General features: G+C 39.6%; 5 protein-coding genes across 5 annotated transcripts in view; 1 reads left to right on the forward strand and 4 right to left on the reverse strand.

Annotated features, from left to right (window-relative positions):
* Window positions 1-3917, reverse strand: part of LOC140241731 (exosome complex component CSL4-like) — a 7469-nt gene extending 3552 nt beyond the window's left edge. Inside the window, exons 1-3 of the mRNA XM_072321478.1 lie at window positions 3857-3917; window positions 1344-1462; window positions 188-262 (exon numbers count right to left, since the gene is read on the reverse strand). Coding sequence (XP_072177579.1) covers window positions 188-262; window positions 1344-1462; window positions 3857-3911 — 249 coding nt within the window. The 5' untranslated portion in view covers window positions 3912-3917. The remainder of the gene's footprint in view (window positions 1-187; window positions 263-1343; window positions 1463-3856) is intronic.
* Window positions 3918-9148: 5231 nt separating this feature from the next.
* On the forward strand, window positions 9149-11827 carry LOC140241367 (uncharacterized). Its single transcript, XM_072321100.1, has 2 exons — window positions 9149-9987; window positions 11749-11827. Exons 1-2 carry the CDS (start codon window positions 9149-9151, stop codon window positions 11825-11827), a joined length of 918 nt encoding a protein of 305 aa, XP_072177201.1.
* Window positions 11828-16253: 4426 nt separating this feature from the next.
* LOC140242035 (V-type proton ATPase subunit B) lies at window positions 16254-40770 on the reverse strand. The gene is made up of 14 exons (XM_072321785.1): window positions 40513-40770; window positions 32834-32889; window positions 31645-31743; window positions 29716-29809; window positions 28927-29004; window positions 28474-28613; window positions 28089-28193; window positions 26578-26675; window positions 25121-25244; window positions 24530-24680; window positions 23536-23618; window positions 22887-22991; window positions 21273-21402; window positions 16254-19460 (listed from the first exon to the last, which is right to left on the reverse strand). Exons 1-14 carry the CDS (start codon window positions 40601-40603, stop codon window positions 19324-19326), a joined length of 1491 nt encoding a protein of 496 aa, XP_072177886.1. The 5' UTR covers window positions 40604-40770; the 3' UTR covers window positions 16254-19323.
* Window positions 40771-45572: 4802 nt separating this feature from the next.
* LOC140241368 (aqualysin-1-like) lies at window positions 45573-51651 on the reverse strand. The gene is made up of 9 exons (XM_072321101.1): window positions 51518-51651; window positions 50919-51035; window positions 50102-50242; window positions 48969-49098; window positions 48308-48417; window positions 47502-47643; window positions 46801-46985; window positions 46127-46298; window positions 45573-45712 (listed from the first exon to the last, which is right to left on the reverse strand). The coding sequence occupies exons 2-9, from the start codon at window positions 51030-51032 to the stop codon at window positions 45573-45575; spliced, it is 1134 nt and encodes a 377-aa protein (XP_072177202.1). The 5' UTR covers window positions 51033-51035; window positions 51518-51651.
* Window positions 51652-59468: 7817 nt separating this feature from the next.
* Window positions 59469-64019, reverse strand: LOC140242081 (aqualysin-1-like). The gene is made up of 8 exons (XM_072321840.1): window positions 63906-64019; window positions 63141-63281; window positions 62350-62479; window positions 61921-62030; window positions 61366-61507; window positions 60590-60774; window positions 60048-60219; window positions 59469-59608 (listed from the first exon to the last, which is right to left on the reverse strand). Exons 1-8 carry the CDS (start codon window positions 64017-64019, stop codon window positions 59469-59471), a joined length of 1134 nt encoding a protein of 377 aa, XP_072177941.1.
* Window positions 64020-72089: the final 8070 nt, after the last annotated feature.

Consider the following 72089-nt stretch of genomic DNA (forward strand, 5'->3'; position numbering starts at 1 on the left):
CTGTGTACTTCTGCTTTTTCCTTTCTCACCACCTTTTAAATGAAATTTTTAAATGTTTTGACCAATGAGATTATGTATTTCAAAGAGAAGGACAAACAAACATTACAAATAGATCAGTACATGAATAGAGAGATAAATAGATAAATCGAGAGAGAGAGAGAAAGAAAGATAAAGATGATGTACATACCTTACACGTTACTAAAGAATTCTGCTGTGGAACTGTTGTCTGTACCTCTTCTCGCAGAACAGTTAACTCTGGAAGCTAGAAAAGCAAACTCGAGTAAGGAATTAATTCAAAACTCTCAAAAATAATAAAAGATTTACAGGAGACACAGCAGAAAGCATTGATACAACAAGCACTAGACTGTTAGTATGCTCCTCAATCATAACTATTAGCTGTTCTAGAGTACCTCAAGCATTATGAAGGCAATTTATTTGATATTTTGAGTGCAGGGTATTAAAGGCATTTCCAACTTTATTATATTTATATATCAATTAACTTCTGTGCTGATTTATTTCTTTATCAATTCTAACTAAATGTTTTCTTTTCATATCATTTTTTTTTCTGAAAGAGTACTGATCTCCACTGAACTACACTGTAATTTAAATGCTGAATTTCAGTACTCTTCATTCTTTGGAACAGCATTCCTGTATAAAAGATACTTATATTGCCAACTCAAAAAAAAAAAACCCACAACAACAACAACAAACAAACAAATTGTGTTATTAATGTTGTGATAATTCATATGAGTGCTAAATCATGAAATATTTCAGGTTTGTTGCGGCCAGTTACAGTGAAAGCATTCTGGATTACAGAATGACTGTTCTAACCACCCCCCCCAAAAAAAAAACAAAAAAACAAAACAAACAAAACAACTACAACAACAACAACAAAACAGAAATGCCCAAGACATGTGGAATAAACAACAAATACTGTACTGGACAACAAAACCCAAAACATTCAAATATTACTCAAAATTGAACCGTACATGCAGTTTTTGATCAGTAATTTGACACTGCATGAACTAAAAAAGGAGAAGAGTAGGATATGCATTTCAGATTGTAGCTGACATAAAGAGGTCTAAACTGCACAAAATGCAGACCAATAACAAATACACGTGTTCTACATGGGGGGGGGGGGGGGGGGGACTTTGAACACGACACTCAAGACTATTGTATTACCATCAATTTTTCTTAAAATAATAGCCTTCAATTTTTCTTAAAATAATAGCTTTCAATTTTTCTTAAAATAATAGCCTTCAATTATTTTTTTTCTTCATATTTCATTATCTGATGATGATGCCACTCAAGAGAATTAGGGTTGATTAAATCATACTTCTCACCTCCTGTTCAGTGTTGTGTCTCGTACACACATGTCCTGCCAGACTAGAGTAGATGAGCCCATGCTTGCTGTATGTACCCGGGCCCGAGTGATATTCACTGTCGCCTGCAAGCCGCTCTCCTAAAATTTCATAAAATGCATTGAGAGCACAGTGATACTGACTGCAATAACCTTCCATAATGGCATAGTAATTAACAATAAAAAAAGAGCAATTCTGCGAGCTCGAGGGGGAACAGTGGGAACAGTGATATTGACTGCAGTCATAACTCAAAAAAGAAAAGAAAGAGCAATTCTGCAAAGGGGAACAAAGATGTACAATGCATTGTATGGTTGAGGGGTCTAGATATCGCGCACGAAAATTTGAAATGCTCTTATAATAGAAGTTATTCCATAATCGTACCTGAATTTCTCAATGAATATCACGAAAATGCAGAAAAATCACCTCCCAGAATCGCCTGATGATACGATGACGGAGTAGTGCGCTGTCGCCGTTTGTATGTCGGACTTTTTTTTATGCGTTCAATTTCTCGGGGTATGTAAAGATCGCGCAGCTGCCCTCTGTAGTTTCATGCGTGAAAGTGTCTGCCCCTCTGCGGCTGTAACGTGCTCCGGCTTTCGTAGAATACTTTTTCACTTGATATTAAATTTGTCCCTGTTATAAGCAACAGCAGTTTTACCTAACTTGTGTATATTATTGTTATTATTATTATATGTATTATTATTATTATCATTATCATATGTGTTCTTCTTATTATTATTATTATTGTTATTATTATTATCATTATTACTATATATTATCACCACCACCATCATCGATCATCATAATCATCATTATCATTTTCATTATTATCATTATTACTTCCACCACCATCATTTCATCATTCTTATTATCATTATTTTTTATCATTGATATTTTCATAATCGTTAATGATTTTCATTTATAAAGTTTTCTTACAATATTTCTAATCACTTTAACCAATAATATACACGTAATATAAAATGGAAAAAAGGAAAATATGAACATATATTTTGTGTGTGTGTGTGTGTGCTTACCCATTCGTCACCCTCTCATTTTCGTCACCCATTTGTCACACTCTCATCTAATTTGTTTTCTTCAGTATCATTATGGCCCTCCCCTGTCACAAATATATCACAAGTTAGCGCAAGAAATCACAAGCAAATTCAAACTGAAATCACATTTCAACTTCGATAGACTGAAATATTTATTCCTTTGTAATATTATAATCGTTGTGTTAAAATTTGACTTAAAACAACATTTATTAACAGTATTTAAGCGTAGCTGGCAGCATACATTGTTCTTGTGTATGATGACGTCACATGGTAAACGATCGATCGAACAAATTACGAATTCTATCGACTACGAACGAGACAAGCGAGACGACACGTCTAGGCTACAACATCCTTAGAACAGATTGTAAGGGAAGGTAGGTTTGTACAAGGTAAAAAATTGGAAATTTAGTGGAAAATTTGTTGGAAATCAAAATTTCTTACCTGCTTCCTTCTCATGTTGAGCGGTAAGTCAGGTATGTTTATTCCATGGGCGTATCGGCAAATTTTGCGCTTAGTCCTACGCGTAATATCGCTTGCTATACGCAGTTACACTATGCGCGATCATTAGGTCCCTGCGCGAGACCTAGTACCCTTACTATACATACCTAGTTAGATGGTGGACTAGACATTTAGTGCAAACCGATAGTGGTAATAAATGCACACCGCTCGAGCTCATTGGGATCGATGTGGATGTGCGTGCACGGCAAGCACACACACGTTTAGCCCGACCAGATGCCGTACTCTGGCATCTCGCGTTGCGTTGGCAACTGGGCTGTGTATAGTTGACACATGTTGTGATAATTATGCAGACTGTGTGTGACTGTGGTTGTTTTGAATCTTATATTAACCATCATTTTGTTATCCAGCTAAATAAGCCAACCTCCCTCTTAACGTTAGTCTTATCGCTTATTTTGCTTGGCGTTGGTTCTCTATTAAGTCTTGACTCTTGATCTTACTGATAATTTTATAGTCAATGTGAAATGCATCCTAGAAACTAATACTAGCCATTTAGTTATGAGAGCAAGCGATTTCTAATTCCTAAATACAGTCTCAGTACACATAGCCCGACCAGACACTGTTAGTTGTTACGCTATGCGACGTACCATGTACAGCGACTGGGCTGTGTATAGTTACAGTACACAGTGCTACGCCCTACGGTGAAGATGAACGCATCTTATAAAGTTACCGCGATCATAGCCTGACCAGACCGCTGTGCAAAGCGAAGCGACAGCGGCTGCGTGTACCAATAGTTACCGCGATCACAAATGCATGCACGATATCCAGTATGTCGGACTACACAAGAGCATGGCTTGGCGACACTGCAACATGGATGGAGGCGTTAAAAGACCTGACTTGCCTCAAATACCACTACAATATTGTTCAAAAAACAATTTAGGTCTTACTTCAACTCTGCGTTAGTAATGAGTAGTTTGCACCACTTACCAGGAATGCAAAGTTGACCAAGTTTTGTTACATTGCGGTCGTCAGTAGAACACATACTGCCCGTTAGCGATCGACGGAGTGCCATCCTCTCATTGGTCCGTTAAGGACGTGCGGAAGCACGAAAACAGTGCGATCCCGTACGTAGAATCCCCGGCGAATTACCAATAATTGCAACCGTACAATTTTAAAGGATTCAAAACAGAATTCTAAGCAAATCAAGCCTGGTTTTGGATCAGATACCAAGTATAAATATATCAATACAGCACTTAAAGTAGTGGTCCGAATGATATTATACCACAAGTTCACTGCCTCTAGCTCACGTTACTGTTGGATCGGCATACGGCAAGTACGTGTACTGCATAAAGCACAAGTACGCGTACGTACGTACGTGCGAGCGGATCTACTCATTAGACTTTACACAACAGTCGTTTCATTAGTGTACTGAAATGGAGAGTTTCGATATGCTCCCAGTCTCTCACTCTCGGAGCAGACAGAGACATCTACCATTAATTGCAACCACAATTAGATCTTCATGTCAGATGAACTGTATGAATAGAATAAAACAAACAAACTTCCAAGTAAGGCAAATAGATTTTGAGAGATAATGTCAGAATTATGTGATTATAGGTCAACAGTCATGCCGGTCATCAGGGCCTACTGGATAATATGGCAACATGCCAGTCAGTCCTACTGAATATCAATATGGCAACATGCACCAGTTATCACCCCTACTGATTCAGAATATCATATTGCAACGTGCAGGTCAGTCTGACTGATATCATATGGAAACATGCCGGTCAGCCCTACTGAATATATCATATATGCAACATGCCGGTCAGTCCTACTGAATATATCATATATGGCAACATGCCAGTCAGTCCTACTGAATATATCATTATATGGCAACATGCCGGTCACTCCTACTGAATATATCATGTATGGCAACATGCTGGTCAGTTCTACTGAATATATCATGTTTGGCAACATGCCGGTCAGTCCTACTGAATATATCATATGGCAACATGCCGGTCAGTCCTACTGAATATATCATATATGGCAACATGCCGGTCAGTTCTATATGGTAATGTGCCGGTCAGTCCTATACTGAATATATCATTATGGCAACATGCCGGTCACTCCTACTGAATATCATATGGCAACATGCCGGTCACTCCTACTGACTATATCATGTATGGCAACATGCCGGTCACTCCTACTAATATCATATGGCAACATGCCGGTCAGTCCTACTGAATATATCATGTATGGCAACATGCTGGTCAGTTCTACTGAATATATCATGTATGGCAACATGCCGGTCAGTCCTACTGAATATATCATATGGCAACATGCCGGTCAGTCCTACTGAATATATCATATATGGCAACATGCCGGTCAGTTCTATATGGTAACATGCCGGTCAGTCCTATACTGAATATATCATTATGGCAACATGCCGGTCACTCCTACTGAATATCATATGGCAACATGCCGGTCACTCCTACTGACTATATCATGTATGGCAACATGCCGGTCACTCCTACTAATATCATATGGCAACATGCCGGTCACTCCTACTGACTATATCATGTATGGCAACATGCCGGTCACTCCTACTAATATCATATGGCAACATGCCGGTCAGTCCTACTGAATATATCATGTATATGGCAACATGCTGGTCAGTTCTACTGAATATATTATCATGTATGGCAACATGCCGGTCAGTCCTACTGAATATATCATATGGCAACATGCCGGTCATCAAGTCCTACTGAATATATCATATATGGCAACATGCCGGTCAGTTCTATATGGTAACATGCCGGTCAGTCCTATACTGAATATATCATTGATGGCAACATGCCATTCACTCCTACTGAATATCATATGGCAACATGCCGGTCACTCCTACTGACTATATCATGTATGGCAACATGCCGGTCACTTCTACTGAATATCATATGGCAACATGCCAGTCACTCCTACTGACTATATCATGTATGGCAACATGCCGGTCACTCCTACTGAATATATCATATATGGCAACATGCCGGTCAGTTCTATATGGTAACATGCCGGTCAGTCCTATACTGAATATATCATTGATGGCAACATGCCGTTCACTCCTACTGAATATCATATGGCAACATGCCGGTCACTCCTACTGACTATATCATGTATGGCAACATGCCGGTCACTTCTACTGAATATCATATGGCAACATGCCGGTCACTCCTACTGACTATATCATGTATGGCAACATGCCGGTCACTCCTACTGAATATATCATGTATGGCAACATGCTGGTCAGCCCTACTGAATATATCATACATGCAACATGCCGGTCAGTCCTACTGAATATATCATATATGGCAACATGCCAGTCAGTCCTACTGAATATATCATTATATGGCAACATGCCGGTCACTCCTACTGAATATATCATGTATGGCAACATGCTGGTCAGTTCTACTGAATATATCATGTATGGCAACATGCCGGTCAGTTCTACTGAATATATCATGTTTGGCAACATGCCGGTCAGTCCTACTGAATATATCATATGGCAACATGCCGGTCAGTCCTACTGAATATATCATATATGGCAACATGCCGGTCAGTTCTATATGGTAATGTGCCGGTCAGTCCTATACTGAATATATCATTATGGCAACATGCCGGTCACTCCTACTGAATATCATATGGCAACATGCCGGTCACTCCTACTGACTATATCATGTATGGCAACATGCCGGTCACTCCTTCTAATATCATATGGCAACATGCCGGTCAGTCCTACTGAATATATCATGTATGGCAACATGCTGGTCAGTTCTACTGAATATATCATGTATGGCAACATGCCGGTCAGTCCTACTGAATATATCATATGGCAACATGCCGGTCAGTCCTACTGAATATATCATATATGGCAACATGCCGGTCAGTTCTATATGGTAACATGCCGGTCAGTCCTATACTGAATATATCATTATGGCAACATGCCGGTCACTCCTACTGAATATCATATGGCAACATGCCGGTCACTCCTACTGACTATATCATGTATGGCAACATGCCGGTCACTCCTACTAATATCATATGGCAACATGCCGGTCAGTCCTACTGAATATATCATGTATATGGCAACATGCTGGTCAGTTCTACTGAATATATTATCATGTATGGCAACATGCCGGTCACTGCTACTGAATATATCATATGGCACCATGCCGGCATTCCTACTAATATCATATGGCAACATGCCGGTCACTCCTACTGAATATCATATGGCAACATGTCGGTCAGTCCTACTGAATATATCATGTATGGCAACATGCCGGTCAGTTCTATATGGCAAAATGCCGGTCAGTCCTACTGAATATATCATGCGGCAACATGCCGCTCACTCCTACCGAATATGATATGGCAACATATGCCGGTCATTAGTCCTACTGAATACCATTTCGATGGCTTTGATATCCAAAGACAAAATCATGTGTATAAAGATCCTTGTAGAAGGTTTGGTCCCACTTTTTATTAGGATTGCTTTAGATTGGATATATACATGATCTAAGCCATAAAAAAAAGTTTTCTCATTATTGACCATTAATTGTATTCCTCTTAGAATTATATGCTCTTCTGTACTTTATGTTGTTTCTCTTCATCTCCATAGTCAGTGTTTATATGTATATTAAAAAAAAAAAACCTACAACCTATAAAGCCTCATCTGGTGAACCGAAAATGTACGATCCCTTTGAGATCAGAATGCCAGTGAGATAGCCACGCGGTTTTTTCTACATGTTTATGTGTGAATAGTATATACATGTATCTGTGTTATTTACATATCTCTATGGGTATCACCAATCTGCCTGGTGGCAGTGGAACTGATATGGCAAGAGAAGACAGCTGTCGCGATATGACACAAGTGCATGGTGTATTACTATTCAGAGAAGACGAACACACACCACAAAGGACGTTTACTGATACGTGACTTTTGTTTAATTAGATGATGAAGACAGGACAAAGGGTGTTTACGAATACTCAACTTTCTTTAATTACTAGTAAATGATGAAGAAAGCACAAAAGGATGTTTACGGATACGTGACGTGAACTCGGCACAAAAGATTTTACGTAATGACTGATTGACCATTCACAGTGACTGGGCCGTAGGCGCGGCGGAGATTCAACCAATCAGACTGTCGGATTAGCTGTTCTGCCCGGAATACCGGGGGGCGGGGCGGCAAACTCGACTGCTCGCGCCCCGTCCTTCTTAGTGATCCACAGGATAAATACACGAAGACAAAATTATTGGCTAGTCACATATCGGAACCGTTTTCAACCAGAAGGCCAGGAGCACCTGAAGAGGACCAGAGGACCCAGGATCACCACCAGAAGAGGACCAGTGGAGGACCAGGACCAAAACAAGAGAGGACCCGGAAGAGGACCAGGAGAGGATCATCACCGCAGTTTACGTGGACCGAGATCTTGCTAGTTTGTTTACCGTACAACCGCTGAGGCACCGCGTAACTACATCGTCCCCGCATACTACAGTAAACAAGTAGATTCACTAGACACTGTACACTACCCATTTGATAGACTAGTTGAGTAGCTCGGAATACATTTTGGATCATCGCGACATCACCATGCAGCAACCGGAGGAAATCGACGTCGTCACCAACAGCGATGATCGCAGCGGAAGAACAAGGTGAGTGTTAACTACAGAGGGATATGTTGAAGGCTTGTGGGAACAACATAGTCTGTATGGACGCAACTCATGGTACAAATGGGTACGATTTCTCTCTTGTTACCGTTCTAGTTGTTGATGAGTTTGGTGAGGGCTTTCCTGTCGCATGGCTGATATCTAATAGGGAGGATCGTGTTGTTCTGACTGCTTTCTTGCGTAGGATAAGGGACATAGTGGGTGAGGTGGCACCAAAGTGGGTCATGACTGATGATGCGGAACAGTACTTCAATGCGTGGATTAGTGTTTTTGCACATAGGCCTAGTAAACTACTGTGCATGTGGCATGTGGATAGGGCATGGAGAGGGGCGCTACGTACTCACATCAGTGGGAATGTCGAGTTGCAGTCTTCTGTCTACAAAGCACTGCGCTGCCTGCTAGATGAACCTGATGTTGTGAAATTTGAAGCAATGTTAGGACAGGTCACTACTGACCTGCTAAGGGATGAAGGTACGCGTAGGTTTGGAGAGTATTTTAGGAGCTATGTGGATAGGAAGTCACAGTGGGCAGTCTGCTACAGGAAGGGATCTGGTATCAATACGAACATGTACGTGGAGGCATTCCACCACTCGCTGAAGTACATCTACATGAAGGGGTTCGCCAATAGGAGAGTGGACAAGTGTGTGAGTCTCCTGATGGAATTTGTCAAGGATAAGACTTTCGATAGACTAGTGAAACTTCAGAAGGGGAAGAAGAGTCGACGAGTCAATGATATTGACAGTCGACATAGGCTAAGTCTAAAACTACGTGGTGAAGATGTGAAAGAGGTTGAGGTCAATAGGTGGGAAGTTAGATCAACGGATGGAAAGCGTGTGTACACTGTTGATAGGAAGCCGAAGTCATGTCAGGGATCATGCCACCTGGATTGCAAGCAATGTAGGGTTTGTGTTCATGAGTTTTCATGTACTTGCCTAGATGGGGTAGTTAGGGGTACACTGTGCAAACATGTTCATCTTGTAGTCAGGAGTCAGGGTAGACTAGACCATGTAGGCAATAATGACCATGAGTCTTATGTTACATTGCCTCCAGCGGAGGAGGACCTCCTCAGGGATTTGACTGCGCAGACTAGGCAGGCACGGACGAAGGTTGGTAAGGACAAAGTAGAGTGTAAGCTGCATGAGATTGGGGAACAGTTAGGGGATGTACCAGAGGACGCAGACTTAGCTTCTGTGTATAAGCACTTGGATGCTGCGTTGCAATTGCTTAGGGTTTCGAGACCAGTTGTCGACAGGCCATTTCAGGATACTGGTATTAGAGAGTCAAATGTACCTCAGCGGGTCACTCCTCAGCGGGCACCATTCAAGTCCACTAAGAAACCTAGAAATAGTAAACGGGTCCAGCTGGAGAAGCCGACTAGAGAGGAGCGAGAGAGTATTGCATGCAGGTTAGAGGGAACAGATGTTGTAGTAAGCCAGGGAAACGACCATGATTATACTAGTATTTCTAGGCCAGCAGACATTAATAGCGCTGATAGGGATACAATGTCAAGGAAAAGTGCAAAACAGTTAGAGCTATTTGTCACTTGTGAGGTGGTTGAAAGAGTAAGGACTAACCAAGACAAGGTGAAGGAAACTGAAGTTGAGGTACTGCCTGGAAATGTGTCTGACAAAGTAGTAGATATATCTGAAGATGATTTGAGGAAATTGAGGCAATATGTTGATGATGATGCATGGCTACTTATTCTTAATGTTGTAACAAACAAACGCAGGGAATGGAAGTGTCATCTATGCACGACAACTAGGACTACACTTAATATGATAGAGTGCGAGAAGTGCACAAAGTGGTTTCATTGGAAATGTTGTAACTTGAAGAGGAATCCTCGAAATGGATGGACCTGCAACTTCTGTGTGGCATAGTTAATGATATTTTGATTGGGGTTTTGCTTTTTTCACATCGACACGATTTAGGCCACTTAGTAGCCTTAAGCTGCTTTTTGTGTTTTGTTTTAGAGTTGAATTTGTAGAATAGTTGTAGAATAGTTGTAGAATAGACTAGAGTAGTTTAGCAGCTTGGTGGTAGGGTGGAAACTGTAAGCCTCCATCAGTCTTTCTACCCTCCCATATTTCGAGGCAAGGTGATGCGATAGACAGCAGCCTCTTCCCCATTTTGACTTGATGGAGCAAGGAGTACCCCAGGACGACCCCACCTTATGCTGTAGCAAAGCCAATTTGGACAGTTGATGAACATTTGCGTGCACATTGATGGCTTTACAAAATGCAAGCATGTGGCTTATTTGATTTTGTAATCAGCACATTTTGTGTGACTTTATTTCATTTTAATGCTGTATTTCCATGCTTTTTAGTAGTCACATTTCATATCTCGAATGAGTAGCTTGTGGGCTTGCGGCTACATTAAGCTATAGGAGGTGCAAAAAATACCCAATGACATGAAGCCATGCTTCCCTTAATATTTTGACCTATGTGACCTATTTTAATCAATTTCTGAGCCACTCAGAATGAGTAGCTTGTAGGCTTGTGGCTACATAAAGCTATATGAATTTACATGAAACCATGCTGCTTTGCATACTTTTTGTGTTTTCTTATAAGTAGCTTATGGGCTTGTGGCTACCTTAAGCAATATATAAACTCTTTGTGTCTGATATTTTGTTTGGCCCTTGTTCCAAAATTTTATATCACAAAGGTGTTACACTTTGATTCTTGGCTTCTACCTTTCTATTTGAGTATGATATACATGTAGTTTCAGCCAAGTTAAATTATATATTCATTGCCTTGATATTATGCATGTTGACAAAACACATGCTTTTTTGTTAATATTGTGCTTGTGGCATAACAAATTCTTCAATCAATTATATGATACTTAATTACAACGTAAAAAAATCACATGTTTGTAAAGCTCATTGTTGCACTGCTTTTTACTGAACTTGACCTTTATTCACCGATGTTGACACTTATGGGTTGGTGTGGGACACCGTAAGTCTTGAAAAGTCCTCCCTCCCCTATTCTTGAGGCAAGGAGTTGTGATTGCTGGCAGCCTCTTCCCTATTTTGGGACTGAGTAGAGCTGGTTGTTCCCCAACCGGGTAAGAGGCAGTTTTTTAAATACTGCTCTTACTTTTATTGTTTCTTGATATTATTCTTTTGTCATCACTAACTTTTGTTTGTTTTCTTACTTTCTTGATTATTCAGCCATTTCCGAGACCAGGTTGGTGCGGGAACTGTAAGTCTTAACCAGTCCTCCCCTCCCCTTCAAGGCCAGGTGTGGTAATAACATTTGGCCTATTCCCCTTTTTGGGACTGGAAGAGCAAGTTAACCCCAACCTTCAACTGTGATATGCAGCTAATTATTATTTTTATTCATTATTTATCCTTGCCCTGCTGACATACGGCAAGAAAACTCTTTTTCTTTCTACTGATATGTGGCAAGAAAAAATTCTTTCTTTCCACTGGTACGTGGCAAGAAAACCCTCTTTCTTTCCACTGATATGTGGCTAGAAAACCCTCTTTCTTTCCGCTGATATGTGGTAAGAAAACCTTCTTTCTTTCCACTGGTATGTGGTAAGAAAACCCTCTTTCTTTCCACTGGTATGTGGTAAGAAAACCTTCTTTCTTTCCACTGGTATGTGGTAAGAAAACCTTCTTTCTTTCCACTGGTATGTGGTAAGAAAACCTTCTTTCTTTCCACTGGTATGTGGTAAGAAAACCCTCTTTCTTTCCGCTGGTATGTGGTAAGAAAACCTTCTTTCTTTCCGCTGGTATGTGGTAAGAAAACCTTCTTTCTTTCCACTGGTATGTGGTAAGAAAACCCTCTTTCTTTCCGCTGGTATGTGGTAAGAAAACCTTTCTTTCCAATGGTATGTGGCAAGAAAAGCCAATTTCTTTCCACTGGTATGTGGCAAGAAAACTCTTTTTCTTTCCGCTGATATGAGGCCAGGTGTATCGGTATCATCAGCCTCACATAGGAAAGGAGATTTGACAGTTGCAGTGCTGTTGCAAATTGTTAAAATGCAGTGAGTTTTGGGGGGCCAGAGCAGGAGCGTTCTCGTCGCGGTCCCTGTCAGTTTCTAAATGAATCTGCCGATCCTGCTACATCACACCATTATGCTATTGTGTGTATTGTTGTGTAATGCTAGAATTGTTGAATCCAAATCCAAGAGTACTACCTCCTTTATAAAACTAGTGATGCCTTTGTTTCTATACAAATAAAACTCAACTTTGTTGCAAGTCATTCATTGAAATTTTACAAAACTCAAAAACACACAGATCCCGACACAACAGTATGTATGTGTGTGTGTGCATACAATATTGTATGTGTATTTATAAGTATGTGTATGATTATACATGTGTATATATATATATATATATATATATATATATATATTAAACATGTATACACATGTATAGCAGACCAATCTTCTTATTGCATTTCTGATGAGGCCCTTATCAGATTCACTGTTTTGGAGCCGGAGATTTGCCATGTCATCTTGCAGTCATGACTACGCGTCATTAGATGCGTCACTATGGACACTGTGCGCTACCTCCATCTGTTTAGCATGGTGACTTCTTTGAAAGGTGAGTTTCAAAATCCGTCTGCCCATGATCAGACGTGTTTTCATGTCTGTTTCAGAAACGGGTTTGATTAGGATCTTTTGTCACACCATGGGCACTGATGAAGAGTGTGGCCTTGCCTTTCAGTATTTGAGAGCTATGCTCCGTTTTTAAGATCTTCAAGATCTAGAAGTAAGTAGGACTGACCGGCATGTTGCCATACATGATATAGTTTTTAAGATCTTCAAGATCTATGATTTATTTTTTGACGGGGTTCTTCTTCTACTAATTGTTTTACTATATATATATATATATATATATATATATATATATATGTATTGTACATAAAATGTGATGTGATATGCAATAGGAGCTAGTGACCAGCATGTTGCCATATGATATATTCAGTAGGACTGACTGGCATGTTGCCATATGATATTCAGTAGAACTGACCGGCATGTTGCCATATGATATATTCAGTAGGAGTGACCGGCATGTTGCCATATGATATATTCAGTAGGAGTGACCGGCATGTTGCCACATGATATTCAGTAGGAGTGACCGGCATGTTGCCACATGATATTAGTAGGACTGACCGGCATGTTGCCATACATGATAATATATTCAGTAGAACTGACCAGCATGTTGCCATACATGATATATTCAGTAGGAGTGACCGGCATGTTGCCATACATGATATAGTCAGTAGGACTGACCGGCATGTTGCCATATGATATTCATTAGGAGTGACCGGCATGTTGCCATATATGATATATTCATTAGGACTGACCGGCATGTTGCCATTATTCTGACATTATCTCTCAAAATCTATTTGCCTTACTTGGAAGTTTGTTTGTTTTATTCTATTCATACAGTTCATCTGACATGAAGATCTAATTGTGGTTGCAATTAATGGTAGATGTCTCTGTCTGCTCCGAGAGTGAGAGACTGGGAGCATATCGAAACTCTCCATTTCAGTACACTAATGAAACGACTGTTGTGTAAAGTCTAATGAGTAGATCCGCTCGCACGTACGTACGTACGCGTACTTGTGCTTTATGCAGTACACGTACTTGCCGTATGCCGATCCAACAGTAACGTGAGCTAGAGGCAGTGAACTTGTGGTATAATATCATTCGGACCACTACTTTAAGTGCTGTATTGATATATTTATACTTGGTATCTGATCCAAAACCAGGCTTGATTTGCTTAGAATTCTGTTTTGAATCCTTTAAAATTGTACGGTTGCAATTATTGGTAATTCGCCGGGGATTCTACGTACGGGATCGCACTGTTTTCGTGCTTCCGCACGTCCTTAACGGACCAATGAGAGGATGGCACTCCGTCGATCGCTAACGGGCAGTGAACACATGGGCGCCGCCATTTTCAAAATGATAATGACAAGTCTGTAATTTCAGATCGCGCGTGCATGCGGTGATGCTACAGCTAGCTTGGCATGCATCAGAGAGCGCACGCAATCTGATCTGATCATCCGGTAACAATTAATGACAAAGATTACCAGGACTCGACTACACTACTGTATTCTATTCTATTGTTGAATTCAATAGGGACCTATCTATTGATAATTTTCCCCACAATGTGCGTATTCTTTATATAAAATCATGAGTTGTTAAAGAGGATGGGTGGTTTGTTAGGTGAAATGAGGGATGTAGCGATATGTATTAAGTTCATGAATTCGCAATAAATACACTACTGTACTGAATGATGACTCCTTTTGAAGATCGAGGGCTCGTCCATGACTGATTGCACCAAGGAGGTAGCTTGCTTAGTACCTCTACTCTTTGATTACATCTGGAGATGAGGAAATACATTTACCATACCGTACAACATGTATATCGGAGCAGCCATCCATATGACACAAAATCTTTAATTCTGACAGTACGGTAGATGTTGTTTATCTATGTATCTAGTAGTATTATTCATGTATTTGTTACTTTTATCTTTTTTATTATCATTACTTCTATATATTATTATGATCATTAGTATTACTATTATTTTTTGTTTTTAAACATCTGATGGCAACACCAGTGGCTATAACACACAATTTTTTGGTAAGCAAGCTTGGTGGGTATAGGGTGTCATTCCAAGCCCCAACGCTCTGCCCTTCTTTCCTCTTTTATTTCGGATCCTTCCTCCTTTCCTTTACTTTTCTCCCTTTTCTTTGAAATGATCTCACAATGCAGCCCTCAGACTTCAAATTTCACTACCAAATCAGTGCCAGGTAGCTCTACATACAAGCCATGCACTCACAAGACTCAAGATTTCTGATGACATACCGGTACTTGGGGTTCAAACATACGCGCCAAGTCTCACACCTCAAGCGTGAGACTCATACCTCGGGGGTTGATCTCTCTTTAATACTCTCACACGCCTGTTATGCTTTTTGTTGTGCCTCACAAAGATAAATGCCCAAAACATACACCATGTGTACATGTCTACATGTGTACATGTGTACATGTGTACATGTACACACATGCACACACACCCAAAATCCAGAAAATGGATTTCCCACCATCTTGACATCTCTAGGTTCAACAAGTACTGTATAACCCTGAGCAGCTGCACTAAGATTTAAAAAAAAAAAAAAAAAAAATATGACTTTCCATTTTAATATATTATCATGATTGCCATCATCATCATCATCATCATCATCATCATCATCATCACCACCACCACCATTACTATTACTGTATAATTGTTTTCAATTAGAAATGGCTTGGAATCTGGATTAACAACTTCCACAAGATCATCAATCATTCATGACAAAATTCTTGTAACCATAATCCTTGAGAAGAGCTTTAGTTGTGAATGACAACACAACTGGAAAAAAAAAAAAGTATATCACTTGTGTTCTAGTGATAGTCAAAACAACTTTAAATGTCCATTTCTGAGTGAGATCATTTTACATTTTAATAAACTCATGCTTTGCTGAGCTCCCTGCTATGCATTTAATTTCAAATGTCAACCTGCAAATATAAGTTCAACGAAAAATCCACACCCGAGTCAGACGGCTTTCGCAGAGGCAGCAACTCTGCAATTGATCCATTCCAGAGGAGCACCCTCCTTTCTTTGATACACAAAACTCTCCTCACCAATGGAATTATGACACAAACACAGAACACGGGTAGGGTAAATATACATGGTATGTCTCATTTATTGCAGTACTGACATTTAACATCCATTTTCTTTTTTTAATAGAAGTAATATGAGCTAGTATATTCTCTTTCTTTACCCTCACAACAGGAGAACATTATACATCTTACTGTGGTTAATAAAACATTATCTATGAAGCTAAATATTCTTTGCATCCACTGATTAACAATATAATACAACCCATCACTTTCCATCCCCCATCTAGACAACACATAGCACAAAAATATGCATGCATACTTTTCTCTCCAAGAGTTTTGTTAACATGCTTGTCTTTTTTGACAACCATAATCATTCCTACATACAACAGGGCCACTAAAATACCATACTCCGAATCGCATCCCCCCAGAGAGCAGAATAATTCTAAAATCTGGCTCACGCTGGAATGTCTAATCGCACATTTCTCCCACACAAATCGAGATTCTGCTGGTGCACAAGACATTGCTCCATGGACTCAGAAACATAGGTTACCAGATCAAAATCTGCACACATTTTGGGCTAAAACATCTTCATGGCTTCACTACTGTGCATGGGATGATAAATAAAAAGGGAATGCCACAAGCAAGTCACCAGCCTTATTATTCTCATCTGGATTTGCTGGCAATCATCACCTTTGCATTGCTGTAATAATTTGGCATGGCTGTATTCATATAATATTAGTTATTGTAGCATTTGGTTTGAAGCATTAACACTGAGAAGAATGGACAGATGAACAGTTGACTTGCTCTGCCAAAACAAAAGTTCTTGAAACTAACATGCTGTTGGGCAATTTTTAATCAAACTTCTTGCTTGAGAGGATGGAGTCAAAATGGGCCGGCACGTCACAGCTTCTTCAGTTTTTAACTGGGAGCAAGCCAATACAAAGCAAACTGGACTCCACTGTAGCATCCATACTAGAAGGATTCTACATCTCAGACATGTTAAGTTTGTCAATACTAACTGACACTGTAATATCTATGGCATCTCTTGGCACAAAGGATTTACAAAGTGTACATAAACATTCCACATGAACTAGAGAATATTAGATGAAGGGGCAGAAATGCACAAAACCAAGCTTCTATTTGCAACTACGATGTAGCTGAAGACATACCCACATATTTATTTTTCACATTTGGTAATTATCCTCTTTTGTTTGTTTGTTCATTTTGTTTTGTATCAGCAATCAGTGCAAGACCCTTTAAAAGACCCACCAAGACTAGTAAAAGACAATAGAAAACACATCTGCAGCACAAATTTCAGAGCCAACAAAAAGAACTGGTTTGGACAGGCTTGGAATCCATCCATTTGTCCTTGGACAGGCAAGTTCTTTGAATGCAGAGGTCAACATGCATAGCTTACATACTGTGGACGTATAATTATGTACTCCATACATACTGGGACGGCTAGCACATCCATATAAACACAGAAATCAAATAATAAACCCTGGGAGCAGCAAACATGAAAATGGCAACCATGCGCTATTGTGAAGCTGTAATCTACAAAGAGCTACACCAAACATTGATATATTTTGCTTCCGCGCTCCTTGTTTCACCTACTTCAGCTACTCCAAAATGTCTTGCCATCTCTGCGAGCCATAACGCAATGCATAAGAATTTCTATCACTATTACTCACAATTTGTAAAGGTAGAGTGTTCTAATTGTCAATGAGAAAGGCATCTTACTTGACATCCAAAGGTCAAATTAACTTCTTGTTGCTGAAGTAATTATAGAATGTACATGTATATCCTGTGAGGTCTTCATAATTCCTTTGGCCTCACAATAGACCATTACAAATTTCATTGTTTGCTATACAGTGTTCTTGTGTGTGTGTGTGTGTGTGTTTTTTTTTTTTTTTTAAGTGCCAATACCTGTATATCAAATGTGTTCCCTTCAACTTTTGAGGTGGAACTGAAGAGATTTCTTCATGGGAGCAAACCAGGGTTAATATTTTCACCTAGTCAAACGTTCACAAAATGCACAGATTATTTACTGATTCAAATGGGCAGATTAAAAAGTAAGAAATGAAAACAAAACATTAATTGTCCAATATGTGTGCAGTAGAGCGATTGTCCTACATGTCTCACATCTCTACCTGACCTACATGTACACTATCTCAACAAAAAAAATGAACATAACAAATATCTATAACTGATCACATGACTATGTGAACAACCAATATCAACTTTCCCTTAAACCCACATGGTAATACATGTACTGACCCACTTGCATGCCAAGCACCATTCATTGATATGCTACCTCTTGCAACCAATATATATTTTCATGAGTTGACAGCCAAATACCAAAAGTTTGCAGTTGCAAATATCAAATAAGTCACCATTTTCTGCTCCTTTACGAACCATTCCATGGCCAGCTGTGTCAAACAAACATACCGTGTACAGATGCCGGAGAGATAAGATTCTTCTTTCTTGCTGGATCCAACCCTAAATGCCTTACCCTTCCTATCAAATGGATAAACCTAACACACCTTGGTTGGAGGAGACATACAGTTCACTTTTACAAGCCTCCAATACAGCCATCTTGGCAAGCTGCCATATGGAGTGACAAATTCTCATTAAATTGACAAAAAGACAGATGAAATTTCACAAAGCTCTATCTGCGATAATATCTTCAAGTCCAGCAAGATAACATTTCAATCTCTGCAATTACACATCCGTCTGCAAGTGCCCTCTATTGAAAACCTAACATGTGTAAGTTCCGCCTCATATAATTTGCATACCTTGGTACAATGTGGAATAACAGTCAATGATGACTGTTGTCCTGTCTTGTTTCTGACTATATTTTCCATTTGATAGGAAAAGGCTGTTTCAGGAGATGGATATCACAGCAATTAAGTGGCAGGGAACACATTTCCAGCACAACTCAAGGTATGACACAAACAATAGATACCAGCAAAACCGTTTTATCAACATACATTATTGCCCCAAAGGAAAAAAAAAAAGAACAAGAAAAGGTTAATGCTCAAAAAGCACAAGACGAATGCCCACAAGACGGGTATGACGAAAGAGCGGGATCTTGACGTAGTAAGCAAACACAGATGGAGGTCTTTTAGCGTCTCGAGTCGCGGGGGTAGTATTCCGCCAGCATGTTCTGGGGGATTCTCTTCAGCATCTCCTTGGGGAAGATTCGCAGCAGCTGCCAGCCGATGTCCAGCGACTCAAAAACGGTGCGGTTCTCGTAGTTACCTGTACATTTACACAATAAACGAAGCACAAGTGATGTCACCGTTTATAATCCACGATGCATAACAGCATGCAAGGGTAACAAGGTTCTTGAAAGAAGACCACATCAGCATGTATGCTTGTCTACACACATGTATTTGTGTGTTTGCACTCATTTTACATATTATGGCCACTACAACAAAACTTCAAATGATTAGGAGCAAGCTATACGCCCTATATTTAGGGCGGTGAGTTGGCTCAGTCGGTAGCGCGTCTGCCTCACGATCACGTGGCCCGGGTTCGAACCCGAGTCTGGACTGAGCAATGTTGTGTGTAAGCATAACGTCCCCTCTAGCAAGAGGCAAAACACTCTGTCCCTCGGATAGGACATAAAATGGAGGTCCCGTGTATGAGAGAGCAACAACTCATGCACGTAAAAGATCCCGCTTCATTCATTCATCGCAAAGAGCAGGGTGTTTAACCCGGTGAAGTGGTCCCACCTCACATCCAACTGGACCCCATGGAAGAACAGCTTAACGTAGCTGAATATGGGCTATCCAGCCATCTTCTCAGATGGAAAATGAACAAACAAATAAGCTATCACAGAACTAAAACAGCACTTTGGCATTCAGTGATATTCATGATTTCCAACCAATTCAACAATAGTTCCAAGGACTAGAAGGCAGAATGGTAGTGTAAGTTTGTCTTACTCTGCCCAGCAATAGTGAGGTGTACATTGCGCAAAAAGTACTTGGGATGACCCTGGTCTAAGTAGGAACACTGCAAAGGGTATGAAAAACATACTGGCACAGACCCACCTAGTACTTGTTGAAAAGCATGTTAATGGAACACATACTTGTGAATACCATAGAGGGTCTAATTACAAGTGAAATCAAACATGCAGGTATATAAAAGTCCACACATAAACGTTGTTGGACGTACTCAATAATTTTGGTAAAGATTCGACACATTCAACACTCTATTGTCAGAAATACAGAACTCATGGCACTGTGTGTATGTCATTTCCTCCTAAGAAAACCACTTGTCACAATAAAAATCAAGTGGCAGTTTCTACTGTACCATAATTCTGTGATACCTAAAAAGTTCAATCTATGAAATCTATGCCAGTGCAATTTTGGTATCCCTTGTACATGTGGGGGGGGGGGGGGTGATCCCTTTCCTATCTTTGCAAAGGCTTTGCCAAAAGCCAAAAAAAAAGTGTGATCTGTAATATCGTATTAGAATCTGATAGAATTGTTGTCAATATCGTGGTCATTGGAAATGATTAAAGGTGACTTTATCAAGAAAGAATTATAAAGAGAGTTGTTTGTGAAAAGTCAGTGGTTTGATACATCTCCTACCTAATGTTTGAATTTCAGAATCTTAGAAAGCTCTGAAATTCCACACTTTTCAGGGTTTATGGTATAACAGATTTATGGTCTTTTGAACTCACCCACAGAGTAAATCTGTAACACCACATTTCTTGCTGGCTTGATCATGTTTAATCTTTAAGGACAATTTTCTAAAAGCTTGTGTGTGTGACAGCCAACTTTCTTTACCGTTTTGGGGTGGGTTTAAACAAAGAAAGTGGGACAAATTTGACATCATTGCACCAATGGAATCAACAAATTTTTGTTCAACGACTATTATCACCCTTCTGTAGCAACCCTCACATGACAAGATTCAGCATTTCAGAAGTGTTTCAGTGATGACAAATGGGCTCTTGAAAGGGGTCTTCAAGTTCCTCCTCTGACTATAATTGGGCTGAAACCCTCATGAACATCCCCTCTCCTCCCACTACTACCTTCCATACATGAAAACAATGACACAACTCACCCTGAGTGATGAAGTTCTTCTCAAATTTGCCCAGGAACTCGAGGTAGAGCAGGTCATCTGGGGTCAGGGCCTCTTCTCCCACCACTGCCTTCATGGCCTGCACGTCTTTGCCAATGGCGTAATTGGCATACTGCAAGGTGGCAAAACAATGGACACACAAGACATACATTAGCATATCCCCCCTTTCAGACTAGAGAGTTCTTGTATGGACATACAACGTTTTTATGTGTCTGAATGCTCTCATATTAAAACGTCGTATCAATATACATCATATATCAAAAACGATGTTTTGAGCGTCATTTCAAATCATTATCCTACATCCATACAACGTAGATTTGTGTGAATGCTCTCATATCCATACATCGTATGAGTAGGCAGGGCTTATTCACAGCGTGGGCCGAGCTCACGTATCCGCGGCGCGGACTTATAACAGGTGGCTGACAGATTGATTGTGACGTAATAATGATCTGGCGCGAACTACCGGATGAATCCAAGGCAGAGTATAAACACTATACGCAAAGCCTGCGTAAATTACGTACTGCGCATTGAAGAGAGTCACGTCTACTCAAGAAATATCGCTTGTGCGCTACGTCTGAATGCTCTCATACGATTACCATATAACGGGGTGCTGAGTCTGAATGCTCTCATATTGAAACATTGTATATCCATACGTCGTATAACTTTACAATAACTCGGTGTGTCTGAAGGAGCCACATGTATGTACAAGGTCTTACCGGTCTCAGCAGCTGTGCGTGACTATGGACATGCTGCAAGGAAGGGGGCGGGGGAGGTGGGTGAAGAGCTGGAAAGGAAGGGGTGGGGGAAGTGGGTGGAGAGCTGCATGGAAGGGGGCAGGGGAAGAAATGTGGGGGTGTTGAACGGGATTTCACTGTGGGACTACAGGTGAATGGCAAGTGATGTTGGGAAAAAGAGGATGAATAGCTTGCATACTTTTGGAATAAAGCAATCAGAGATATGTGTGGAAAGTTCTACAGGTCAGCAGTTGTAGACTATGAGGTAAAAATTGCTCCAGTGTACAGGAAATGACAAGAAATGTGAAAGGGGCATGGGGAGTGGGGGCTGGGGTAACTGGGGTTGTGGATTGTGGATGGATGTGGTAAAGTGGTAAAGTTAGATAGGGGGAATTCATGGGACATACATTGGGAGTTGTACAGAATGGATGGAGGTGATGAGGCAAAAAGAGTTGTTATTGTATGCTACATGCAAGACAGCAAAGCTTGGGATACATGAGCAAAGTTGAAGAGGCCAGCAGCTGTATGAGTATACGAGACAGCCTTGTTCCAGTTAGGAGGGACTGACGAGAAATGTGGAAGGGGTACAAATGTATGGTATGGTGAAGGTCTGTGGGGGGAGGGTTGGGGTGGTTGAGGGGTGTGGATTGATTAGACCTGTTAGAGGGAAATGGTCAGGGGTATAGACTGGGAGATCTCGGGGTTGGACGGCGGTGATGTGGGGAGGGTGATAAGGGGTGGTGCCAAGGGCACAAATCCAAAGCAGTCTATATCAAACTGGGATAGCAGCAAAAATGTAAGATCATTAATGCATCTGTAAGAAAACTGAAAGACAGCAGCAACAAGTGGAACTTATAATTACCAGCTGGTTGGACACATCTGAGTGGTCTTTCCTCGTCATGCCTTCACCAATGGCAGACTTCATGAGACGGGACAGCGAGGGCAGCACATTGATGGGAGGGTAAATCTGTCAATCCAACACAAAATAATGCAAATGAATTCAGATCTCACATGCTGACAGAGTGAAGAGTTATTATCTAATCATGTATTTGACAAGTCTCCTGCTTGGCACATCCTGTGTGTTTAATACTACTTTTTACACGCTGGTAAAAGTTTTATTGCCACATCGACCTCCAAATACTTACCTAGTGGGTGGGTTGAAAATGATTTGATCAAATTCATTACTTATGATAATAATTCATTGTTAACATGAAAAAGACAAAAATACTTGGGACATTTATTCATTTTTTTTTAACCATAGAGAGCATATCACTCCACACAAAAATAAAATTGCTGCGATGATAGGGAATATCCTACCTGCAATATGCATGTGTTATTCACATAAATCTGGAGTAAATCCTACTCTAACGAGCACATACATGCAGCAAGCAAATTTCCTGCATGCAAATATTGCACTTTTAGGGAGCAACCTTGGATGCTAGTTTAGATTGCTGGCTTGCTGGCTGCCAGGAATCACACTCCAGGAATAGCCTGATAATGATGTACCGTACCTGTCTGTTGTGAAGCTGTCTGTCGACGTAAATCTGTCCCTCAGTGATGTACCCGGTCAGATCAGGGATTGGATGGGTGATGTCTAAAAGTGGGGGGGGGGGGCAGAAAAAAAACAACAACAACCACACATCATAACATGGTGATCTCACATTGGGGTAAAAGTGTTGTGGTCCAGTGGTAAAAACATTAGTTGACTCCAAGATCACAATGTTGTGGTGTGGGTTCAAAGCCAAGCTGACACGATATTGATATTTCATTATTTGTATAAACCCTCTTGCGGCCACTATCTAAAAACTTCTGTTTTTGGGTCCTTCAAACAACTAATCTAAGAATAATGTAGATCTTGGCTTAAACTAGGATATACTTCACTAGATTCACTCAGTGTAAGATTAAAGTAACAGACGGAAACAATGTGCTTCTTGGGGAGCAAAGGAGGAAAGACAGGTATCTGCTTATTGTGCCTCTGGAGGCATTATTAGCTGCTCATAGGTTTTCATAAAGGGGATGCTGTATTGGGTTTTACACAAGAGTTAAGGGTGCAAGTTGAGCCCTGATAAAACCTGTTTTGTTGCAATGACATAAAAGGGAGCCATAGAGAGTGGCTGGAAAAAGATCTGATACTTTCATTACTTTCATTTTCTGAGGAAGGATTGAGTGCTTGCACAATGTACATTGCAGCTGGGCAATGAAGAGCCCAAAGAAAACTCAATGTAATATCTCCATAATGACTTGTTCTCCGTGGTAAAATTGCTCTGCATCTTTCTGCGAGTCAACACTCTCTTTTGCCCGACACAGAGATCCTATACCCTTTAATGCTGACATCCTGATAAAGCAGTTTTGGCAGATAGTAGCCTCAAGAAGCAAATCTCGTGACTGAGGTACTCATTACCTAGGAGAAAAATGCCATTTGGGCAGGGTGTCTCACATCCTTTGCGTGGTCAGACATACTACAGTAATTCACGAACATCGCAAGGATGGCGGGCCCGAACTCACCATCGTTAGGCATAGTGAGGATGGGGATCTGGGTGATAGACCCGTTGCGCCCTTCCACACGCCCTGCCCGCTCATAGATGGTGGCCAAATCGGTGTACATGTATCCAGGGAAACCACGGCGACCTGGAACCTCCTCACGGGCAGCTGAGACCTGGGCAATACAATTACGAACGTTGAAAACATCAGTTGAATGAATCTCTGCCATAATTTTGTAAGCACCACACGGTATGTGTTTAAAAGAATAAATGCTATCAACAATAAACTCTATCACAATGTTAAAAACCTTCTGTTTTGATTTTGTGGTAATTATTGCATCTTGCCACCCCTCATTTTATCCCTATCAGGCTCAAGACCATAAACATGACAACTGTCTTGCCCATGACTCACTACTACCTGTGAAATTCCAGTTGGTATGATGCACTTGTTCTTCTAATCTACAAACTTAAAAGCAAATCTTACATGTGTCACGAAATGTTTCCTGTGTCTGTATGCATGTCTGTCTGTATGCATGCATGTCTGTCTGTATGTCTGTCTATCTATCTATCTGTCTGTATGTCTGTCTATCTGTACATTTATCTCAGCCTACAGTACCTCTCTCAAGGCTTCAGCATAGGAGCTCATGTCGGTCAAGATGACCAGGACGTGCTTCTCGCACTGGTAGGCCAGAAATTCGGCCGTGGTCAAGGCCAAACGGGGAGTGATGATACGCTCGATCCTGAAACAAAATACAGCAAAACAATCAAAAACCTTCAACATGAAGGGAGTGATTCGGCAGTGATTTAATTTCTTGGACAGCGCACGTACATGTAGTTGTCTGATGGAAAACCCCAACATTCTGAGGCATATTTAACCTGGTCAGGTTTAAAGACATTGCACATTACAAGAAGCTTCAGTACTTCCCAGTATCTCATGGCAACATACCATACATACATGTACCTTGGTATTTCTGTGCCCACCAAAATATACACACCGCACAGCTAATACACCAACAAAAACTCAAATTTATAAGCAAATAATCAACGTTGGTGAAGGCGATGGGAAAAACTATCACTTCCGAGGCGATCTGGATGTAGCTATCTTTCGGAAGCGCAGCTGAGGAAAGATAGCGTACACATTCAGATCGCCGAGGAAGTGATAGTTTGTCTCATTGCCTGAAACTAAAAGTTGATTATTTGCTTTATATTCCACATCTAGGGTCCTAGAAATTCCCATTTTATTCCACATCTGAAACTGTTTTAGCTGTCTTTAGGTATCCTTAGGGCTTAGGCTACGTGTACGCGTAGATGACAAAACAATGAATTTGCTGCCCGCACCGCGCGGCACTGAAGTGAAAGTGCATTGCACTGTGTACTATCAAGTGACCTACTTAAATGATAGTCCACAGTGCAACGCACTTTTATTTCGCGCGTACTCATCTCGTGTTAAGACTGTATGGACTGCCAGAGATCAGCAAAACAAACAGCTGTCTTTACAAATGACAAAACAATGAATTTGCTGCGCGCACCACGCGACCCTGAAGGGAAAGTGCGTTGCACTGTACTCGTGTACTATCAAGTGACCTAGTTCTTCTCAGGTGTTGTGATGGGCAAAACTACGCTTTATCACGTGATCAGCTCTTGACCAATCCTATAGCAAGATTCTTAGTATGTGGAATGTAATGATGGATATCTTTCATCTGAGAAACTGGAAACAAGCAATTCCAGCCATCTCTTCATAGCCAATGCATTGCCATACTTGTCATCAAGTTCACATGCATACTAGTTGTTGCTTTGTCTGGTGCAGGACAGTGGGGCAAGGGGCAAGGGGCAAGGGGCAAGCTTTCTGCTTCTGATGCACACCTTCTGTTATAAAAGGCATGCGTGGAATTTGAATATGCTATTTACTGATCTATTGACTCTGCCACATTTAAAAGTCTGCGCTTATGCCCCCCCCCCAAAAAAAAACAACAACAACAACAAACAAACAAACAAACAAGAGAAAATTCAAAGAAATGCATCAACTTCTATCAAGATGTATTTCACAGAGGTGGGAGCACTTTATGGTCTTACGTTGGGTCATTGGCCAAGTTGAGGAAGAGACACACGTTGTCCATGGAACCATTCTCCTCAAAATCTTGCTTGAAGAATCTAGCCGCCTCCATGTTCACCTGTTGGGGAAGGTCAGTGAGGAAGGAAAAGAGAGATGCATATTAATCACAGACAAAGGAATGGAAAGGTGAGGATAAAGAGCACATGAGAAAAATCATAATCACACATTCATCATGTTTTCAGCACTCGCATCACTCATTTCAGCGATTCATATGTGACCCGCTACAACATAGGGATCTGAAAGTCGGGGGAGGACAATTGTCTAAAAATGACATGATATTATTCCCTTACTCCTCCACTTTAATTTCATATATAATACGACTCATAAAAGTACTCGATTGCGGAGATATCGATTATTTTATCAGCGCATGTTGAGTGGTTTAAGAAATCAGTATTTCGAGAAAACTGTCTGCAAAGTTTTCCTTCCGACACTATCATGATCAAGGGGAAGCGGGACAGTTTTCACCTCTTGACAATAGAAGGTATGCTCCTAGCAACCTCCGCGATGTTCATTCAAGCTTAGCGCCAGCGGTCTATGCACGACCAATCAAGGACCAGGATGCCATGCACTGGCCAATGAGATCACTCCCTCGTTGCTAGGGGCGGACTCTATTTACGGTGCTAAATCCAAAACTTCGGACACGTTTCTGTTCCGTTGAAAGTCGGAAAATCATACATTATCCTTTCTAAAGTTCAGAGTTGAAAGTGAAGAGTATGTATAGGGTTTTTAAGAAATGAAAAGACACATCTAATCACACTATCCTACAAAAACAGTGTTCAAGAAAAAAACTGCTAAAAATACAATTTCCTTTTCATTTTATGATCCAAAACTTCAGCAAAATGTAGAAGACTTGCTCTTTCAGGAAATATGAAAAACTCAAGTTTGACTAGGTTGACCCGTTTCATCCATTTTCAGTCCTCACACCAAGTCAGTATGTGAGACTTTTTGTTGGTTTTGTAATGCACGGTCACATATGGACATAAAAGATCCCTCTTCCCTTTCTCACACAGAGAATGAGGTGTCATCAAGGCAGTGTGGGCTGCGCCCCCCCCCCCCCTCATACCCACACCCACAACATAGAACAGGTGAACAATATACCGAACCCTCTCATAGTTCGCCCGAGGCAACGAGCAAGAGTCAGCTAATGGTATCGATCACGCACATAATGCCTCTTAATAGGGAAGTATGAAGGTTACGGTTTATCCACTGTTTTTGTCGTTGATGCAAATATCTACTCCCATGCACGCACGACTATACATGAATTGATGTCCCCATCAAAGCCTAGCCTTCATGCTACACATGCTTGAAAGAAATTCACAAAATCAGTCTCTGCTCATTGAGGTGATATGTGTGGAGAAGATGCACAGAAGAGCATGCCTTGTAGCTGGGAAGAACACCGACTGTGCACCCTCAATTTTGTCCTTACTCTCTCCTGTAAACCTTGACTACTAAAACCCCACATGGCACTTACACCCATGGCAGCGAAAATGATGGCAAAGTTGTCCGAGTGTCCATCCAGTACGTCCTTGTCTGGGAGCTTGACCAGGCCGGCTTGACGGCAGATTTGGGCCGCAATCTGTGCGAGGTAAGTCAAACACAATAACAAACAAGTATTATATTACAGTGACAGAGCACAAACTACACATGTACATACAAATAATGAGAGAAAATAATCATAGACTACAAACAAATTAATTCTTCACCTCATCAAGGTCATTATTATTGCAGAAATGTTCGTGCTGTTGTTTGCAATGGTATGGCACAATAAACAGTTTTTGGAGTACCACCTACAACTACTCTGTAATAATTACTATACCTAGAGTAAAGTACTGAGATATAATGTATAATGTACTGACTTCATTGTGAGGTAGACCAGCGGCGGAGAAAATAGGGATCTTCTGGCCTCTGGCGATACTGTTCATCACGTCGATGGCTGAGATACCTGTCTGGATCATCTCCTCGGGGTAGATACGGGACTGTGGGTTGATGGGTTGCCCTGGAAACAGGATAAGGTGCAGCATGGGAGATGATGATGATGATGATGATGAAGAGACAGGAACTTGAACATCCAACAAAAATCTCGTATCCTAAAATATTCACACACCCAGTAAAGTCTGTGTGTTCAGGTCAGTTATGATACAGAGTATACATATCATATTTGTCAGAAGTAAATTTTTGCAAATTTGAAAATTTAAGAAAACAGAAGAGGAACTAAAGAATCAGTTATGAATTCAGCAACCTGAAGGCTTTTGATCATTCTGCAACCTACAATGTATGTAAGCCATTGGCCAATTGTTTGTCAGCCTTACCTTGAATATCCAAGAAGTCTTCAGCTAAGACTGGTGGTCCTTTGTCGATGGCTTTGCCAGACCCATTGAATACCCTACCTGTTGTGGGAGAGTGACAAACAATTATCCATTGAATAGAGACAAGTCCTTTTTTCTTTTTAATCTATATGATTATGTGTACAGGGAAATGAGGGGAATTCATGGAATTTTCAAACACAAACTGCACGATACGGAGCAAGCAGAATGATTGACTCAGGTGAACAACTTTCACTCATCTCACATAACAATAAACATGTACACAGTATAATGCTGAGGGGAATAAAACATTGACAAAACAAATTATCAGAGATAGCGAGAGACAGAACTAAACCAACACTTATGAATGCACTTTTCTTTTTTCTTCACAGCACATCACACTACTACAATAATTAAAGTTCTTTTAGGGGCCTTGTTGCAAACAAGATTATATATCATCACATAGGGAGCACCTGTGGAAGTTGATATCAAGGTGATTGTTGATGCAATGAGGCATAGATACACAAGATGTTAATGTACATGTAATTCTTATCAATTTAACAAAAGATGCTCAGCACACGCATATATAACTTGTACAGAACCTTGGCTGAGCATAGTATGCATAATACAATGTGTATATCTTGAACAGGTATGACATCATATTAAATTGGACAAGATGTAATTCATTCTCTCCTAAATTTATTTTGCCTTTCACATAAAATCATTTCACACACACATGAAAGATTATGATGTTTAATAGCAATGTTCCTTTCATATACTTTCTTTTTTACCCACCTAACATGTCTTCTGACACAGGAATCCGGAGAATGTCGCCTGTGAATTCACATGTTGTGTTCTTTGCGTCAATTCCTGATGTACCTTCAAAGACCTAGGAAAGAACAGGGTTTAACAGAGAAAATCATTTTTGATGGGTGAGCAAAGATCTCAATATATCAATGTTTGGAAACTCTGACTGTCATCTTGGTAGTTACACAGTGACTGTTCTGTTTTTCTTTCCTTCATATTTTTATTTGGACAAAGCAATCTTTCTTAAGCAAAGGTCACATAGCCTTCCCGATGTGTTCCCACAGTTTGTATGAGCTCTAAAAATCCTCAAAGATCATGTGTCCATGTATGTTGCACGACTCTTTTGAGCCATGTATAATGATTTTTGGAAACCATGGCGTGTGTGATGGTTATAATGCTGAGTAATAATTTGTTTTTCTTAAATGAAATTGCAGTATTGCCCAAATAGGGAGCATCCTAAACCTCCCGACAAGCAACGGGCAGTGCATGCACATATTTCTAGACTGTAGAGGCTGGTATTGTGACTCACACCTGCTGCTTCTGAGGCTCAGTCCAGAATCCAATAGTGGCATGATGCTTGTAAGATCATCCTGCATTTTTGTTTTGATTGAAGACTGTGATTTTCAAACTCGGACTCACACATACAGTATATTGTACTTCACCCCTTGAAGACTAGTCCCCAGTACTCTCGGACTGGGGTAAATGGGAAATGTGTGTTGTAGGAAAATCGGTCCGTCTTCAACAGGTTAATCAATGTGAAATTGGTAGAGTATATATGACACGCGATGTTGCAGTATCCAATGATTTATCGTAGCCAAAAACTGTCATACATACCCTTCCTTATCCTTAGTGACCTTGGAGATGTTCTTTCATCAAACATCACACTGCTACATCAGGAGCATAATCAAAAAATGACCTAAAAGTCATGAGTGTCTGCAAGGCGTTTTGAAAATAAACTGTATCACAACAGTTATTTGTCACAGACCATGCTTGAAAGACAATTTGATGAAAAAGTTTCCTGCGCAAATATGCCTGTAAGCATATCAATGGGTACAAACAAATTGACGACAGAAAGAACAGCGCTGCCCTTCCCTGAACGCCTTCATCTGTTCTATTCAGTCATTGCACTACCGGTGGACAAACTGCACAAAATCAAATGCAGAGGACAAGCTGCAACATGATGTTGGGGTGTCCATTATATCATCACCCTTTCACAATGGTCAACCCCTTTTACAATGATCATCCTGTATTATCTCCAGATTATCAAAAGTGGAAGAAAAGCTTCAACACGACAGTGGGATGTCCATCTTATTATTCTCCTTTCACAGTGTTCATCCCTCTTTACAACATGGTCATCCTGAATGTCTGTGCATTATGAAAAGCAGAGGACAAGCTTCAACAAGACTGTGAGATGTCCATTCTACAGTGTATTATCCCCTTTTACAATGATCGTGTCCCTTTCACAATGGTCATCCCATATTATCTTGACAATTCCAAAAGTGGAGGACAAGCTTTGACATATAGTGGGTACACTGTGTGTCCATTCTATCATGCCCATTTCACAATGGTCATCCCCCTTTTACAAGGGTCATCCTGTATCATCTCAACATTATCAAAAGCGAAGGTTAAGCTTCAACGTGATAGTGGGATGTCCTTTCTATCATTCCCCTTTCACGATGGTCATCCCATATGCTGCACATACATGTATATCCACCTCATCAAAAGTGGAGGAAAAGCTTCAACAAACTAATAGGATGTCCATTCTATCATCAACTTTAACAATGGTCCATCATGCCTCTTTCACAATGGTCATCCCATATTATCTTAACCTGCATGTCAATATATTTACCAGCATTAAAAAAAGAAGAAAAGGAAGAAAAAGAAAAAGAGAAAGAGAGAATGACCGACGTTGCTCACCTGTACAACGGCCTTTGACCCGCTGACCTCTAGGACTGATCCGCTCCTCTTGGTGCCATCGTTCAGGGTCAGGGAGACAATTTCTGCATACTTTGGAAACTATGTAGGGAGGCAAGGTACAGGACACATTCACACTTATGTGTCTCACACTTACAAGCTTGCTGTCCCTATGATGAGAACTGAGGTTCTGTATGCAGTGATTTTGATCTTCTGGGAGGTCAAGGATGAGATTCATTTACATATCAACCAACTCTAGACCAAACTCTGCCACAAGTTGTCGCCATAATACAAGATAAAATTTGCATACATTAGTATTATTTTTTTTTTTAATACAGCACAATTTGGCCAGTTGGGTGCAACGTAAGGACATTTTGGATGTGGTCAAGAATATAAAATTGTGATAAGTTAACTACATGTACCTCTGAATTCTACTGTAAAAGAATGTTTAGAAGTATAATGCTGTTAAGGTTTTCATGAAGCATGCTGTGGTGTTTAAATCAACCCATTGTGTCTGTATGCTCAATTTCCTACAAGCTCAATTGCACTTTAAACTTCAAAATCGATCTCCTAGAAAAATGTGCCAAACATCTGGTGGGTGGCTTTCTTACCATTTCCAAGGTACTGTATAAAAGTGGGACAAATCATAAAACATTGCAACGTCTCTCACTCCCAGCATTATTTTCTTCCTGAACTAGATATCAACCATTTTTTTGGAATATCAAGCTAAAATCTTTGATTTACACTTCCTCATCAGTACATTTGTGTACACTTCAGAACAAGAAATGAAACTGCTCCCAGAAATGTCAAGGTTCTTTCTTTTCCAACCCTCTTGAGCAATGATGGCACTGTACCAAAGTAGCCTGAACAGGATAGAAGCAATCAATTCTCATCCAAAGGCAAATGTTAGGGCAATTTAAAAACAATGTCCAAGTTGTTATAGCCTGTTATCAAGAGAATCAAATTTCCAGAGTAAACTCTTAATATGATGGAGGGTATTGCAACAAAACCTGCCTCCCTGATGAAGCTATTCATTTGTAACAAATGAAAACTTGCAAAAGAATGACATGGGCAGGGTACACACAAGTACAAAGCTCTCATTTCTATTAATTCTGGGGGACTTCTCATGCTGTGATTATTTTCACATTTATGCATTTATGCCTTTATGAGAAAAAAGCATTGATTGCTGTACCTTTACATTGTCCAAGATGACCAGTGGACCATTCACACCACACACTGTCTTGTATGCTGTTAGATTGAGAAGAAAACACACAAATACTAAATTCAAACCTGTAATGCTTACACTGTATGCTACAAAAAAAAAAAATAAAGCACATTGAGGAAATATACACCTTGTATGGTTCTAAAGTGAAGTTAACTTGTCTTGCTGTCCATAAAATCTATTTCATATAGTAGACTGCTTTGGGTGAATTTCCAGTAGAGTACTACAGTTGTTGCCCATTTTGGTGCAAAATGTAACAAACAACATTACATTAAAGTTAAACTAGGAACTGGTACATCGAGTATGAGCTTTACATCAATAACATATTTTTGTATGTGCCCAGGCATTTTACAATACACATTAATGGTAGCTTTATCTGCCAAGCTTTTTCATCAGCAGTCAGTAATCCTTCCAAACTTAACCTACAATGCAGAAGTGGAATGGCAAACCCACTCAGGTGTAACAATAGGGACTTTTCGATTTGCACGTTGAGCCAGGCGTCACCCTGTTATGACGTAGTTTTTACGTACTGCGCATGCGCGAGTGTCGACCCTCGGCTCATCGCACAAATTTCGAACGCGTTAACCCCGGTTATCACCGTCCACCCAAATCGGTTGCGCCGCGCTCAACCCACCTTGCTATGACGTCACACTCCTCTCAGGTATCGTGCGAAAGAGCACGATGACTCTCGGGAAATCCGTGCTCAGTTCACCTGTTTTCCTTTTTCTTTCGAGAGAATATTTATATTCTAATTACATGAAAGCTTATGATCTTGATACGTCACAGCAGGAGCGCTGACATACAAACTACAGCCTCTGGTACCTACTTTATTTGCCCGTTTTCACTGTTTCGCACTTTGCAACTGCCTACCGTAGTCCCACACATGCATTTACACGTAATGCTGTACGCAAACAGATCTTGGTGCTTTTGGCCTAGCTAGTGCAGCAGTGCATTTGCCTAGTAGTCTTACCATGCATCATGTTTTAAAATCCACATAATTCCTCCCAGGATACGCATCTAGTCAAAGACAAAATAAATATTACAAGTACAGAAACGAGTCACAAATTCCGCATATATGCACGCAAGGCACAGGTTGCCTCCTGCACACGCCACGAGACGTGACGCCGGCGCCCGAAATCGAAATGTGTTTTAGCGGCGGGTCAACGTACAGACGTGACGCCTTGACGTACGGTTGCGCTCGGCGGCACGTCCTTCTCGTTCACCCAATCGAAAACTCCCTAATGGCTTGCATTTACGGTTGTATACAGGAAGGCCATGGTTACACAATAGGAAATAGGGGGATTGAAATAATACCTATTCATTAACAATCAGTAATTCAATTGAACAATTAATCTGATATATATTGAAAATGGCAAAACCTTTTGATTTGTGTAAACAGAGATGGGAGAGAAAGAGACAGAGAACAGAAACAGAGAGAGAGAGAGAGAAAGCAAGAGGTACAGCAACGTGTACTCTAGTGTACACATCTATAGACTGCAGGAAAAGTACATTTTGCAGCATGTGACATCCTGGATACTGTGGACAGAATTCATCTCTAGAGTTGAGACAGGAAGTGGAGGATGTTACTCCATGCTCCTGATTTGACTACACTATACTGTCCTCATTTCCTCTACTGGTGGCAGAGATTGCTCACAAAGCCACACCACGACACCGGCTTCTTCTACACCTACACTGTAGGCAAGTTTTATGGAAACATACACTGCATCGCATGAAAAGTGCCAAAATAAGATCAGACACATGTACATGTATGAATTTGGGCTGCTGACTTGTAAAGGTACAGTACACATACATATGTACAATGTAAGATACTGATGCTTTGTATTAAAAAACTAGATATATCGCTACGGCTACTGATATGCCTCCGCCATAATGCATGGTTCTCCTAATAGGTCTATAGTACAATGTCTTGACAATGTGTGATGACAGTTTCACATAATTGGCAAAATATTAAAATGACAGGTTTGACACAAATGTGCTGAATGTTCACTTTCCTAGAACTAGGTTCAATTGGATGAATGATTAAAATGTCAGAGTGCAGATTTTTGGGGAACTGATGATTTTTACTTGACTATTGACCCTTTTATAAGTTTATGCATTGAGTAATTTTCAAGGTATTGAGAAAAAGTATAATTTCAGTATCAAATGGGAAAATAGCATTATCTAAACCTGGCCTTTGACCTTTGACCTCACAGTTCCAAAGAGAATCACTGTTAGGTTAAACATGCATAAATATGTAAGTTTCATGATGATACCTTGAGTTACTTTCGAGATATGGAGGAAAAAGTGCAATTTAGCACTTTCACTTGACCTTTTACCTTTTGACCTTTGACCTTTTGGCAAGAAACTTCCCCCAAAATATATATTGGGTAATACATGCCATACATCAAGTTAAAAAAAAAACAAAAAACCTTCAGGCATATTGCATTTTAAGGAAAGTAGTGATATTTTGAGGAGTTGACCTTGACCTTTGACCCCTGACCTTTGACCCATGACCCCCAACTTCCCTAGATAATCACTGCCCATCGGTACAAGCATATATACTAAGTTCCATGAGAATACCTTGAACCATTTGCAAGATATGGAGAAAAACATGAAATTTCAATGTTTTTTTTTCACCTTTGACCCTGTGACCCTAAAATCCACACAAAGTATTATCCCCCAAGGATATACCCTCATACCAAATTTGATGTAAAACCACCACACGGTTCTTGAGATATCGACAAAAACAAAACGGGACGGACGGACGACCCGAAAACATAATGCCTCCGGCCACTTCGTTGCGGAGGCATAAAAAAGGAAATGAATAAAACACATTGAAAGCAAGTACTATGTACTTTGATTTCTCATTGAGTATGCTAATCAACTTTCAGAAGAAAACAACATACTATTCATTTTAAAAAGCCTACTCATGTATCTTCTCAAGGTTCTCATTTCTGATTCAGAAAAACCACAACATATCACACCAATTAGCAGCTCTGAAGCATGCAGTTTGCATGGAGGATGAACTTACTATCAATACCCTACATGCTGCACAGTGGCAGATCCAGAGGGGGGCGCACCGGGCGCAAGTCCCCTCTTATTTCTTGTTTAAAAACAAAAGAAATAAAAAGAAAAAATGGGGGGGGGGTATGCACCACCCTTTAATTTTGTAAAGGTGCCTCCCCTTTACGGAATTCCTGGATCCGCCCCTGCTGCATGTACACATGTACATACATATCATGTAGGCCCCTACTATATAAACAGAGCATGAGGTCAGCTACAGGTGTGTATGCATTATATACAAAGATACATACTGAATTTAAAACCCTTAAGACTTACCAGTATAAAATACCATCTGTCTATGACATAAGTACCTGTACACCTGTAGATAATACTGTGAATGTAACATGAATTTGAGAATAGGCCTACACTGGATGAACAAAGATGAACTCAAAGTACTTGAGGACATTGCATCGAACTAATTTTTTACACTGCAAACTCCACTCAGCATCAAAATTCATTATCAGGATACAAGATGTACAGATGATGTACTATCAAGTGTACACTGCAGCATGTGATACACATATTCAGTGGACATTAATAATTGGTACAGTATTATTGTTAGGGTGTATTATTTACATTTTGTAGATGTCTGTAGTAAATGATACAATCTCTGGCTTGCTATCATCAGAGGTTCCAACTCTCCCACTTTGAGGCAATTTTTGTAAAATCTCCCAGTCTCCCCCTTGAGTTTTATTTTTCCCCCTCTACAAGTAGCTGTGACACTCCTGCTGATATTTTCTCCTCATCTTCTCCAGCCAAACACTTGTTTTGTTAAACAGCACGTTAAAAAATAAGGCTAATTTAGCACTAGAGAGCATAGCTGTTCGTTATTCTGAAGGTTTTTTATTCCGAAGATTTGTTATTCCGAAGGTTCATTAATTTATCCGAAAATGAAAAAGGGTTTGTTATTCCGAAGGTTCATTTATCCGAAAATGAAATAAAGTACATTATTCCGAAGGTTCATTAATCAGAAAATGAAATAAGGTTCGTTATTCCAAAGGTTTGTTATTCCGAAAACGAAACAAGGTTCGTTAATCCAAAAATGTAATAGAGTTCGTAATTCCAAAGGTTCGTTTTTAATACGAAAATGAAATAAGGCTCATTATTCCGAAGGTTCGTTAATCCAAAAATAAAATAAGGTTCGTTATTTCAAATTTTGTTAATCCGAAAATGAAATAAGGTTCCCAGATCCGAAAATAAAATAAGGCTCATAATTCCGAAAATAAAATAAAATTCTTGTAGTAACAAGATATGGTGTTGTCATTAATATACTGTCTTATATGCGTGCATTGATACGTGTGCGCATATTATGTGTGTGAGTGTGTGTGTGGAGGTCAAGTGCATAGAACCCATGGAATTATTAAAAATGCCCATCTTATCCGCCCTCACCCCCATTATTTGCACCTTATACAATGTACATAGCCTCGTTTATCAGTAGTCTAGAATTCACCATCATCATAAAAATTCAGGAGAGGCATCTTCACTTTGAAAAGGGGATGCCTACGTGCTCATACCAGTACTCTCTTTGGACACATAAACATATATGTTTGATTACTTTCATTTTGTTGCCTACTCCTGGTACACCTTTTCCGGGCTCACTGTTTGCTCAGCCCCCCCCCCCCCCCCCTTGCTGTTGCTATTTCACTCTTTTCCTTTCTTTATCCCTCTGTTGTTCCTTATCTTCTTTGATGTTGCCTCCCTATTCATCCTTTTCCTCCAATGGTTGCCCCCATGGTCCTCAGGATCATCACTGACCCTCCTCTGCCTTTTGTCTGTCCGCCCTCCTGCTCTAATCCCCCTCCCTTTACCTGCTGGTGGGCTCCTTGCCCATGACCTCCCACCCCCTCCTTTGTTTTCTTTGTTCTGTGTACCCAGACTGTCCCTGACTGTTCTGTTGTGTGAAGTCCTTATATGTGATTGCTTTCCCTGCCTGTTTGTCATTTTGCCTCTGACTAAGATTTTGCTGGGATCGAAAGCTCAGCTCAGGCCCCTTTTGACTCCATTTTACTCCATTGGCTCGCCACTATTGGATAAGCAGTTTTCAGCAGCTTTTTTTTTGTTGCTACACTGAGGAAAAAGGTGAATTAGGAATGTCTTTTGAGAACGATGAAAATCCATCACCCCAGCTGATCTCCGATCGCGGAGCGCGTTACATGCGATGTGAATGTCTGGCGACTTTAGGGTAGTGGCAACTTAATGGTAATCAACATTGGTATATTAGAACTAGTTTAGAATGATCATGAATGAATTCCAGACTCCTCACACAATAAAGATTAAAATGGAATACCAGAATCACTCTTCTCTCCTGCCTGTTGCTCAATATAGTGAATTTATGCATGTGGATGGTGCATAGATCATGTGACGTAGATGGTCTAAATTTACACTGTGTGTAGATACAGTAATTGAAATGCTTTTGTTGCTCTATGGTAATCAATGTGAAAATTTCTGCAAAGGCAGTTTTTCACTGCCATTAGCTTTTAACAGCAACCTGTTCATCATTTACAACTTAAAGAAATGTCATGACTCATCTCTCCCTGTCTCTCCCTCTCTCTACCTTTCTCTTTCTCAGAGTTTTATTCAAAATATTATGCTACAGACTAGAGTAGAAAAGAACAACCAGCCAGAGCAACCATGCTCAATTAAATGGAAGAAAGGAAAATGAAAAATGAAAAGAAAACAAAGGAAAAGAAATAAAACACCTACAACTTGGGTGTTATCCGCCTTTTTAAAAAGGCAGTGTAAGACACATGCGTGTGACTGTATAAATTACACTGCCTTTGCCTGTTGCTGGGGTTTAGGGATCATGCGACCTCCCTGTATGCCCTACGGCTATGAGGCTATGTCCATATAGGGTTGGGGGTACCACGTATCGTCACCCTAAGGATCTGTAGCTTGTTTATTCTAAAAATATAACACAACTCCGCCTAATTCTTACCTCAAATATGCCATAGATACTGCAGTTTTGAATGTCGTGACCGTCTCGTTGATTATGAATCTCCGTTTTAAAATAGCGCAATTTTAGTGCGTGCGTTCCGTTTTCTTCGCGCAGCTAAAAAGGGAACCTTACGATCGGCACCCCCTCCCCTCCATAGGTATACACGTGAATTTCACAGCATAGGTAATACACGTGAATTTCACAGGCCATAGGTAATACACGTGAATTTCACAGCCATGCGTCGTTACTGAGCGGATGTGTAATTTTTAGCTTGGTTTGTTTGAGTTTGATTTTCGTTTCTTCGTTTTTGTTTTTATAGCTAATGACACTTAATCCCACGCGTACTTTTTCGTTCTATACGCAAACAGCCATGATACGCAGGGTGCCGATGGGAAGGTGCCCTGCCGATAGGTGGTACCCCAACCATACTAACTATACACAGCCCAGTCGCTGTAAAAGTGTATTCGCACAGCGTATGGTAGGTGTTCAACACACCGACCGGGTCCATATCAACCGACCGCGCACTATAATGGCATTGCGCGTACAGAAAGAAAATGTACGCATGGGACTACGCGCAACGGTGTTCGATTCTTCACTGGGCTACGCTACCGAGTAAAATGAGGCGAAAACAAATAAGTATTCCCTCTAAATTAACGAAATTTAGCAAAATCGAATAAGATTTATCGTGTATCTACATATAACTAGGCCTACCTTTGCTGACTCGTTGTCAGATGTAGAGTATCCTTCCGTAATAAATTTGACGATTTTGACCGCAAAATTGTCACCGCCGCTTGTACGATCGTGCACACACGTTGGTCGTTGACACATACACATGTATGACATAATTATTTTGTCGCCCGCTACGACCGTACGAGTTGAAGCAGAAACGAGAAATGAATGTGAAAAAACAAACCGACTCATCTAATTTATTTCAATTACGATGAAAAGTTTCCTAATGAAAATCAATTCAAATTCATCAAACAGTCCTTCAAAAGTAATATCGAAGGATTCAAAATATATTCAAATATTATTGGGGAAAAAATGACGGCTAGAAAAAAACAGCGGCCTGTCGAAAAAACGCATTTAAGTGCCCTTTATACGTATTGTCAGGGTGGTCGGTTGAAATGAACAGGGCAACTGAGTGCGGAAAAAATGACACCCCACGCGTTCGAAGCCGCCATCTAGAGCGCGTACCTCAGATCGCATTTTCAGTGCGCGCTTGTGAATCCGGAGTATTTTCTCCACACGTGAGTAAAATTTCAGGCAAATTGTGAGATTTTTCACGTTTCTATTGATAGAAAAACATTAGGTGGCCGGTATTATGAACACCCAACCATACTAACACTACAGCGTCTGGTCGGGCTATGTAGTAATTACCATGTACAATACCCCTGCCCTGTTTGGTGGTAGGCCGACATACATGATGTACAGATTGGTCACAAGACACAAAACTCGCTCGTGACTAGGCCTACTGTCGACTACAAAAATGGAAATATCTAATGTAATGAGCATGATGAGTGTGGTCCTGCAGTGCAGTGGACCCTATCTACCGACTACCCTTATCACAATTCGTTTTATACACGACCATGCACTGCTACAGAAGTAGAAGATGCAATTCACTAAGTAATTTTACAGATTAATTTCTACTCACTTAACCTGGGTTGAGAAATGTAATTTCTCGTCACTGCTAAAGTGTGTTCTTTAGCAGCTTCGAGCCTGGTTCTCGTCTGCTCGTACGACATTGTTGGCGGGTGGATTGCACAGTTTTAGAGATCGAGGGCCCTTGCAGAACTGACCAAAGTAGAGAATTATCTGGCATTGACTGGCTAGCTGGGTGTGATATTCTTCCTCTCAACCCTCGAGCTGTGGGCGATCTGAGCTAGCTGGGTAGGAGTACTGTAGGCAGCGATACCCGATGTGTGTAAGTACGAGTGAGCTGATGGTCATGTGACGAAAGACTCACTGACGAACTGCTGAGCATAATAGCTTTTCTAAATGCATGCTGTATAACTTCATTCAGTGGTTATGGGATTCTGCAGAGTATCATACAGACAAAGTGAACTGAATATAGACACTATACAAAAAGCAGCAAACGTATGGTATCCGTAACAAGCAAGCACTTTATGGCCTCTATGCTTCGTACAATAAATTGTACCGTGAACATGCCGTCATTTAATGTTGCACATCATGATGATGATAATTGTAAATTTAAAAGAAAATTGTTTCAGGCTATTCTAAGATGCGTTCTTTTGCAAATGCAATATTTCTGTACAAGTCCCGATTGAGAGCGTACAAAGCTATTAAGACAAACGATTCTAGTGTGCAGTAAAGAATACTCGATGTAAAACGCCATCTCACGTTTGCAGCTCCAACTACGTTTTTGCCATTTCTTACTTTCTTTGCCGGGAAAATGATTTGATAATATAGTTGTCCCTTTATTTATTTGTCTCACCTTTCATTTCCTTGTCTATTCACCTCCCTGTTTCTCTATAGGCCTACAGTATGTTTGTCTATAGGCCCTATATATCATATAAGATAATCATAAATAACGGTAGGTATATACGCATACTTATATGGGCGTTTATATAGGCCCTACTCTCATTTCGTTTCACTTTTTTTTTTTTTTTTTTTTTGCGTGGTCGTCCACGAAAACTAATCTTTAACAACCTTGCCTGTGCATTCTTGTCTTCTTCTCTCTTAAATTTCTTTAAAGCTGGGAAACATTTTAGCCAGTTTGCAGTTTTCAAGTCTTTGGTTGTTCTCCCCTGGGCAGAATGCATTGAGCCTGAACTTGTTGAACACGGTGAGACGGTGGTCGGTCAAGCAGTTGGCACCACACATGATGGGACTTGACGTCCGTCCCTCTTTCCATCAGATGATGACGACGAAATCTAAAAGATGACAGACAGCTGAGTGCCTTAAGCGTGGGCGCGAACGTAGCGTCTTCTTGCGAGAGGGTATTCGATAGACGGAACGGGTGATGGTAGTTTTCAGAAGGTATACGTTATTTTGAAACACGCAAATTCTCTATACATGTACCTATACACAGACCGGAAGTCACTTATTCCGAAAATGAAATAGAGTTTGTTATTCCGAACAATGCCGAAGGTTCGTTCATCGGGGAAGGGTCGTTATTCTAAAGGTCGTTAATCCGAAATCGAAATTTAACGTTCGTTATTCTTAAAATTTGAATGATCTCCGACGAAGAGTGCCTCATCCTGGTGATGACGTAGAAGAGGAGGAAGGATGGCATCCTTACGGAGACCCGGAGAAGGAGAATATTATTATTTTTTTTTTCATCAGTGTAACAATTAATATGATTACAAGTACGATTGTGTTCGTACAAGTATAAAAAGTACGCATATTGCGTGTGTGTGAGTGTTATATATAGGCCCAACATGTCTGTGCAATAAGTATCATGTGTGTGTGTGTGTGTGTGTGTGTGTGTGTGGATGGGTGGGTGGGTGTGGGTGTAGGTGATTTCATTCCATTTCATTGCTTAATATCCTACCCGTTTGTTCTTTATAACTAAGACCGTTTACTAAATAAAGTTTATTTCCGGATTAACGAACCCGATTTCATTAAGTTCGGGTCAACGAGCCTTCGGTATAACAAACGTTAAGTCATTTTTTTTTTTTTTTTTGACAACGAACCTTCAGAATATGAATTTTATTTATTTTCATTTTCAGAATTACTAAAATTCGGAATGAGGAACCTTAGGCATAACGAACTGTAACCGACGGAACTGCCATATACAAACACACCACTGTGTGCAACAGGCCGATGGCCGATGACCGATGTGACCTGCCTGCATTAGGCAACATAAGGACTTCTGAGACGTTGTCTACGATGATACTCCTGTTCAACATGTCACCTTAATAATATCAACCCGTAGAACACTATAGGACTGGTTTGATGTGAATGATGACGCTATAACACAAACATTGTTAACAAAGTGAAACATTTAGCTCATAACGAGTGCATAGATCAAACGATCCCATATGTACAAAGCCAAGAAATATGCTCTTGTCAGGCCTGTGCAAGAATAGAACGCTGCAAAATGAGTTTCAGAACATCTGGTCTTGCAAAGAAGCAGATGACATTTAGACAAAATGTGCCAACAGTTACGACAAGAGGCTGTATACGGACGGACCCTATTAGTCCACTTCCTGGACTGTATTCGTAGTGTGCCCGCGTGTGTACGGACGTACGTTGATGGTGTCTGTATGTACACTGGTATTACACAATTCACCCCTCCTGAGTACCAATTGGTGGAGTGTCGCAATCAGCGGTTGGGCGCATTGGGTGGGTGCCGAGTGTGTGGGGACTGCGGATGATAAAAATCGTCCAGTATCTGGACTAGACAGTCCTCCGCCTCCACCTCTCCTGAACCCAGCAAGAGATTACTTCAAAGTTCATGGGGAGCAGCGACATCAATTTAGGCTCGGGACCGTCCGGAGTGGTGCTGCAAGGTCAAGGGCAAGGTGAGATGAAAACTCGCCTTATTTGTCAAAGCCCTCTCGCTGTATGGTGAAGAGAGCCCAGCTGAGTGGAGTTGCTTCGATCGCCCATTACAGCGAGAGGGTCTTGACAAAAGGCTAGATGAAAACAGGCACATGACCTTGTCGAAACAAAAGTGCACTATGCGCGAGGTTCGTGCTTCATCCACTGCCACAGACAGCACTCTCCTTGTGTCAAGCACGCGGTGGGAAATCTTGAGGCCGCCAGTAAACCCAAAACCACCAATCATCGACCATAATGTTTGAAACTAGTGTCATCCTTAGAAATCCCGAAGGGCGAACAACATACAGAATTTTGTATGTAGAAGTACTGTACTTTGTATCGGTATCTTGCCTTCTTGGTGACCAGGTCCTGTTAGTATACGTCGCCCCTTCCCATCAGGAGGGCGCACAAGGAATTTCGTGACGAAACTGGAAACAAAAGTTTGCTTTTATCATCATCGGCAAAATAAATCTCGTAAAATGTCACTGCGAAGCCCTGACGTGCACTGAGTGAAAAATCTTGTTACATTCCTATACAACTATTTCATAGTTTACTAGATAGGAAGCCAGTAGAGGAGTGAGTAAGGTTTGAATGAATGATAAGAAAAATGAAAGAAGGAGACAACGGAGACAGAGATAAAAGAGGTGAACGAGGGAGAGAAAGAGATAAAAACAAGGGAGGGTGTGGAAACAGTAGAAAGAAGGACCTGAAATGTAGATAGAGTAGAAGAGAGGGGAAGAAAAGAGAAATGTCAGATAAAATTAATGTTAAGTTTAACTGGAAACCGAGGCATTGTTTGGGGAATATCAGTCACATTTAAAAAAAAAAAAAAAAAAAAATGTTTATTCAGGTAAATTCGAATTGTTAGTTTTTTGTTGATTTTTTTTTTCTTGTAATGGTCAATGAACAACTAATGGGTATATGTTCAATAAAGCAACGTAGATGAAAATGTCGCATGTACTATGTGTCTTGTATCTCCTACACTCTTGACATCATGAAGAAAGTTGGAAATTTTTTAATGTATGAATGTATTATGATAACATAAATCATATGATCGCTGGTAAAATTTCAGGAAGTCAGATTTATCGAGCCTCATGGTCAGGATTGAGGAATATGCATTGATAAAGGGATACATCCAGCATTAACATTGTTCTTTTATCATTTATCTCCTTACGCTACTCCCTCAACCCCTCAAAAAAGGACAACATCCATTAAGTTCAATGGTTGCTCTGTAACAGTTATACTAAAATAGAAGAATGAAAAAAGCCTAATCGGTTTGTATGTCATCAAAATACACCAAATGTACATTTCATTTACTCATGTATTTGTACATAATTTGATTATGATTGATTATCATTGATTCAGTGATATTCAAAATGTTGATTGTCATTCGTCCGCATTCAGGTTTTGAATTTATTGACCTTAGTGTTGTGTTGTGTTGTGTTGTGTTGTGCTGTGGTGTGGTGTGTTGTGTAGTGTTGTGTGGTGTGGTGTGGTGTGGTGTGGTGTGGTGTTGTGTTGTGTTGTGTTGTGTTGTGTTGTGTTGTGTTGTGTTGTGTTGTGTTGTGTTGTGTTGTGTTGTGTTGCTAGCACTTGAAGATCTTTGCGAGAGGGGCGACTATGGGTGGATGTACATGTAATATGCGTGTGTTTTTTTTCCCTGTCATTGTATTCTCTTTGAACGAATACTATTTTCTACATTGTTGCGTAATGTCCATCTTTGAATAATGTTCAACATTTTCGGCGCTTGAATAGTGATCCATTATGCGGCAGCCATTAGAGTGCATACATACCATATTTCATTATTGATTATGACTTATGTTGTCATTTAGCAACACGTAGGCTTATACAAGCACATCCACACTCTTTAAATTCACATCAATCACACACTCCTTTCCTAATAGCTTTTATTTTCTGTAACACTGTATTTCTTTTCAGGATCGTCAGCGCTGAGTAGTTATTTCTAATTAAGGATATCTCTCAATACACAAGAAGAAAATAAAGGCAAATATGTACATTGTTTATTTGGCGGATATTTCTGACATTTTATTGACGACATCAAGTCAGTGGAGGATTTCAGTGATTTCTGTTTCCCCTTTTTCCAAGGGGTCAAATTGAAAACGATTGATTAGGCAGACGTATCTTGCAGCAGTTTTCTTCTTCTTTTTTTTTTCATATTTCTGTTTGGTTTGATTCGTATTGAACCACCTATTCGGTGTAGAGCATGAGGTTGGGTGAAAGGAATCCCCTGCCGGTAACCAGACCCCTGGTGGCGCTGTTGAGGATCGCAGAGTAGACGGAAGAGGGCGACATATTTGGAGAAGAGGCGAGGGTCAGGGCAGCAACACCTGTCATAAGACAAGAGGGTGAAGTTATCAATGTCGAAGTGGTCATGGGGAGAAACACTGCAAATCATTAGGACGCTTAGCCATTTTAGCACAGGACGAGAATCCATAATACAATTATTTCCTAAATCAAATGAACATTTCCCATCCTGAAACGTTAGCCTTCCCCAATTCAAAAGAAAGTATCTTTCAATCTTTCAATATTTCTTTCAATTTGGACAATGTTTCATGTTTAATATGCCAATAATCGCGAATCTAGATTAGTATAATAATGTCATCTAAAGATAATAAGAGACAATACGTAAAAGTCAGCCAGTTATCGGTTGAACAACAACAACATATACAGGAAAAAATGAGACAGCCCGAAAGATAAAAGTAGGTTAAGAGGAATGGAAACAAATGGGGTCTATGTCATACCGGAGACATGGGGGCAAGCCATGGAGGTACCGCTGATGGTGCTGGTGGCGCTGTCGGATCCCTTCCAGGCGGAGGTGATGTCGACACCAGGAGCGAAGATGTTCAGGCAGGAGCCGTAGTTGGAGAAGTAGGCGCGGGCGTCGGTGTTGTCGGTGGCTCCAACGGTCAGGGCCTGTTTACAGACAAACAAGCAATCACATTAACACTCATCTTCAAACGCACAAATTAATTATAATAACATAATCACACACACACACACGCACACATACACACACACACACACACATACATACATGAATAAGCGGAAAAAAAAATTATTGTCGACGACAAATTTCTGGTGCCTACGTCATTCGTCTTGTACTACAAGAATTCAATATAGTGTCATGCCACACTCAAGATTTGAGGTCAATAGCCATCAGTGATTTAAGCTTCAGGGGTGCATGTGCATAAATTTAAACTTAACATTCTGCCCATTGCATGATTTACACCATCTCTAATTCAAAATGCATGAGTGTACTTACCGTTCAGAGCAACACATGCTTTATAATCAAAACATACATCATAGACTTCCTCGTAATATTGATTTAAAGAGTTTGATCGGACGAACGACTAAGCGCCATTTTCAAACCTTTTAAAGTATAAGTCCATCATCAGATAATAGCACTAGCACTTACGTATCCAGACCTAGCGGGGGAGGTACCGCAGGCATCCTCGTCGCTGTTGCCAGCGGCAACGGAGACAGTGAATCCGGCGTCGTACATGCGCTTGACGGCAGCGTCGGTGGTAGAGGAGGCTCCTCCGCCAAGAGACATGGACACAACTCCGGGCTTCTGGCCGTTGGACACAACCCAGTCCATACCTTTCATTGAAGCAAGGAATGCAATTCTAGCCTAATTATTGTCACCTGTCGTAATAAAACCTAAAAGAAATCTAAGTTAGTGAAGACTAATCTATGTAATCGTAAGTTATAGTTTTATTGCTACAATTGTATAATTTGTCGAAATTTGTGACAACCTCAGTAACGGCAAGGGAAAAATCCAACCTTCTCATAAAGTTTGTTTTGAAGTTTAGATGCATCTTAAGTAGTTAAGAAACTTGTCATCAAAACGCATTAAATACAAGATCTTGGGTAGAAAAAAAACACACCATAATATAAATGTATGGTGTATTGTAATGCAGTGTAATGTATGGTGAAATTCACTGAGATGGATCTTATTGTGAACATTCCTTTGAATTCATCAAAATTACATCTTGTTTGCAATAACTGTAATACACTTTAAATCGAGACAAGACAGGTTCAATGTCATCACAGTACATTTTAGTCATGTTGGTAAGCAGCACTGTTAACGCTGTAGCTGAATGTTGGTAAACTCACCGTCAACGATTCCAGAAGTAGAGCCAGAGCCAAGACAGCCGAGAACGCGGATGCCGTAGATGTTGGCGTATTTAGCGACACCATAATTGGTTCCGGCGACGGTTCCAGCGCAGTGAGTACCGTGTCCGTTGCAATCGATTCCCTGTATGGGAGGCACGAGAGAACAAATTGATTGATTGATTGACTGATTGATTGATTGATTGATTGATTGATTGATTGATTGATTGATTGATTGATTGATTGATTGATTTTATTGTTTGACACAGAGTCTATTGAACAAGGTGATTGTGTAGAATATAACAGGTGTAACAGGCAAGTGATTTTAAAGACTACGACATTTTCCATGATAATACAAGATGAAGACGAGCAGGTGTTATTTTATGCATATGCAAACTTAAGGATCATGAACCTGCCGTTCAAAGGACAAACAACTCAAAATACAATGTCTGATTTAATACAGGATACCATCATCATATGCAAACTCTAGACGAGGATCAAAGTGGCCTAAGAAATAGTTTTCTACAACAAATAATGAGATACTCTAGTCACCACTCACTGAATGGAGAAAGAAAATGGAGAGAAAAAAAGCGCAGTGGTGCATTGTGAAAAAAAATGTGAAGAATTCGTGTGAAGATGAGCTTTGTGTACGTGATACATGTATTCGTGGTTATTGTGTTCATGTTTGTTGTGTAGGTGAATTAATTGTTCATTATGGACAGAGGGAATACATATTTGATAGATTAAAAACTAATTTGAATTTAACTTTGCTCTGCCTGCAACTAACGTAATTGCAAAGCGATACTCACGTTGTTGTTACCAACAGCGTCGTAGGCGGCGACAGCACGCCCGCCGAAGTCGTTATGGGTGGGCCAGACACCGGTGTCGATCACGTACACGTTGACGCCATAACCATTGTCTGAAAAGAATGTGAGAAACTTACGTAAATGTTTTGCTGATTAGGATTGCGTTCATTACTTCAGTCATACTGGAACGATTGCATTTTACATCTGTATCAAATACGTTTAAAAGGCATATTCTTTGTTGATTAGCCGGAAAGCAAGAACATTGCTACATTTTTGGCGTATAAGAGTATAAGCTCCATATGAAACTGCGATGAAAGAATGATGTCAGGCACTTCCGTCTGAATTTTTAAAGTTTTCAATACGTTTTCAAAGGATTGTTTTCAATACGTTTTCAAAGGATTGTTAAAATGTATATAAAGTACATTGAATTAGGTAGCTATTTATTACTGTTTCACGTTTGCACCTTTAAAGGTGGGAACACCTTCACGGGTGCAACTTCGCACCTTTGAGGGTGCTCCCATTGTTGCAATGAACTGAAAGGTTCAAATTGCACAGATAAAGGTACTCCCAGTGTGACATTGGTACAGGTCCAAAGTTGAGCCTATTTTTCTTGAAGTGTATGGAATTCAGGTAGAACAGGAACCAGAGGGAGGAGGATTCTTACTGGATGGGGAGTAGGTGTTGTCGAGGGGAAGGTACCTCTGGTCGATACGGTCAAGGCCCCACGAGGCAACAGCCTGGGTGCGGACTACACCGTCTTCTTCCACGTGGACGACGCCCTCGAAGCGACGCAGCTTATGAAATCATGACAATGAAACATGCCTGTATTCTATATCGATAAATATGTCGTTTTTATTCTATCAATCATTTTTAAGTCTTGTGCAACTAACTTTAAAGGTAGGGAATCCCATTTGCATGCCTTAAATGAAGAGTTGTATAAATACAGTGGTATGTTGAAGAGAGTATCATTTTAGAAACTCCCATAAAGTATTGAAAGTGGAAGGTAACATTTAGTACATTTTTATTGACCGTTAGATTTTGAATTGAATTTTTTTCGGGGCTCACCGTAAATTCCAGTACATTACTAGGCTACCTTTGCAGACCCATGCACTGCATGTGTGTCCATCATGTATATTTTGTGAAAAAAGTTCATCAAAACTTACAAAAATTTCTATATACATTCTTGCCACACACTCTATATGTTATTACATCAGCTCTTATACTTTTAGATTTGTGTTTATAGATTTAAAAAAAAATACAGAAGACTGCAACAAAAAGGCTTAAGTGTGGCTGACAGACAGAACTACTGAGCAGTTGAGTTTTGTGCATTATTCAAATTGTAGATAACTGTTGACTTCCAAATTTCTCAGCAGTGGCCTAAACAAGTCCCCTGAGGTTCATATTTAATGTTTTGCTGCATTTTGGGAGGTCTGTAAAAGGTATCCCCTACCTTTAAAGGGTACAAGATTGTCGAGAAATTTGTTGATATCGTAACCACTTCGTTATACTCAGTGTATTTATTATACGGGAGGTATCATTTCACCAGAAATATTCAACGATATTCTTTCTAGTGCCATTTTTGTTGTTTATCGAGGTATTTCTCTTACTTTGCTTTTCGGAGAGACAACTATGACACTTTTATTTCTTAAAACATCCCTGTTTTCCTAAATTGAGAAACCACATAGATTGAGCACGGCGTTTCTTAAAGGGAAAGAAAAGATTCGTAGTTTAAATCGTTATGGATTTTATTATTACAATTATTTTTTATTGCTTCATAAGGCATCGCGAGGAACTTACGAACTCGACGGCTTCATCGCTGAGCTCAACTGAGAGGGTCTTCATGTTCTTGAAAGACTTGAGGATCTTGGCGAGCTTGAAGCGACGGCTGGCGAAGGCGGTGGACAAACGACGACCGAAGTCGCTGACGTCGAGACTCTCCTAAAATCAAATGATTTTTTATTCGATAGACAAGATAGAGATCATGCCTTGCAACTGTCGAATGACAGTAAACGAGGGTCATTTTCATAGTCACAAGTGGCCATTGTCTGACCAGTAGACTTGTTCACTGAAATTTTTATTTGGACTGTCAAGCACAATTTTTTTTTCTCTTTTTTTTTTTATAGGTTGAAAGCTCAATCAAAATTCCAGACCCATAAGGAATACCATGTCGGAGGTACATGAAATCGAAGAAAGCTTACTATTTCGCATTTGCCTTACATGACATCCTTAGTGTAACCAAAAGAACACACAGAAAAAAAAAAATGGCACTGAATGAGAAATACCCCCCCCCAAAAAAAAAAAAAAAAAGAAAAAAGAAAAAAAAAGAGGAAAAACGTGGACAATAATGCTCTGACGAGTCCAAGCCGATATTGGATGTGATAAACAGCAAATCATTGTGACATTAATTATTACTAAACCCATAAATCTCAAGACCAACATTATTTTAGATATAACCTTACACGTACCGCATTTGTACACTCTTCCTAAACAACTTTTACTGAACACTACCGAAGGTGCGACATTTAACAAGAATTCCAGAAAACTACGTATTACTGCTATTCTTTAAAGTTATTTCGAATGAATCATCGAACGGGAAAAGGCGGGGCGTTCTCACATCGATGACGACGAGGTACTTGTTTTGGATCTTCTCCGCGACGCGCTGGAGAGGAGCGATGCCGTAAGCGGCGGCCACGAGGGCGGCGAAGAGGCAGAGAGTAAGACCACGCATTTTCTGGATTTAAGAGTCGAGAAAAAGATTTTTCTTTATCAATATAAAGAAAGAAGATATTCCACTGTTATATGGGTTCGAATAATGTCTAAATAGCAAAACTCACCTGAGCAAAATAATGATTGGAAGGTCAGTCATGAATGTAATAAAACATAATGTTGTATACATTAATGATTATTATTGAACGAGCCTGAATGACCTTTACTCGGTTATGGAATTTTGACTATGATCTGCACTGATAATGTTAGGCGAGTTTATTTTTACCATACTAAATAAATGCATATGCTTCAGACGATCTATTGTCGAGGAAATAATGCCATTAGTTACTCCAAAGATCCAAAAACACATTGGGATAAGTTTGAAACAACTGGTCGGAAACTCCGATTCTTAAGGCGGATCGCTGTAACCCCTCTAACACAAAGGTGTCGATACAGGAATCGAATATACTGATAATACAGAATACTGAAATTCTAGTGATCACTTACCAGTGTCTTCTTGATGATGGCTTGGAACCAATGGTATAATCGTCTCCTCTTCCAGCTTTTATAGAGGACGAAAAGTAAGTCACCTGGTGATTTCACATGTCTCTATAAGAGGATTAATGATAAATGACAATCCATCGTTCCGGTTACGTCACTTTGATACTCTGACACGTACTCGCATATACCGCAATGACGTCAAAGACTATCATCACGTGTCTTTTTGAAAAAGAAAATTGACATAAAACAAAGACGTTCCTGCAAAAGCTTGGATTTGTTTCAGTTGAATGTATTGACTACCCTGAATGTAGTGACTTAACTTTTGTCAAAAATGATTGTAACCATAAATGCAGTTACTTTAACCATGGACATCACAATTTCTTCAAACATGTTGTTGCTGTTATCATTCTCTTCTTTTTTTTTTTAGACGCGTGCATTCAGTTTTGAATATCTAGTAATAATGTAATACATACTAAAAAATTTATATACTGGTATCTTGTTTTCATTTAAAGAAAACGAAATCTAATCAATAAGGGAGGGATTTTTTTTTTTTTCATTATTGCCGCCATTTTGGAGATTCTGGACAGACTGTCGTCACCCGTCATGGACCGTTTTTTTACGTATGGGTCATGCGGTCACACGAATGGATCATGTGATAGTTTAAGACGTCTTTTTATTTTATCTCTTTATCTATTTTAATAATGTAACTTATTTATACCTTCGCCAAACCAAACAAAGTTTAAAGGGGTGTATGGAAATCATTGTGATCGGTGGGTAGGTTAGTAGGTCTGACGTGAAACTAAACTACTGCCGTGGTGTGTGAGCGTTTACGCGTTTAAAGTGATATCTCTTACATAGGTTGGCCTTCATGTGTAGCTTTTTAAGACACATTTTTCGAGGGCTGTAAAAGTTGCTTTGTCATAATAATTATACGCTTGTTTATGTAAACGTATCAAGATAAGACTACAAAAACGTCTTTAGTGTTGTAGAGCAAATTTGCGCAGACGTTGGTTTTGCGGTATTGATGCGGAACAATTAGACTGAATTTCTAAAGTAGTATAGCAAAACGTGTTAACAGCATTAGAATAAGAGAAAACACAGCAAAATAATACCGCAATATTAGATAGGGCCTAATACAATAAAAAATCGTGATAGTGATTGAGGTGCTAAAAATAAACCCACATACTGTTCTTGAGGTGCTGATGTGCAAGATCAAGCGGAAATGGCAGTGCTCTAATAGGATGAAGACATCATAACTAAAAAGTAAAATGTGGAAGTTACTAATGGATTTGTACGTTATTGAAATTCACTTTTGTCAGATACGTTGGCCCTAAGATTGTGATTTATGAGACCAGTTTTTGAAGAGTAGCGGAAATGTATTACCAAAGTAACGGCATATTATATGATAAAACTAAAAATCAGAAAGACTCATGTTTACCGTGTCAAATAGATGTTGACTTGTCTTAATATGGTGATTATTTATGACACAAAACCGTATATACCACGACAATGATTTTAGCTGTGTGTGCTATGATTACCATCTTATCTTACTACTGTTCGTTTAGAACTTATGTCGATTGACAAGCTGAACAAAAGTTTCTTCCCCTAATCATCCTCCAAGAGCAGTATTGAACTCTTCCTCTCTCTTTCCTGTCCTCCTCTTTCTGTCCCTTTCTGACCTTTGACCTCCTGTTTATTCTTTCCATGCGTATGTAAAAGAGCTGCTTTGTTTCTGTCTGTGTGTGCGTTTGTGTGCGTACTTGTTTTATGCTTTGCTTCCCGAGGAATGTGTCTAATTGTCTCTTTTCATTATTACAATTTTACTACTCACGAGGGAACTGTATTCTACAAGCCTGGCTTTTTATCAGTCCCCTCCATTTCCGACTTTTTCTTTGTTATGTTTCAGTCATATTTTGTCCATGTATTTCTTCATCTAAAGTATGTTTATTATTTCATTGTAAACAAATGACGTGCATTCAAATCTCATTTGGATAACGGCATGCAAAAGTTACATTGTACTTTACTTTGTTTATATGCAATTGTCATATTATATACTTTGGCCAGAAATGAAATAAAATGAAATGAAAATGAAATGAACGTTGACCCGTACGTCGACAATCCGACTTAAAATTCTAAATCAACGTATTCACTCTTTTTCAGCTTAAATAAATAACACTCTACAATCGTTCGAGAGCAAAATGACTTCAGCAGTCATCGAATAATCAATCCATCTCTCTCTCTCTCACACACACACACACACACACACACAGACGCACAAATATTTTTCATTCATTTCCGTTGTAGTCGTCTCACAATTGGACCCTCTAAATATATGAATGTTGTTGTTGGGAGATTTTTGTCTGTCTTTTTCAATTATTTAATTCTTACGGATTTTTTTTTTTTACTGCAATTTATTGACAAATTGCCCAACATCGACATAAATAATTACTAATAATTCAGTGTTTCAGTGGAAGCCGTTACAAAAAAAAAAAAAATAAATGAAAAAGTCATTTCGTCATGGCTACTTTTGAAACACTAAAAAATCGGTGCTAATATTCAAAGATAACAGTAACAATTAACAATCTTAAACCATTTATCATTCTGCTGTACGGAGCCTAATGGTTTTCAGAATTAGAGTAGTGCAAAATTCACTTTAGTATAATACTTTCATTTTTTATAGTTTTTTTTTCTGATTCAGTTCATCTACCATAATACAGGGCTCCGCAATAGCGGCAGCCCGGTGGCCCGGGTCCACTAAAAATTGAGGCCGGGCCACCAAAGATTTAAAATGGATTGTTACTTTTGCTTTTATTTCGGGCCACTACATATCTTTCTCGGGCCACCAAAATTTTAGATTAAAGGTTTTAGTGGCCCGATAATATATAATTGTGGAACTCTTTTCATTCCACATAGCTTTACTTACCTTACTGTTTTCAAAGTTAGTGATGTCTAAATGTTTTCGTCGAAAATGAAATCAAAAATTGAAATCGAAATTAAAATATATCTATACGGACAGAAGAGAGATATGCTTTCGGCAGACGCAGTGGGAGGATATTCAAATCGGTTTATTATTAATCCGCGAAAACATCTAAAAACAAAACAAAACGATGCAATTAAAGCTAGAGTTTAAAGCTAATATACTTGATATTTCATTGACGATTAATGCTGAAATGAGAAAGGACTACTTTGTACTTCATACTATGTAGTCGTAAAATTAGCAAGATGATTAATTGTTAGTGGGATTTAGTTTGCAAAATAAGCACACAACCGTTTCATGAGCACTGTAATCCGTTTTATTTAATCGTCTGTTATCTATGGAATGATAATGGTGGTGACGTTAGAGTTAAGTAGGGCCTATATGGTGCCGTTTGAAGGAACAGAAACACCTGGTGTCTTTTTTTTTTTTTTTTTTTTTTTAGAGCAACTGACATTTTCTTTCACTTTAAGCAAGGGTTTTGGTCTTGGACGTTACCACAAAAGCAGTGCAAGACGAGAATTTACTGCATTGAAATTCTGAATCTCTTTGTTCTTTATGACTGGATCTTTAGCATGAATAAATCGGACCTAGTTTAGGAAGTAAGGTGCTTGTTCATGTACCTGATTGGCAGGATAATGACTTGGGACTCTTCAAGACCACTTCAAATTCGTGGGAGCAATATGCCCTTATGATTATGTATTCCCCTCCTTCTCTTACCTTACAATATTTATGACAAAAGTCACTTCATTATATTTGTACAACATTTCGTGTATAGTGTATAGGTCTTTGGAGATTGAGAAATATTTTCAGTTGTAGCTATCAGTTTATAATGTTTAAGTAGATATTACTCGCAGTTATTTCAGTCGGCATGGTTGAAATACTTTGAAATGCAAATCAAGAGCCATGTAGTCACATTGCTATCAGATAATAATTTGTGGATTTCACCTCTGTATACTGATCTGGATCAAGTTTATCCCATAACATTCTAAGAATTTTGCACATTTTGTCACACATGGGAGCACCTTTACCAGTGTCCAGTGGCGTACCGTGGGTCAAGACATTGGGGGGGCACCTCATGGCAGCAACATCAGAATTGCATAACGTAATAATTAAATGCGAGCGAGCGGAGCGAGCGAGCTTGAAAATTTTGACATTTTACAGTCCCCAAACTGCCGTTTGTAGCTATATATAATAATATATGTATGTATATATATACATATATAATATATATATATATATTTGCTTTGGAAATTAAGGGGGTTGCACCGGGCGCAACTGCTGGCAGTTGCTGGCAGTAACATCACGAGAATGGCATAACGATTAAATGCGAGCGAGCGAAGCGAGCGAGCTTGAAAATTTTGACATTTTACAGTCCCCAAACTGCCGTTTGTAGCTATATTTTTCCGCTTTGGAAATTCAGGGGGGAGGGGGTGCACCGGGTGCAATTGCTGGCAATTACTGGCAGTAATATCAGGAGAATGGCATATAACGGTTAAATGCGAGCGAGCGAAGCGAGCGAGCTTGAAAATTTTGAAATTTTATGTTCCCAAAACTGCCGTTTTTAGGTATATTTTTTCGCTTTGGAAATTAAGGGGAGGGGACGTACCGGGCGCGACTGCTGGCAATTACTGACAGCAGCATCAGAAGAATTGCATAACGATTAAATGTGAGCGAGCGAAGCGAGCGAGCTTGAAAATTTTGACATTTTACAGTCCAAATTGTAGCTACATATATATTTTTTTTTCGCTTTGGAGGGAGGGGGCGCCCGGTGCACCCCCTGGATCCGCCACTGGTAGTCAAGGGTGTCGGTTTATGTTTATAATTGGGGGAGGTATGACCAGCGAGGGAGCGTCGAAGTGACCAAGCGGGAGAAGGATGTCCAAAATCTGCACTTTATATAGAGCATCTGGTGTTTGTGAGTGTGTGTGTTTCATATAGATGGAAAAGTTAGGAAATAGCCAAGGTCAAGTCTTATTATTGGCAATGCAAGGCAGTTTAATATAGACTAGTATGTAAAGCAACACTGCAAAATCAATGATCAAGCTTAATGTGTACAACCTATGAAACATCATTGCGCAACATTGCAGCGACTCTTTTTACCATTCCGATGTTCTGAGTACACTGCGCACATCCATGCTTGTATTCAAAATGCCAACCAGGAATCACACTGAATCACAATCTTTTGTCGTCTCCGGGTTTTTTGAACAATGTTCCACTACAATACCTCTTTAATTATATGGTTAAAAGAAATCTTAGAAAAATATCTTTTTTCTTGATCATCCTTTCATGTCGATTTCAAAAGCAGTTTACTTAACCCTTGAATTGCCATTTTGGTAGGGTTTTTTTTTCTTTTTTCCTTCTTTTTTTTTCTTTTCTTTTTTTTTTACCAGCGGATTGGGGGGGCACGTGCCCCCCCATGCCCCCCCCCCCCGTAGTTACGCCACTGCCAGTGTCACACTGTGAGCACATTTTTGGGTGCAATTTTGCACCTTTCAGACCAGAAAGTTTCAACTGTAAAGACGCTCACAGTGTGACACTGGTAAAGGTGGAATGTTGAACCAGTCCTATTCTTCTTAGTTTATTGCAATGTGCGAAGCATCAGTATTTGTATTCTATACTTGATTGATCAAGTTCATCGGATATAGTTGCTTGTTTTTTTTTTCTCTGTATTGTTTTGTCTTTATGTAGCAGTTTCTCGGATTTCTATTCCGGATTCTAAGCTGCAGGGCAATTTATTACTATGAAAAACAGCTAGAATACCAAGTACCTTTGAGCAAATGAGAATGTGTGAATCATAGGCTACGTACTACAGATTAATTACACTGCCTGTAACTGTTTGTGCACTGTTGAATATAAGAGTAATCCCCTCCATGTCCACGTTGATTTCGGTATAAAGAATACAATCAAACATATGGAACGACGGAAGTTTCTTTAATATAAAAGCGGTTCAACAAGTTCTTGCAGGGATACCAGCTGGCTATCATAGGCCTACATTATGAAATACTAAAGGTCAAGATGCCATTCCCTCACATACTGCAACAGCGCAAGTAAACATTAGAGTAAATAAAGTCTTAATGTCATGTTACATGCATCATGGTTCCCAGTCCATTATTTATACCTTCCCCATCCATTGTCGCAAAATCAGACGTGCTTTGTGCTCACAAGATTGTGTGATGAGTAACTAAACTCCTCAAAATAAGTTCTGCAATCAAAGTTTGATATAATCATATTTCTCTTATACCCACATTATCTTCATTAGATATGACATCATAAGAAAGCCTGATTAATTATCTTTAAAATGACACCTCACTTGCTACGATTGGGTATTCTTGGAAAGTGCAAAACAGCTGAGTATGGGGACAGATCAAATTAAAGTAAAGTGAAAAGTCGCAACAATTCTACTATTGATAATGTACAGTTTTGATGAAAAAATGCCACTGGAATATGCAATTATTTTGAAATGACAGCACTTTCAAAAACTCCCATTTCTTAGACATTGACTGTTTGGTCAACCTTTATGTTTAATTTTAATCTGCAGATACTGCTGCAGTTTTTCATTCATGGATGAAGCCTGGAATCTAATGATAATCTCACAATACATTCTTTTCAAGCACATTCCTTCCCTGAAACGACAAAGCAAATGGGAATTATACTGTTTGACATAACACGATAGCTCTATTTTGCAACATTCCACATTTCTTTCCTCATACTCAGTCATACTGTGCATTCCAGGAATACCCAATCATAGCAAGTGAGGTGTCATTTTAAAGATAATTAATCAGGCTTTCTTATGATGTCATATTTGATTAAGATAATGCGGGTATAAGAGAAATATGATATATCAAACTTTAATCGCAGAACTTATATTGAGGAGTTTATGTAAGCCAGACGCAGTCGCCGAATTTATTTCCCTCCCCCGCCAGTCGGTAAATATGTTAAGCTTTGCAATCATTTTAATCTCACTTCATATCTGAAGCGAGATGTCAGAATGTCCATATAACGTGCTTCCGTAAAACCGAAAACATTCGAATTTCTAAATATTCTTGAACTTTAACAGGTTTCTAAGATCTCAGACCTTTGTTGTTAGTTTCTTAGATTTTTACCAAATCAAATCCCTTTTTTAAGAATCTGTGATATACGTGCTTACGTGGAGACGAACCAAGTTTTTTTGTTCTCTTATAAAGTCAAAGTATGTACCTTTCATTGTTTCTTTCTGTTTCTCTTTGCATGTTCAAAACATTTATTGGAAAAAGTATAACTATCTTCTGTGAGTATTCTTTCTTATTACCTTTGTAAAGAGTATTCATGAAATACTAATGTTTTGCCTGAGTGATAAAATAAGCTTGATAATGTGATTTGTTCGTTTGTTTATCTATTTCCTTGTTTGTCTTTTGCTTGCTTTTTTTTTCTGTCAACATGACACTTGTGAGACCTTCCGATGGCAGAATGCAATGTTGTGCGTCAGCATCTCTGCCATGGACTCTGGGAAATTTGTTTCTCTCCCTCTCTTTCTCCCTCTTTCTCTCTCTCTGTATAGTTATACATATATCATGTGCACACACACACACACACACACAAACATATATATATATATATATATACATATATATATATATATATATATATCATAATTCCATTCGCTCACATCTCATCCATTTACTCCTTCATAAATACTATAAGTGGGCATACATACAAATGAATGTAAGTCATGCATGCATGAATACCGTAAGCGTAAAGGCATCTCTTTCCGTATCGCTTCCGTCACTCTTTCAATCTAAAATACAATCAAGACTCAAGACGAATTGCTTTCCATTTCATATTTCTTCAGTTTATTGAGACATCCCGATTCTGTCATCCTTAATTCATCTTCACAAGTCACATGGGCATAATTTGAGCAATGATTATGATAAATTCATTTGATTTGATTTGATAGCATGGCAGTCAAGAGGCTTAATCCATTTTTGTTTGTTTTTTCCCGCTTTAGTTGGTGTAAAGCATGAGGTTGGGTGAGAGGAATCCCCTGCCGGTAACCAGGCCACTGGTGGCGCTGTTCAGGATGGATGAGTAGACGGAAGAGGGCGACGCGTTCGGGCTGGCGGCGAGGATAAGGGCGGCGACACCTATGTATATTTTGTTGAAGTGAAATGAAAGCGAAGAGAGACATTGGTCACTGCATTCCTTACAATCAGCATTGCTAAAATTGTTCTTGTTATTTTTATAAAACTTACTTTTCTTACCTTGCTTAATATCCAGCTAAGACTTGGGAGGGTTTACTACGGATTTATACAATCTACTCTCGTCGCAAGACCAGAAAAGCTGATTATGAATTTTAATGCAGCAGTAAAGAACTTTTATCACAAGCTACTTTTGAAAGAGCAGTATAGCGCTTTATGGAGCCCAGAATAATTTGATCGCAGGTCGTAACTTGAACGGACAAATCTTTCAGCAATCTCTGCAAACCCGCTCAGTATTCGTATCGGGAGACGAAAGAAAACGTAGGAGATACTATACGACGTCGGGGATAAGAAGAACGAAGAAGGAAGGTGGTGTGTGTCTTACCGGAGACATGGGGGCAGGCCATGGAGGTACCGCTGATGGTGCTGGTGGCGCTGTCGGATCCCTTCCAGGCGGAGGTGATGTCGACACCAGGAGCGAAGATGTTCAGGCAGGAGCCGTAGTTGGAGAAGTAGGCGCGGGCGTCGGTGTTGTCAGTGGCTCCAACGGTCAGGGCCTGTTCACATGAGAAAGGGGAGGGTGTATTACTGTGAGGAAATTGCTACGCGATCAACAAAGATTCCTTTACGTAACTATTTATTTGACAAAAGTCTTCCGCGAAAAAAACACACCCCAACACACTAGATACAATTTTCGAATTTATAAAGGCAATATTAGTTTTGGTGTTGATTACATGCAGTCATCTTGCCACATTGAGAATCATCTGACCTTCTTGTGTTCTTACAGCATTGAGCAGTAATGCGTTAAAATCCCCTGAAGTACAGCCGTGGCGAACAACATCTGGCTCGAAATTATAAGGAAGACAATATCCTCTAGTGTATTTGCAGTTTATGATGTAAGTAAATAGAAGTATCAATAGCACTTACGTATCCAGACCTAGCGGGGGAGGTACCGCAGGCATCCTCGTCGCTGTTGCCAGCGGCAACGGAGACAGTGAATCCGGCGTCGTACATGCGCTTGACGGCAGCGTCAGTGGTAGAGGAGGCTCCTCCGCCTAGAGACATGGACACAACTCCGGGCTTCTGGCCGTTGGACACAACCCAGTCCATACCTGTCAGATTTAACATTTGGGGAAAGTTCGATGTGACTTGAACAATTGAAAACATGAAAAAATGGCCATTGTACATTACAAGAAGAAAACTGACATTTGCACCATCGATGCTGTTTCAATCTGTAAATCAAACCTTTGAGGCAAGAGAGAAGTTGATACGTGTTGCAGGTTCGTCTACCAGCTACATTACTTTTATTTCATGTTTATGTGAGGCCACTGGTAGACGACACAGTCTATTGGTAATAGATTATAGATTATGTGTATCATGAATTCCATAATCCAGTCTATTGAATATGTCAAAATCTATCGGAATTCATTTCCAATGTAGCTCATATCAAATCTTTGTTGTAAAGTATGAATTAACAAGTAAACAAATCTATTCAAATTCATGAAATTCTTCCGTCGGGAGGCTTTTATGCAACTGATTGATGAAATGCCCTACGTCGATTTGTCAATCAGTTGCATAAACAAATCTAATGTAACATTATCAATTATCCCCTTGCATTGTGTGAAATATCCGTGTAATTTTCATATCTCTGGGCAAGGGGTTCATTCATCGAGATATAGACTTAAACTACGAGATGATTTTACCATCGATGATTCCAGAGTTGCTGCCGGATCCGAGGCAACCGAGAACGCGGATGCCGTAGATGTTTGCGCTCTTAGCGACACCATAGTTGGTTCCAGCGACAGTTCCAGCGCAGTGGGTTCCGTGTCCGTTGCAGTCGATTCCCTGAATGCGTAAAAAGGACAAAAACATATAGGGTGAACATACAGGCAGGATAACGTAATTGGAAGCACTGACGTTTGACGATAGGTTTGCTATTATAAGATGATTTGCCGTATCTATCTCTTCTGTTTACATTCCACGTTCGCACGCCGTCCTCAGGGAGAAATTCATATTGCAGTTGTAACTGGATTAAGCGAAATTTCCTGTTTACAATTCTATTTCTACTCATTTTTAAGTATTACAACGAACAACTATATTACCAGATAAAATCTACAAACGCGTCCATTTCATTTTATTTTCTTGATTTGACTCTTATCAATCAATGGAAGCCTAACCAATAATCGAGATCTACAATGGAACATACATGCGCAGAATTTTAACTGTACAGAGATGTGTGAAAAAAAAAAACCACTCACGTTGTTGTTGCCGACGGCGTCGTAGGCGGCAACGGCGCGGTTGCCGAAGTCGTCATGGGTGGGCCAGACACCGGTGTCGATCACGTACACGTTGACACCACGTCCGCTGTCTGACAGGGGGAAAATAGTGAATGACAGACATGTGAATTATAACAACAACAACGTAATCTCGCCGAGCCTGCCACATAATAGTGGGGGAAAGGTCTCCGTGTTTACGATAAATCTTGCAATGTTTGGCATGCATAGATCGTAATTATCACTAATCTAGTCAAGCAAAGCTCATCTCCCTTTTTCGCTTGTTTGTTTGGAATGACATAATCACATTAAAACTTGTGAAACGAATCCAATTGATCTTGATGAAATGAAACGTCTTTATCTAAAATGAAATAGCATTTGGTTTAATGTTTTCATCATATTTATTGCTCTTACTTGAAGGGGAGTAGCTGTTGTCGAGGGGAAGGTACCTCTGGTCGATACGGTCAAGACCCCACGAGGCAACAGCCTGGGTGCGGACCACACCGTCTTCCTCCACGTGGATGACGCCCTCGAAGCGACGCAGCTAATGAAATCACGATAATGAAATATTGTTCATAATAAAAAATTATTCTTCACAACCACCACCAACACACACACACACACACACACACACACACACACACACCACAATAACAAAACAAAAAACAAAAAAGGGGGGAAATTGGGAAGAATCGAAGCACAAGGGCGTTGTTATATTTTCAATCTTGTATTGTCTGATAGTTCATCGATTTGCTATAAACGCACTTTGATTTCATGAGATTAATTGTGGTACCCAATGAAAAGAATCGAAGGGATAGTCAGAAGAGTAATTGTGAGATCGAGTTGGGATGCTTAAATGAGAAAGCATGTCACTTTCTCCATTCACTTTCCTGACATGGTGCATTGCAGCTGGACACTACGAAACAAATTCCTTTACCCTTTTCCCATTTTCACAAAGATAACAGTGTTGGATACCATGTTTTGTAACCACCGATATTCTGGCTACTGATTACGTGTTGCCCATCTTTTAATCCTTGGAAACTATCTATGATTCGTCATTCTCTGACTTCGATGCGTATTCCACAACAAAATAATACAATGTATGATAATATTTCACGCTATGAACAACTTTTGATGCCATTAAATCTTTGTTTTTCTACAAATTTGGTTTGAAGATGACGAAATGGTTCCCGACGTGCACTTACGAACTCGACGGCGTCATCGCTGAGCTCGACGGAGAGGGTCTTCATGTTCTTGAAAGACTTGAGGATCTTGGCGAGCTTGAAGCGACGGCTTGCGAAGGCGGCAGTCAGACGATCACCAAACTCACCGACGTCGAGACTCTCCTGGTGTGCAATCGAACAAAGAAAACATTCATTGATGAACAAGTAACTACAGCTCAACAGTCATTGCAAACAAATTAGTTTGTTAACCATATCAGCGACAGACATAACAGAGGAACTTGAAAAGAAAAATATTCCAAATATATTCCTTAAAAAAAAAGGCAGGCAACTGCACAAACATTCCTTTAAGAATACATTGCCCTTCTCTACCTTAGGTTAATATTGCCCTTAGACAGTATTACATGCCTAATTGTATGCCGGAATGAAATGCTTCTTCTCCCCTTCATTTGATCATATTCTTCAGTTGATTAGATCAAACGTCGGGGATAGGGATTTGAATACTACAATGTCTAAGTCTATAATAGTCTTATAAAAGTCTTATAATCGCGTGAGCATGAGCGACTGACTGACTCGTCTGAATAATAATGTAAAAACTATTCAAGGAACGAGGGTCATTTCAAATAATGAGACATTGTGTTCATAACCTATCCAAGGAAGGTATAGAATTCTATTTTCTTTGAAATGAATTTGATCAAGCACGTCAAGAGCGATTTATATTCGTGAACCTTGGTGCAAAAGGATAAGGTCATTCTTTTTTTTTTTAATTAAAAAAGTGTGGAATCTTACATCGATGACGACGAGGTACTTGTTTTGGATCTTCTCCGCGACGCGCTGGAGAGGAGCGATGCCGTAGGCGGCGGCCACGAGGGCGGCGAAGAGGCAGAGAGTAAGGCCACGCATGGTCTAAAATGGAATAAAAAGAATAAGCATGAATAGTGTACGAAGAAAAAAAGATGGCAATGATCTTGATGCAAATGATGGTACGTGTCTCACTACAGCGTATTCAATGTTTTCCAGTCCCACTGCGTGCCGAATCGGTATAAGAATCGAAAACGTTACACCAACCGCTTACTTCTACAGTTGGTATCCAACCTCTCCTACCACCCAGTGAGCTACCAGTAAAGATACTTGCCTGTCCTATATCTATTGACCTTATTATCGATGTTTCAGATATTTTAACAGGAGCCCTTTAATGCACCCATGCTGTAATTGATTTTTCCACCGAATCATCATCATGATCATTAGTGTGTTTGCTTCTTCTTCTTCTTGTTCTTCTTCTGTATTTTTTTAAAGATGCTCCCGATTATTCAATGTCTTGGTCTTCGAAGCAAAGCATGCCGTGAAGGTCCGAAGTCATTTTGTGTTTAGTGAAGCATATGAGGTGTAGAACATGAAAAAAAAAATCCCCAAACAACCCAACCGTAACAAGATATATCCTTATATCATTACTGTCACCCTCCCCATATGTAACACAACGCCTTGACATGGTAGTTTATTTTGGAAGACAACGTAAACTTTAGTCTGAGTAATTATAATGGCAGGGAATCCCAGAGTGAAGTAAAATTGGAACCTATTTCAAAAGGATGGGATGATGACTTCCTTTCTTTTAAAACACTGCTTACTATATTAATATTTATCTTGATATATCTCAAGGGAAGAAAACAGCGCTAATGTTAACCCGTTGAGGACGAGTTCCGAGTATACTCGGGCAGGAGTCTAGGGGAAATGTGTGTTGTAGCAAAATCAAACCGTCCTCAACGGGGAGTTTGTAAAAAAAAAAAGGCATGAAAAAAAAACAACAACTGAGAAAGCAATTGAAGATGTGAACTCACTGTCGTTGTTCTGTTGCTTGCTGGGTTGAGAGTCGAAGCTGGAACCGATGAGGAAAGTCCTCCAGGACTCCTCCTTTTATAGCCCATCCTCAGCTAGACCATCCATACATCTCGCTCACTGTTTGCAGAAAATGTCGTCACAATCGGCTTTGATTGATAAGTAGTGACCTTCCAGTAATCATAATGGGTAGACTACGGGGATCATGACAATCAGAATTTGTCTTTCATGATTCAAGTTACTGTATTCTATGTAGATAGAAAAGGAGGTAATCAAAGGGATCTCGGTGTATCTTTGTCTTTTCAGTTTAATCATGTCCTTGATATATTTGAAGAAGAAAATTAATGAACTTTTAATATTTTATTTTTTTTTTATATCATAATGATAAGAAAATGGTACCTTCATCATGTTACGGAAAAACCATGTGAAGTTTGAAGCAACATCCGCTCATTATGTAATCGCTGTGTGCACTTTTTGAGGGCATGATACGGATTGTAATACAAAAAAAAAAAGGAATAGATTTAGCCAGGTGTATTCATGCTTATTGGTCAGCGTCTGCGTAGCAATTTGGACAGGATTACTTTTGTCCCTGGTTAAAAGATACTTAAAGGCGTGATCCGCCTCGAAATAAATTCAACATATGATGAAATTCAGCCGATAAAACGATGTTACAACATAACCAAACATTGGATATACTTTTGAATGGACCTCAGGCGAGTTGAAAATATGGCGTTTTTATTTTTACGGAATTTTTAGGGTTTTTTTTCTTTTATTTAGTCCAAGAATATCTACGCTTTGAAAACAAGTTAAATGCTGGGAAACACACCAGCGCTCATGAACTTTTTTTCCTTCTTCTTCTTTTTAATTTGCTATCGGTCCAGTGTGAAAATGTCATGACAGTACCATAGCAAAGCGAAAGAGATCTGAAGATGAATTATTCTATGATTTAATGATTTATGCTTTTTCATGATCAGTACTACTGATCATCCATATTTCAACTTCTAGAGACCAGCCTCTTCAATCTTCAAAAGTCTTGTTGTCTTTATTCACGTACATGTGGAGGAACAGATAAAATGAACAAAATATAATATATTTTGCTAGTATAATTGGACAACGCACTGGATTATGAAGGAAAATAATAATCATTCTCAGTTCCATTTCTGCCAGGTGCATGCGTCTGTTGCCAATAATGTCCTCTTCAAAATGAGTATCTGAGGTATGTGAAGCTTTTTCGCATCCAGACAATGTTGTGTATCGTAATTCATTATCAATCTGTTGGGTTTTTTCTATATAAAAACAAAAACACTTGAGTTGGAGTCTTGAGTAATATAGTGGATGTAAGGTGGTAGAGAGGAAATAAGTGGCACAATATCTTTAAAATAGCTCTACGTGCGGCGACACGATTAGATGTTATTATCTCTGATGTATTGTATGATAAGACGTTCAGTATTAGCTTTATCCCAAACACTGTGTGAGAAGTCGACAACTGGCTATCAGCTCGTATATAGAATTCAAAGTACTCTACAAGGACTTTTAGGGTCCATTGTCTATGGGACTGACATGACAGTCAGTTAGTTATATGTAAATTTTCTCAAAATTCTGCACGCTTTCTACTTGAAAAAAAAAAAAAGGAAGACAGAATAGCGTTTCGTTTTACGTGGATGTATAGGTAGCCATCGGGTGTATTTCAGCTGGTCTTGCAATGTTTTGAGTTGAATGACAGAGAATTTTTGTATTCATTTTACCTATTTATCCAGTATACTACCCAGGGTAGCCCCATCAGTGGTTTATACACTGTTATTCTTAAAATACAACATTTTATGCAACGTGCACAAAGTAACAAATCAAGGACATCCCGTTATACATCACAATATCAAAAAATATCAACGCTGTATATAAAATGCAAATTGATAAATCTTTGATGATACTAGTACACAAATTCACGTTATATGAAATAGGATGATACCCTTACACAATATAAGGATATCAAAATGACGGAATTCTACCCCAAGTGAGATGTGTACCCTAATATACGAACGTTTGAAGGGAAGTGGCGTTTCGGACTTCAGAGGGGAGCTGATTTCAAAGACATGATGCATAGTGTTAAAACGATTTTTTTTTCCTGCTTCAGTTTCAACTTGTGGGATTATGAAACCATTATTACTTGTGTTTCGTGTTCTATATGAATGTGTTTTACCAAGGGGTGTAATGAGTTCTCGTACATACTCTGTTCGTTATTCCGAAGGTTCGATATTCCGAAGGTTCGTTATTCCGAAGGTTCGTTAATCCGAAACACGCAAATTCCCTACACCTAGAGGTTCATTTATCCGAAAATGGAAAAGGGTTCGTTAATCCGAACATTATTTTGTGGCGTTATTCCGAAGGTTCGTTATTCCGAAGATTTTGTTCATCCGAAAATGAAATTCGGAAAAACGAACTTCGGAATAACGAATCTTCGGACTGAAGAGCTTTCGGAATAAAGAACCTTCGGAATAACGAGCTGTAACCCAAACGCCACCTCTCTTCAAGCGTCGTCCAACGTAGGCTTCCAACCACCTGGCTGTTTGGCACTGCGATCCACTCACCCTACAACTCTTGCCATTTTCTTGTGCTGTTTGATAAGCACATCTTTAAGGCTTTGTGAGCAATTTGACCATGCACAAGAGCAACAATCAAAATACCGTAGGATTAATGAGTTTGCCAAGATTTTTTAGCACTGTTTTCGGTTAGATACTTCCGCAGGCGTCTCAACAATGCCAGTCATGCAGCAATTTTATTTTTCTACAGCATTCTTCAACTTATTTTTGCTCTCTCATAGATACATCAATCCAAACTCCTAAATACCTATATTCCGTTACCCTATCCAATCAATTACCATCAATTTCAATTTTGTTTTGTATTGCTTTTTTGTGTAGTTACATATTCATTTTTTTTAAAATAATGGTTTATTTTTTTTTGTTCATTTGAAGTATCCATTTATCTATTTTCATTTTTATTTTGCCGGGATGTCAACGTGGGATTGAAGCTAGTATACTGGCTGTCTGCATGATGGCTATGTGCAATTCTATTTTCAGCATGCTTTATGTTGTAACGACACTCTGTTGTTTATCGCGCACCACTGAAGATGTTAACAGCGGGTGTTCAATTGGCGGAGATACACTTCTATACCAAACATCATGACAACTCATATTCCAGGGTTGGCTAATATATTCTTATCAAAATTGATTAATGATTTTTTTTTCACCTCATTCAGATAGTTCAAAGCGATGAATGCAACTATTAGCCTTTAATAATCAAATTTTATTGCATTGAATTTATAAAGTATAATTAGTATGAAATTATCATAAAAACCTTGAAACGTAATGGCCTTAATTGTATCCACATTAAACGAAAATTAGAAGTATACTTTCTTTCTTTCTGCGGTTTGGTACATTAATAAAATTTGTTTTCACTTGTTGCTGTGCGTGAGGGGACGAGCCTTTCCGTGGTCCGTATAGCCACAATCCGTAGCCCGTACACGTTGCTTTAAAGGGCAAGTAGAGTTTGCGTTGATTACCCGTTTAACAGTTTGTGTGTTGAAGAGAGGAATGTAATGAAAACATCGTTTCGCTTTAACTTTGACTCATTTTGAAATTATCAATCTCTTATGTTCACCGCCACATGTCCATATAGATATACATATCACCGTATGGCGTCAGAAAATAAAATCGATCAGCAATTGATGGTATCGATGATATTTTTACACTGTGTTTTACTCTGTTGGCATTGTTGGGCTAGAAAAACTGTCGTTTTTTTAAGTACTGAAACTAATGCACACGGCTCATTTTTTTTTTTTTTTAGTCGTTTATTCATTTCGTGAATACACGTGTTAAAATATAGATTAAAAAAAAATTGCCTTTCAACCATGACTGAGATATCACCAGCACGATCGGCACTTTAACCACCACTATGAATGGGGTGAAGTTTATTGGAGGGCCTTTAATCTCTGTTCTCATGTCAATATGAATTTGAAGTAAATGAACGAACACATTTCAGTAAATGGTCCCGTGAGTCAATAATGTTGCGGCATTTTTATTTGAACAGAGCCCTCACCGACGAAGGGCGTATCACACCACCGTCCACGAGTACTCTGTGGCGTGCATCGTGGCAAGCCTGACGCATTGAGGTGGAAGGAAGCTGTCTTTGCAACCTTCAGATGTTCGAATTGATGTCCGCTTAGTGAAGTGATGCGACAAATTGTCACAGAGAAGCCAAGTCCATAATAGCTACAAGACCATCATTAACTATTTCGGAGCCGCCAACAATATCATCATCATCATCATCATCATCATCATCATTCATCATCATCAACTAGCATCAACCAAAAAAAAAAAAACATTGCAAAAGAATAAAGAACAAAAACAAATCATCGCGCTCATATTTTTTTTTATAATCACACTGATAAAAATCATTAAAAGTAGAGATTGTAGCGTGAGAAATTTACCTGCCATTACACAATTTTAATCATAGGTGTTAGAGCTGATGATTGAAGGAGGAAAAGAAGGAAAACAAAAGAGAAAGAAGAGTGCGAAAAGAAGAGGTGGTATTTCCATCTAAAACATAAAAGAACGTCTCCTAACCTGATCATAACCGGATATCGTGATATTCCTTTACTTTTTAGGAGGTACATTTAGTGGAAAAAAAAACCACCAAACAAACATAATGTATACTTGCACTGGAAAATCTTTCCTACAGATGTTTCTCCTTCTTCAACTAGTTCTCAAACTCATTGTTTCCTCTTCCAAACTTTATGCTTATCATACCTGCTTAATGGTGAAATAAAAGAGAGGGAAAAGAAATAGAAATAGGAAGTAGAGGTTATCCTCATTGCTATAAGGACACATGCAAGGAGGTTATTTACTTCTTAATGTATAGCTATCAAGGTAACTGTGAACACAGATAAGGACAGTTATGAAAATTATCCATACCCCAGATGTTGAGAATATAATCATCTTCTCCTCCTCATCTCTCCCCATCTCCATCCTCTCTACTTGCATCGAGTGGGATGCCCCCGGCTGGAGTACACCATCTGCGCTCAGACATCCGTTCAGAAAAGCAATCATCTGCAAGGCTGATCAGCCCTAGGTGTGAAACTAGATCGGACTGAACGTAACATACCCCCCCCCCCCCAAAAAAAAAAAAAAAAAAAAAAAAAAAAACCTAAATCATGGAAATATTTCCGGCCTCATAATATACTAATGTCATGGCTTCGTGGCATAAACCCATAACCGCGTCCTTGCCAATCGTGAGAGAGAGAGAGCGAACGGATGTTGTCAGTACTTCAGGTTGCAGGATTTAACAAAATAAAGAAGTAGAACCCATCTCAAAATGAGGCCATTATTTTTATTACCTACTCGTATTTCTTATTCTTGTCCATTCATAATAACCCTCTAATCAGGTAATGATTGTCAAGTTTCCTTATAAAACGCATCATCGTTTATACGGTCTTTGATACATGCTTCGCAAGCGCACTTGTTTGATCGTGAGTGTGTGCGTGTGTGTGTGTGTGTGTGTGTGTGCCTGTGTCTATGTCTGTGTGCGTGAGTATGTATAGGACGGAATGGAGGATGGTGTAACTTTGATCATGCAAGTTCAAGTTCAAGTTCGAGTTTATTCGTTTTTTCCACAATAAAGTAATATAAACATAAAGCTCACTTTCTTGAGTGACAGAAACAATGCATGTGAATTTATACAGAGAAAACAACAATAATAGGAAAAACTAACAGTATCGATACATTGCAATAGTTGCTGAGGTAACGAAAGTGAAAGAATTGTCAATATGCACTGTGAGAAAAAAACAGAGGGACCCACTAAAAAGACAATGCTTGTAGTGTGTGGGCCCCACTCTTGTATTAAAAACTCGATGCAAAATTTGTAATCCATATTAGCCAATAAACACTATACACGTGCACATACACACAAGCTACATTCATACGCAAATTAGATTATACAACGACAAACAAAATAACAGAGCTTCATTCATAGCTGGAATGGGCTCATTGATTTTAATATGTGATGCACGTGTAGACGTATGGTAGTTATAGTCTTATACTCTAGTGATGTATCATACTATAGGAGAGGCACTTCCGCCGCTCATAGTGCATTCTGGGATCTTTGCAGGTTTCCCGGCGGCCACTGGACTTTGCCGCCATCTTGCCTGATTGCGAATTTTTAACGAGCAGCCTTGTCATGGGCTTTTCTCGCCCTAGAGAATAAAGCTCAAGCGACAGGTGACAGTTTGAGACTTTCTCGCTAATTCATCTAATGCACTTTGCTCCCCATTGGCCATCATGTGCAGATGGTCCTACTTCCCAAGTCATTTCGGACGCTGCGCTTGCATACCGCAGCTCTCATCCCACTTGTTTTCGTCTGCTATGTTATTGGTGCTGCACATGTGCAGTGCACCTTTGGCCATTCAGTTGTGTTTTACAGAATAATTATTCAGCTTTTTTTTTATTGAAACATCGATTATCATTTGTATGCATTACATTATAATAGATGCGGATAATCTAAAGAGACACGAGGAAGTTTTAGACAGTTTTAGTAACAGAAACTCTCAGAATTACACAATCTCAGAGTTGTCAATTATTGACGCTGAGGGAATCTGACATAAAAGATACCAAGGGGAAAAGCACATGTAGAACAAAAATGAATTTATTCAATAATCAGATGAGCTGACAATATCCACAAAATGCACACACTTTTGCTCAATCTTGCTATTAGAATGACAAATACACCCAAGATATTTTCAGGCTGTGTGATAACAGCATAAATCACATGGCATAAAATCCAGTTGAAATTCGCTGCTCTCTCTTTTTCTTTTGGTTCCGTTTTCGCAGACTGACACGCGTGCAGATCAATTTTGTGGGGAGATACGAATGGAATGCAGCAAGCATTTCCGCTATGGCAAGTGGGAGGCGGAAAGAATCAAACCAGCAATCCCATAATTCACTCGTCATATATTTTAACCTTAGTTTATTATGATGCGAATGATGCTAGGGCGACATGGATGAGAGCTGGGGAGAGTTTGCTCGCTATAACTATAAGGTGACGTCTCTCTATTTCTAACAGATTGAATCCCAGAAACCAGATCTCTGTGTT

This window comes from Diadema setosum, chromosome 18 (assembly GCF_964275005.1).
Source record: "Diadema setosum chromosome 18, eeDiaSeto1, whole genome shotgun sequence".
Taxonomy (NCBI): Eukaryota; Metazoa; Echinodermata; class Echinoidea; order Diadematoida; family Diadematidae; genus Diadema; species Diadema setosum.

Excerpts from the sequence above, each read along its gene's own strand:
- LOC140241367 (XM_072321100.1), top strand. The coding sequence starts at position 9,149 with ATGTACGTGGAGGCATTCCACCACTCGCTGAAGTACATCTACATGAAG. Across the intron at positions 9,988-11,748 it reads CGAGAGAGTATTGCATGCAG|CCATTTCCGAGACCAGGTTG; the intron begins GTTAGAGGGAAC and ends TTGATTATTCAG.
- LOC140242035 (XM_072321785.1), bottom strand. The coding sequence starts at position 40,603 with ATGTCGTACGAGCAGACGAGAACCAGGCTCGAAGCTGCTAAAGAACAC. Across the intron at positions 31,744-32,833 it reads TCATCTTGGACAATGTAAAG|TTTCCAAAGTATGCAGAAAT; the intron begins GTACAGCAATCA and ends CTCCCTACATAG. Across the intron at positions 29,810-31,644 it reads GGTCAAAGGCCGTTGTACAG|GTCTTTGAAGGTACATCAGG; the intron begins GTGAGCAACGTC and ends GTTCTTTCCTAG.
- LOC140241368 (XM_072321101.1), bottom strand. The coding sequence starts at position 51,032 with ATGCGTGGTCTTACTCTCTGCCTCTTCGCCGCCCTCGTGGCCGCCGCT. Across the intron at positions 49,099-50,101 it reads GCGATGAAGCCGTCGAGTTC|CTGCGTCGCTTCGAGGGCGT; the intron begins GTAAGTTCCTCG and ends TGATTTCATAAG. Across the intron at positions 46,986-47,501 it reads TACTTCTGGAATCGTTGACG|GTATGGACTGGGTTGTGTCC; the intron begins GTGAGTTTACCA and ends CTTCAATGAAAG.
- LOC140242081 (XM_072321840.1), bottom strand. The coding sequence starts at position 64,019 with ATGCGTGGCCTTACTCTCTGCCTCTTCGCCGCCCTCGTGGCCGCCGCC. Across the intron at positions 62,480-63,140 it reads GCGATGACGCCGTCGAGTTC|CTGCGTCGCTTCGAGGGCGT; the intron begins GTAAGTGCACGT and ends TGATTTCATTAG. Across the intron at positions 61,508-61,920 it reads ACGCCGTCGGCAACAACAAC|GGAATCGACTGCAACGGACA; the intron begins GTGAGTGGTTTT and ends TTACGCATTCAG.